This window comes from Primulina tabacum, chromosome 10, assembly GCF_025594145.1.
Source record: "Primulina tabacum isolate GXHZ01 chromosome 10, ASM2559414v2, whole genome shotgun sequence".
Classification (NCBI taxonomy): Eukaryota; Viridiplantae; Streptophyta; class Magnoliopsida; order Lamiales; family Gesneriaceae; genus Primulina; species Primulina tabacum.
The window spans coordinates 9392875-9464963 of NC_134559.1; the positions used below are offsets into that span (position 1 = coordinate 9392875).

Consider the following 72089-nt stretch of genomic DNA (forward strand, 5'->3'; position numbering starts at 1 on the left):
AATATTTGCAATGTTTATATCAATTTTAGTTCATGAAGGCTTCGTTTGGTTTGGCAAATAAAGAGTGGATTGCCTCATAATAATTATTTGTCATTTGTTCTTCTCACTGATTGGGCGGCTCAATTTTATCTTTGGGCCTATGATAAATAGATAATTTGGGAGGAGAAGAGATCCCTACACACCCAACTGATAAGTATCCAGTAGTAAGCACTATTAAAAATGAGAGAAAATATCTTCACACAAATACCCTTTGCTCAATAAACAAGCGTGAGAAACGGGAACACTTTTTCTGCAGGGAAAAAAAGGCGGTATTTTACCCTCTTCCTCCCACGACCACTGTACGACGCAATGAAGAAAAATATATTTCAGAAGGTGTAGCAAGCATCGACCAAGGTAAGTGTGTCGATCTTCATGACAATACTTAGTTTGTTCATAAATTTTAACCATTATTTGTTTTGAAGTATGTTGTTATGAACATCGACCAACAATTAATTTTCTGAAGATGAGGAATAATTATTTTGTCCATATTTTTGTCGAAATATTTGCTGGCAATAACCTCTTTTTCGAATAAATGATCAAAATTAGGATTTGTGTTTTCTCTGATGTGTCGATACACCGTGTTGGGCAAACCAAAGAACTGTTTTTCTGTGCTTTGATATACTTGTTTTTTTTTTGGTCAGTTATCGACATTGTGTAGCTAAATTTATTTTAGAATATTGTATATTTTAATGGCATGGTGTTTGTTTCAAGATTGTTTCCACCTTCTGGTTTTATCTCCTACTATTGAATACTAATTTGCTCTTGTAGCAATAATTTTTTACAAGGGTTAGCATTGACAAAGAAGTGATTGTGAATAAGACATAAATACACACGGTACTATCCTCTACTTCGTCCTGTTATTACAAATCCTTCTCGTGTTTAGAATTTAGTTTGTTATCGCAGTAAGTTTAAATTAATTTAAGGATGTGGATAAATTTTGTTGGTTGAATGGTTAAAGATTAAGTGCTTGTACATTATGTTCAAATCATATAGTCGCAAACACCAATATACATGTATACCAATGCGAATTGATATATAATTTTCAAAAAACAAAGTGTAAAGAGATTATTACAAGTTTCTACAATACAAGAAATAAATGGCCTAAGTGTTTATGCGTTGTACCTAAGTTCATTGAATTTGTATTCCATTTACTAATCATATGGCAGAAACATTTATGCTGCTTCTGCCATGGATGGAGAAGATTATTATATCCAAGATGCTTTAGTTTTATATCAAACGATGATGTGCTCATTTGTGTTCTTGAGTCTTCTAACACGGTATTACCAGAAGCTCATAGCACCAGTAGGTGTGTCCGAACAGATATTTCATACAATGTGGCAGAACGAATATGTACTCAAGTAAACCACTTGCATAGGATTATTGAAGCCAGTGATGTGTAGTGTGTTGTGAACTTAAGGATGTGTCAAAACGCATTCGGAAGGCTATGTTACTTGGTAAGGCATGTCAGTGGGGTTTTAGATTCTCGATATGTCAGAGTCGAGGAGAAGGTTGCGATGTTCTTGTCAATTTTAACGCATCATAAAAAGAATAGGATAATTGGACACGACTATTTACGAAGTGGCCACACTGTAAGCACTCACTTCCATGAAGTTCTTAAAGCAATTCTTATGCTACACACAATGCTTCTTGCGAAGCCGGTTCCTGTGGATGAGACTTGCTCGCACGAACCATGGAAATGGTTCAAGGTATGTATGCTATTATTCAAAGACATTCTATATATGTTTTATATCGATATACCTTGGAGTGAATTTTATTTGCATTGTTAGCAGGGTTGTCTAGGCGCTCTGGATGGTACATAGATCAATGTTCATGTACCAATCATGGATAAGCCAAAATATAGAACAAGGAAAGGGACGATAGCAGTTATTGTTTTGGGTGTGTGTGATCGTGATATGAAGTTTGTGTATGCATTAACTGGATGGGAAGGTTCAGCAGCAGATGCGAGAGTTCTCCGAGATTCTATGAATCGACAAGATGGGTTGAAGATTCCGAGAGGTAATATTCAAAATTTGATACAAATAAAAATTAAAAAATTATAATATGTCAATAACTTCAAATTTAATTATTTTGATTAACAGTGACCCCAATCTCATTGTTCACAATGATGACAGGTTGCTACTATCTATGTGACAATAGATACGGAAACATAGAAGGATTCTTAACCTCATATAGAAAAACCCGTTATCATATTAATGATTGGGTGAATTCTAATAGTGGACCACAAAACTATAAGAATATTTCAACTCCAAGCATTGTCATGCACGCAATGTTATTGAGAGGGCTTTTGGTTTGATGAAAAAATGATGGGTTGTTCTTCGGAGTCTCACGTTTTACCCTCTTCAGGTTCAAAACCATATGATCTTGGCCTGCATGCTCCTACATAATTTTATTCAATCTGAAATGCCCGACGATCCACTCGAATAATTTGAAGATGCATCGGGAGCTTCTAATGAAGAAATAGAATATGAGTTCATTGAAAACATGGAGTCTTCAGTAGCTTGGGATATGTGGAGAGATCACTTGGCCATGTCGATGTATCACAATTAACGAATGTCATAATTATGAACATGTTGTTTGTTTTCTTCAGTGAACTTTTTGATGAATGGTTGTGAGATACTTTGTGGTTTGCTTTTTGTTGTACAGGACATAATGTCAGTTTATTTGACATTGTTTGAGAAATGGTTGTGAGATACTTTTTGGTTTGCTTTTTGTTGTACAAGACATTATGTGATTTTATTTGACATTATTCAATTTTTTTGTTATTTTTGTTATTCTGAATATCATAATGCATAAGTTAGTATAATTTTTTTTAACAAAAATATGACCAACATTTCTGTTCTCATTTCAGGGCATTGACTAATATTGTACATAGTCATGGAGTTTGGAGCATCTAGCAACATTGGACCTGGAAAAGTGAAGAAATCAGACAAAAGTAAGCGTGTGTGGAATAGCCGTGAAGAGAAAGTCCTTATTCAATCTTTGAAAGATGCAATGAAAGGAGGATTTAAAAGTGAAAATGGTTTTCGGGCTGGGCACTTGGTTTTTCTTGAGGAAGCTATGAGAAAAGTGTTTCACTGATTTACAAGGCAACCCCCACATAAATTCTAAAATCCATGTGTGGAAAAAGACTTATGGTACTCTAGTGACTATGCTTAGCCGAAGTGGAGTTGGGTGGAATGAAACATAAAAAACGATTGATGCGACTGACGAAGCATGGGACGTCTTTGTCAAGGTTATGGTATATATGTAAATGTGAATATTATGTGTTTACTTCCAATCAAATAACACTAGTCTTAGAAACTCTTATACGCAAATTGTTTCTTACATGGTGCAATTGAACAATACAAGTTTATTTAAGTTTACATATGATATTTTATGCCTCATAATTTCATATATGAATTGTAGTTATTTGATCAGTAACATTCTGTTTTTCTTTTTGATACAGAGTGAACAATGCCCGTACGATGCGATACAAGTCATGGCCATATTTTAATGACTGGTGTGAGATTTTTGGTAATGATCGTGCCACTGGAGAGCGATCCGTGGGGTTCACAGCTGCTGTACAAGCTGTTTTGAACATGAGTACCAACCCACCAGTGCAAATTGACCCACCTCAAATGGATACTGTCATGGAAAATATGTTACATGAGATTGAAGAAGCTGCAGAATCTATTTCTGCAACGAACCATCCATCGGTCAATGATTTTGGTAGCAAAAAGGTTAGCGGCAAGAAACGCAAGCGCCAATCACAAAGCGAAGATCAGTTTGTTGATGCCATTAATAATTTCACAGAGAAATTGGTTGACAAACTATCAGAGTTAGGACAGCGAGGTGGCCGAGATGATGGGAAGTCAAATGGAAATAAGGAGGTGTTTGATGCCTTGGGGAGGATTCCCGAACTCGCAATGAACGAAAGAGTTGTAGCTGCAGCAATGCTAGTTGAAAGACCAAACTACTTAGAGCTATTCTTCAGTCTTCCAGATGAGGCCAGAATGTCTTTGGTGCGTTGGCTTCTCAACACTGTCTGAATTGTAATTGCTCATCACAGTTTTTTGCTAACTACTCTTCCACCATGCAATGATTTTCTCAAAGTTTGTCGCGGCTTAGTATGACATGGTATTTTGGTAAGGTTTGCAGGCAGTAATATTTTGAAACTGCACAATATTGTGATTGTGAATGTATTATGCTGAACAAACCATGTAGTTTTGGTTTTATTTGTGCATTTTCAGCTTTGTATTTTTTGATTTGCTTGTTCCTTGGATTTGTGGTTTGTAGGTCTCATCATTTGGTTTTATTTGTGCATTTTTAGATTTGTATTTTGCATTATTATATTCCATACTATTTATTTTGATCTTTATCTCTCTGTATTTTTTCTACAATATTTGAAGAATGGGGGATCATTCAAGAACAAATACCCATTATATGTTTCATATTCTTGGATTTTAATCCTTTCTCGTGTGAATGACGTATGGTGTGCAAATACCGATGTCATGTGCAAAGCAAATCTTGAGAGCCGTAAAGACAAGTTTGATGGTTGTAGGTCCCTAGTTTTTTATATTAAATCAGAAAAATATATCATTCGATTGGTTTGCAAAACTAACAAGCGGGATTAGTGAAACAATAATGACCAAATAATTGGCGTGTCTTGGAAAAAATTTAGCTAATGAAAAACCCATAACGATTTCACTGCAACAGTAGGTGAACCATTCCACTTTTGTTTCGAACCACTTATAGGGGCAGTAGCTTCTTGTGCACTAAGGCATACAAAAACAACAAACATATATTACAAACCTGCCCACACATCCAAAATACATAGTTAGGGTTACATTACAAAGCCATATGAAAGCCAAAAGCAAGGTTCAAAACACTAATACATATTTAGTTCACGTTAACTTTTGCCTACGAATTTTAAGAGGGGATGAAGATGACTGGGAGCTACACTGCTGAAACGATGGGTTGTTACCGTCTTGAATTTCAAGCCTCTTCTTTTTTTTGGTCAGTAAACCATTCAACTTGCGTTTCATTGTCTTCGAAGAGTGAACATTCATATTTATCTTCCCTTGTGCAAAGTTTATATCCACCTTCCTTGTACCATCACGTAACATATTAGGGCCAGAATGATGAGATGCAAAAGCAAATACATTACCTTTCCCAAGAGAGCTTACTACCGCTTTAATTTCCACCTCACACTCAGCCTCTTCATCGTCCAATGTAAGGTCTATGATTTTGTTATGATCCGATGTGAGGTCTATCACTTTGTTATTGGCCTCGCTGTCACTTAGAACAACATAATACTTGCTTGTAACAGTAGCCTCAGAAGAACTATCCAGGTTCTTAGACATTTTTGAAACATAAACAGCTGAGTAAACTTCTTTGATCTTTGTGGAGAGGTATGATATGTATGGTATCAGTAAAGATAATGCAAAGTAGTCTTTAAATAGAGCAATTTTCTAATAGAAAAAAAATGTATCGGTGTGAGCATTAATGTCTAATACACCAACCACATTTATGCACAACAAAATTTTTTTTATAATCAAATATTTCAAAGTGCAATTAATTGATCGTGATAGAGGTCACCTATCTACAGTGGGAGTCATGTCGACATAAATTGCAATAAGAGATTTTAATGTAGACTCTTACCTCTGCAGAATAATAAAAATGAAGGGTATGCATATTAAACAAATTAAACAAATTGAATCATATATCATTCGGAGTAGTAAAAAGTAGATAGCAACAAAATTAGCTAGCAAACCAAATTTATATTAAAATTATGTCTCATACAAGCAACACAAAACAAAACACTTACATAATACCCAAATTATACAACATACCATGTACACTACAACAAACAATATCATACCAACTGATGATCATATGACACAGAAACACCTGATATGCATGTTTTTGTTTTGACACAACAAGGCACAAAATTAAAAATAGTAATACGCAGAGAAAGAAACATATACAACCAAAGCAGCAACAAATTTGTTCTGTGGAAAGCCTTTGGGAATTGGTGTCATTCAAGGGTAAGTTTGATGACGAGAGTGATGTGTGTTTGTTGTTAGATGTATAAGTGTCGACCGTGGATGATGAGTACTGCGTGGGCCGTTCGGGACTAAATCCAGCTCTTGTCATGCATGTTTTGGTGGTATGACCGCTTGTTTGACTCATGTTTTGCGCATGTGTCTGCACGTTATCATTGTCACAGATTGTATATTATTCATCGTACCAAATAAATTTCTTAGGGTGCTTCAAAGAGGCCGTGCAAATGTAGTAATGCTTCCCTGGACGAGTGGCAAATTTACCTGCCTGGCGCAAAAGCATGACACCATTACCACACTGGCATTGTGGTGGCCTTCTGAATTCCATGACAACTACAATATCAAACATGTCGAAGGTGTCATTCATAATGGGCAATAACCTCATACACAATAATTAACTATTACCAACACAACGTAATATTTTATTATGCTAACATCATTTCACATAATCCACATTAGAGAGATATTCAAATAAAACTAAAATCGGATTTTAATTTTATATATTTACAGGGGATCTCTACTTCAATTCAATTATCAGGTGACTATATAATCAAACAAAAGAAAAATAACAATCATTTCTTTTCAGTTAAAAGATATTATTTCTAATACACAAGATTTATGACTCTGCATTAACCTTATTTGGTAAATGACACAAGAGCAGTGAAAATTTTGCGGAAATCGGTATCCAACAAAAAATAACAAACGTATTGCAGATGAGGAAATAAATTAATAAATCGAAAATCAAGGATTTGCATATCTGTTAAAAAAAAGGCAAAAATATGTCAAAAGTCGACCGTAAAATAGGATGAAGGTGGTAAAGTCGGCTACCGTCTCCGAATGAGTAGATGTTTGCAGAAACTCAATACCGTGAAATCGGATGAAGTTGGTGAAGTAGGCTACCGTCTCCGAATGCGTAGATGTTTTACAAAAACTTAATTTTTTATGCGAAGGTTTTTGAAGAGACAGTGAAGTTTTCTTCTTGCCTTGGAGACACGTGAAGAGTTGGGTAGTTTCTTGTGGGTAAGTATGGGAAGAAGGTTTAAATGAGGGCATTTTGGAAAATTAAGCCATATTTGTAAATTTTTTACTTTTATAATCAATCACAACAAACAATATATTATTTATCCCAATTTTCTAATTATTCATACCAACCACTGTATATTTAATCACATTATATCAACAATCTTTATATTTGTATAAATAATCATTTAAATATTTTTTTACTCAGTTATCCCATCACACAAACCAAACGAAGCCAAAAAGCATATACATGCACAAACATCCAAAGGCATTGAAGGCTATGGCCCGGCCCAATCAGAAGGTTTAATTATTCAGGTTAAACGGACAAATAATGACTGCCAGACAAGACAAGAAAAGACCAAGTCAAGCTAGTGGAGAACGAAGTTGTAGAGAACCATAAGAATAAAACGAATAAAAGAAGGGTTAGAAGGGCTCGACAACATCAACAAAAACGATCCAAAATCGCACCGCTTATTTTGAGTTCTTTAAGCTCGTAGTTTTTTATTTTCAAGCTTAATTTCGATTGTCATTGTTGAATTTTTTTTAGCTTTGTTTTCATTGTATTTGTAGATTAATTTCCTAGTTTTTGATGCCTCACTGGGGGAACTATATCTGACTGTCGAACTGGGCTCACATTCGTTTGTTTTAGAAGTTAGATCTTCACATTTTTATCATTTTGGCACTTAATGTGTGTGGCACGCTTTCAACACTCAAATATTATGCAAACATATTTATGACACCTCCAGTGAGACCATGCTGCTGAAAAATCAAGGAAATCTGGCTAGGGTGGTTATAATGACAAATTGGTGCACCAGAGTGTGAAGAACTTTGAAAAACATGTTCATGCAGGAGGTGGAGAATTTGAGAAGATTCAAGGAACAATGGTGGTCCATGCTCCACAGTTCAAGTCCATAGCCACAAAGGAAACGGAGGAGATGGGTTCAATGATGCACATCGCATGGGACGAATGGAAGAAGCTCATATTGTCTATGATGAGATACATATGGAGGAGATGAACAAGCTCAAAGTAAGTGGAGTTCATGTGGTAAACATATATGAGACTCACGAAGAAAATGTCATCCATGAGAAGGGAGATTCATAGGGTATCCCAAAATCAAGTGAGGCAAGATCGATCTAGTGGGAACTCTCAAGCAGTCAATAATCATCGTCTGGTGAGACCCAATGCTGGAAATAAGAGTGACTGATACACTCCACTTTACAGAAGAGAGGAAGAAATATGGAAAAGAACTCAACAAAGCCAAAAACCAAATGGTAAGGCACATGTTCAGAATTTAGCTATCATTAATCCTACTATAATGCCTAGGGAATATGAGGAACCATAGATTTGATCGTTTCCTACTATGAATGCTAGGGGGACATATTGATATTCTTATACTCTAATAGGAACTCTAATTGTGGTTCTTGAGATGATAAGATATTTCGTTCAAGGTTTGTATGGTCCCGGGCTCGGGTCATTGAACAGACCTTAGTTCCACTAGCCCTGTCCGGAAACTATTGACGTGAACAATCCTCATCCCAAGAGTTTTAGGATCCTTGATTTCATGTTGTTTTCTTGGGTGATTACAATCTACCATGGAGTATTTTGCGGGGTTCAAAGTTCAATGCGGAGAATTGACCAATTTGGAGAATTTTCATTTCTACAAGTTAAGTATGTTCCCAAATTCACAAACAAGTGCGGCCTTCACTTGGTATGCTCAATTTCCAAGGAATTCCATCTTAACTTGGCAAGAGATGGAAAGGCAGTTTCATACTCGGTTCTTCAGGTCCGAACTCGAAGTGTGCATCACAGGTTTGTCCAGATTGACACAAAAGTCGGGGGAAACTATCGACATGTTCATAGAAAAGTTCAAAAAGATGTAAGTCATATGTCGATGTTCTTGCCAGAATATGAGTCTGAAAAATAGATTTGAAACGTCTCTAATTCATTTTTATTTAAAATGTATTAGAATTTTTTTTAAAAAAAAATTTTAATCGGCTTCGGCTGAACTCTTATTTAAAATATATATATACTTTTTGCACCATTAAAATAAACTCAACATTTATTTTACTCAAAACTTATAATTGTTGTAAAAGTCGTAAGATCGTAAACGTCCAACCAAACCTAATACTAGCATTTTTCAAAGGTAGCATATACGTCATAATCCTCTCAAAAACCAATCTTACTACCAAAAGTCAAGAAAATCTTTAAAGTACTGTAAAAACATAATTGTGCGAAAAAACTAGCAAAACTCCTCGGGTTAGTGCACCATTTGCCCAGCCAGTTCAGTCGTCCAACCATCCTGTCTCAATAGTAAAATCTTCACATGCATCATTCACACCTAGTGAATCTATTGACTCAGCAAGCCTTAACCATAGTAACAAGTAATATGTATATATCAAAATGCAACATTGAAAATACTTTTAATAAAGATAGTTTTCATGAATATGCATCAACTTAAACCTTTTTTTCATCATATACGTTTTCTTTCATCGTATACATATACATATACATTTCCTTTTAGGTGAAATCTGTTCGTTAATTGTGACCATCCTTTCATCTTTCGATCGATTGATCAATCTCAGCTGTAACTATGGTAACAGGCGGCGGGACAATAGTAACCACTTTTTCGTTCTGTGCCTTGACCTATAGTTGGCGGGGACACCAGCAACCACTTTTCCGTTACTAGGCATTGGCCTATGGAAATTCCGTATTGGGTTCCCACAGTGCTTAGTCTTGTAAATAGGTTCCACAAGGGCTCAGTGCCTCACGATTCCTCATTTCCTTACCATCACAATTAATTCACTTCATTCAAAATATTTTCAGTATTTTCATCACTTTATGCAAATACATGCATAGATATATCATTTTCATTTTAAACCAAGCATGCAACACGTCTTTTAGCATTTAACATTTTCTATCATAAAATTCCATAACCTTTCAAAATAAACATTTTAACATTCATTATAGCATTCAGGACACTGCTAGGACTCCTAACATTTTTCAGGTGTAAAATGACCGTTTTGCCCCTGAAACCCTAGTTTTCCCATTTTACACATGGATCTTAAAATTTCGGCCTGAATCCATCCAAACTTACCATAACACCTTAAACCACACCCATGAACATTTATTAGACATAAAATTAAGCCATGAACTAAATTTGTAATTCGTTTTAAAACTTGAACTGAAGTCCCGGTTTTAACCCGAATCAATCTAAATCTTAACCAAACTTTAACCATAGCTTACCAACACCTAACCAACCCTTTTTCAACCCAATCCAAGCCATTTAAAACCCTTAGAAACCACCTAGTAAGCTACTGAATTTTTTGCACAAATTGTCCAAACCTTAGCCCTAACAAACCATGTGCTCCTTCAACCCTAGCTCTTAACAAACGTGACCAGCCCCTAACCAGCCATCCTAGAACCTAGACCGAACCCTTAGGAACCTACTGTACCAGCCCTAACCAGCCATCCTAGAACCTAGACAGAACCCTTAGGAACCTACTGTACCAGCCCTTGGGTTTTCCAAGCCTTGCGCACGGCCACGGCTAGGAAATGCCCTAGCCGTGCGCCTACCCTATCCACCCATGCGTGAACCACCATGGCTCAATGCTAGAACCCTCATGAGACCAGCCCCGCCACTCACCTGATAAGCACCCCGGGCGGCCTCCTCCTTTTATCCTTCCAAAACCGTGCCCTAGCTTGTGTTGAAACCCAAAAAAAACGTGTAGCCCTTGCCCTTCATTTTCAGCCCTTAACCGTGCATCTAAGAGTCCTTAAACCCGCTGTAAATCGATCCCCTACCATCCCTAACCTGGCAGTCCCTTCCCTTAACAAGAACCATCAAGAATCATGCAAGAAAAATCATGTTTTCCATTTATAAACCCTTAAAAACAAAAATACCATGATGCTTTAAGTTTTTCATGCAAGAACATGTAATCACACTTAATATGGTACGAAAGATGAGAAAAGGAGGAATAAAGAATTCTAGATGCGAAGAGATGTTGCCGGAGAGACGGGAAATTCTTGCCACATTTTTCCTTCAAAGTTGACGTGAATTGCTTCAAAAATGTGTGGTGTGTGTTCTTGTGGAGTGGGGAGAGAAACTCTAGGTTTCTAATGCTTTGAGCGTGTGATATGAAGTGTTTTGTGGTTTAGAAACTCCATTTTTTGATATAAATAACTGGGTAGAAAGTTAGGCCCAATAACCTTGGTATAATATGCCCATTAGGCCCATTATAATGTAACAAAAACATATCGTTTAGGAAAGTTTTTGAAAATATTAACCGAGCCTCCAAAAAGTCAATTGTTTTTGTCTAAAATCGATTACCGGTTTAAAATACGACTCGACATGTAAAAACATCTCAAAAAGCACCAATTTCAAAATTTTCATATTTAATATGTCATATATCAAATAATTAAAAATAATCATTTAATAAAAATATTTTCCCTTTACAGTTCCCGGTCTTCGTTCCTCGGTCACGTCTCAAATAACCCTTGAAACACATTTTTATGCTATATTTGTAACATATAAACATGCCTAACACATTTAACCAATGCAATTAAAATAATTTAGTTAAGTATTTTCCATTTTTCCTTAGATTTGCATGCAGTTGGATTACGTTATTACACTCTGGACCTTACATGCTTAAAGGGGACTAAACTTCGAGTTGACAAGGAAATTCAAAGATACTGAGTTTTCGGGATTTTATGAAATGATGGAAAATGTGGTAGAATATGAAGAATAAAGAGGGGTCACATAGGAGGAAATCAACTGTTGATTCCTATTTTCAGGATGTGGAAGAATTAGCTTTGGCTAAGATTGGGAAAATCGATGTAAGACCGATCGTTTGTCGTTTTACCAAAAGTTTTATCTGGTGGTAATTGTGTAACTAAATATGACAAAAACTAAAGCATCAAGTTTCGATTGCTCTGTCCATCAGGAACAATTATTGAACCCCAAAAATCTCTCTCTCAATAATTGCACTCGTTGCAATCAATGAAAATCAAGCCAATAACTTTGGTTCTAATACCAAGGCTATTCTTCCCCTACCTAACAATCCAGGCAGTGACAGTCAAGGTCATGGTGTCAATTATGGATGAAGTTGAAGTGGCCACAATTGTAGTCGCGGACCAAGTTATTCTTCACGTCAATCTTATATACATTAATTCATTATAGAAATTTCGTTTGGTTGTTTGATTGAATGCTTATATTTTGAGTTTTGGACTAAGTTTTGTCATCACCAAAAAAGGATAAATTGTTAAGAAAAAAATTCGAACTGAAGTTTTGGTGATAACAAAATCGAGCTGATCTGAACAAACAAATGTCAAGCGGGAGATATGCATAATGAAATATATATTTTTTTTGCTTAAGAATTTTGGATCCATATACCAGCAAGACTGATTATTGTGGAACCAATTCGTATTGGGCCGATAATTTGAACCAGTTGAGACAATCCAGCTGAGCTACGTGCCAACCAATCTGAAGACATTAACTGCAGTTAACAAACATAATTCTCTTAGTCTTTTTGGAAATATTCAAAAATGACATAATTATTGTCTCGCTCCGTAATAGAATAAAAGAGCAGTTGGTTTCCATATCTTGCTAGTGTCCAAGATAGTTTATTGTTCATTACTATAATTGGATTGACGACGAGGACACATGACATTCTCTATATGAGTGTCGACTATATAGTACAACTGTTCATATCAAATATATTTATTAACATTGGAACCAACACCTATAAAGAGACCAAAGCTTTCAGAGTGTTTGGACTACTAAAAAACATTTTTGTGTATTCAAAAAGAACTGGAAGCTTTTTACAACATCTACTCAAGTCTTATTTATTCGAGTTGTTTTCACATGCTGCAATTTTTTTATCAGACCGTTTCTGGACCATTTTGTGGAGGATCATTTTGTGCACTTTATTCACACTCAATTAATCTTTGAGATTTGTGTAGTGAATTGATTGTAAACTGTCATAACCCTGTTTCTAGACAGATTTTTAGTTGTTGAAAAGTTGCTAGGAGTTGCAGCTCAATAGAATTGTTGAAGCGAGCTTTTTCCGCACTTTAAAATATTTTCAATTGCTCATAAGACTTGATAGAGAAAGTAACTCGAGCTGCTAATCTAGCTTGATTTTAAAAATATTAAAATATATTAAATTCTTTATTTATCCCCTCTAAATACATATTTGATCATAACAATCTCAAATATCAAATGATAAAAAAAAATCACAAAGTTTTAAATGATCTAATCGATCTCCCCCATCCTAACACGCATCATTACATTAGTTTGATGAAGAATTCAACTAATAAGCTTTTATAAAGAACCGTTTTTTGTTGAAAGTTTTTAAATAATTATTTTCTATAATTAAATGGTTAAAATAAAAAATTATGGGAGTTTTTTTATGAATAGTGAAAATATAAAGATGAGAAAATGAATTGGAATACTTTATTCATCATTTGAGACATTTATTTATAGAGCACATTTACAGAGTTTGAATAGTTGATGATAAAATATAAATCTTATCTCAATAATCATCTACAATATATATAACACTCCTCCATAGATGATTATCGACTCAACAAATTATCTAAGATGTGGGGCTCAATGTTGCCTCGTAAAAAAATTTGTAAGTAAAACCCAATGGGAAAAACCTGAACGAAGGAAAAAAAAAGTACAACAATAGATACTCCACATGATCTCAATCATCTAATATCTTTCAACTGATGCATCCCTATCTTGTGCATTAATTTCTTGAATCTTGAACTTGTCAATGCCTTTATGAATAAGTCAGCTACATTGTCACTTGAGCGAATTTGATGGATGTCAATATTACCAGTTTCTTGAAGCTCTTGTATATAGAAGAACTCCGGTGAAATATGATTTGTTCCATCACCTTTGATATAGCCTCCTTTTAATTGTGTCATGCAAGCAGCATTGTCTTCTAATATTACTGCCGGGTATCTTTGGTTGTTGGCAACCCACAAAATTCTTGAATATGTTGTGTCATGGATCTCAACCACTCATGCTCCTGACTTGCTTCTTGCGTTGCAATGATCTCAGAGTGATTTGAAGACTTTACTATTAAGGGTTGCCTCACCAACTTCCATGATATAACAATGTCTCCTCGGATAAACAAATAATCTATCTAGGATTTAGCTTTATGTAGATTAGAAATATATCATGCATCTGCATATCTGATAGTCTAGTAATAGTTAATATTTTATTTTCATATTTCCCGTTATTTTAACCTCCGATATGTTTAATTGACACATTTTTGTGTAATTTTATTGTAGGAGGAACTTTTACGGTCTTGGAGCAAATTTGAGCTAAAAAGGTGATGTTTATCACATTTGAAGTTTCCAAGATAGAGTTGAAAGTGAATGACCAAACCAAAAGAAGTCCTGGAATAAGGCGTGGCCACGCCTTATGACGATACTTCAGCTGCCAAAAATTGCAAGAAGAGAAAATCTAAATAAAATAGTATCTATTATTTTATATTTTATGTTTAGGGTTAATTAAGAGATAGTGGGCTTTTTATATTTATTTTTTGGACCCAAATCATACTCTGTTCACGTGAAAGATCAACAGAGGCGGCAAGAAGGAATTCATTCACCAATCAACACAATCTCACGTAACAGAAGAAAGAAAAGGAGGCGGGAAGATTTTCTCACAATTTTCTCCAACAACTCTAGTACTTCATTTTATTTATTTATTTTTATGGAGATTGTAAATCAAACTATGTTAGGCTAATTTTCTTAGTCTGATTCAAGGATAGTCTACTGTTTAATTTTATCATTGTGAGGTTTTTTGCATTTTAATTTATTATTCTTGTTCGCCCAAATATTCGTTGATTTATGATTTAATTATATGAATGTTATACGTCAATTAATCTGACAATTTAATTTGATGTATGATTTTCTAATGCTAACCATGAATTCAGTGATCCGTAATTGTCATGAACGATTGGTACGTGAGTAGCGATAGGGTAGATGTGTTGTGCTATCATAACAGGTGTAATCTAAATAAATCGATGGAACTAGATCTTTCAATTGCAGCTATCTCGGTTGTTAGACTTTAGATTAACTGTTTTCACGAAACTAAAATGCTATCTTTAATTAATATGGAACGCTATCGTGCCCAGTTGATTATTGGTAAGTTTTGACTGGATGCTGGGTTTGGTCAATTAATTTAGGAAAACACAAGAATTTTAGCGGCTATCCCTATTATTCTAAGGTTAATTGCTTGAAACAACTTGAATAAATGATTGCTAACCGATGAACGATGAGATAATTAAATAGTAGAATCCCCTTGAATCAGTATTTTTCTCATATTAAATTCTTTAATTTATTCTCGTCGATTAATTTTCAATTCTAGATTCAATATTCTTTCTTGCTTGGTAATTTTAGTTTAGATTATTTTATTTAGTAATTATCAAAACAAATCCCCCTTTTTTATTTTTAGTATCAAAAGAAATAAATCTACCGTTCCCTGTGGATTCGACCCTACTCACCATTACACTCGTTTTTATTTAAAAGAGTAGGAATTAATTTGGTGGTCAACGACAGCACACCAAATTTTGGTGCCGTTGCCGGGGAACGGTGCAAGGTTAATTTCTTTGATTATTTTCTATTTTTTATGCCTCGTTCTTCTCGTACAGGTGAACTCGAATACAATCCGGAAATCAAGAAGACGGCTAAGAGATTGAGAAAAGATGCAAGATTAAGGCGTGAAAAGCAACCATCATCATCATCTCCTTGTTTGGACGTACCATTGGACTCCGACGAAGACACTGAAAGAGAATCCGAACTCGATCTTAAGATGGAAAGAAGCGAAAGTGACCAAGAAGAAATGGCAGGACAAGCTCAAAGAACACTCAGGGAGTTGGCTAATCCTAATGTTATTCAACAACCATTATGCGTTCAATTCCCTACTACTGATGCTACTTTTGAATTAAAATCTGGCTTGATTCATTTATTGCCTACTTTTCGTGGTCTTGCAAGTGAAGATCCCCATAAACATCTGAAAGAGTTTCATATTGTTTGCACAGCCATGAAACCGCAAGGAATCACAGAGGAACAAATTTCACTACGAGCCTTTCCATTCTCTTTAGCTGACAAGGCTAAAGATTGGCTCTATTACTTGCCCTCTGGGACGATCACGACTTGGGATAATATGAAACAACAATTTTTGGAGAAGTTTTTCCCAGCTTCGCGAGCAGCAAACATCAGGAAAGACATTTGTGGGATTAGACAGTTACAAGGAGAGACATTATATGAATATTGGGAGAGATTTAAGCAATTATGTGCCAGTTGTCCTCAACATCAGATTCCAGAACAGCTTTTAGTCCAATATTTCTACGAGGGTCTCTCATTTTTTGATAGGAACATGATTGATGCTGCAAGTGGAGGTGCATTGGTGAACAAAACGCCTCAAGAGGCACGAGCTTTAATCTCCAACATGGCTGCCAATGCACAACAGTTCAGTACTAGACAAGACAACCCTCCACGACAAGTCAATGAGGTAAGTGTTACTCCTATCGACCAAAAGTTAGATTCTTTGACATCTCTTTTGGAAAAGTTGGTTGCAGGACAGGTGCAACAGGTAAAAACTTGTGGTGTATGTGCTATGGTGGGACATCCTACAGATATGTGTCCTTCACTACAAGAAGAAACAACGCAACAAGCCAATGCAATTGGTGGATTTCCTGGGCAGCCCCAGCGTCGATATGACCCATATTCTAATAGCTACAATCCAAGATGGAGGGATCACCCAAATTTCAGCTATAAGAATCAAGGAGGCCAACAAGGATATCCACAGCAAAATTGGAACAAACAACACGCACCCGAACAAACATCCAACTCAGGTATGTCTCTTGACGAAATTGTAAAGGCCTTAGCTGAAAATACTCAAAAATTTCAACAGGAAACGAGGGCCAGCATTCAGATTCTAGGAACTCAGATAACTCAGATCGCTACATCAGTCAGCAAGTTGGAAGCTCAGAATTCTGGAAAACTACCATCGCAAACGGTGGTTAATCCAAAAGAAAATGCAAGTGCCATGATATTGAGGAGTGGGAAGGAGATTGACCAAAAGAACACTTCACCAACAAAAGATACTGAAGAAAAAGGCACAGCTGAAGAAATCGAAGGAGAATTTGATAAACAACCAAAGGTAAACTCTAAGTCTTTCTCATCTACTATTTCTAATGCAGTTGTTCCTCCATTTCCTTCCAGGTTGGAAAAATCCAAAAAAATGGACTACGAGAAAGAAGTGTTGGAAACCTTTAGAAAGGTGGAGATCAACATTCCTCTTATAGATGCCATCAAACAAATTCCAAGGTATGCTAAATTTTTAAAGGATTTGTGCACTAACAAGATGAGGTTAAAAAGTGATGAAAAAGTAAGCGTGGGGGGAAGTGTGTCCGCGGTTATTAAGAAATCACTGCCAAACAAATGCAAGGATCCAGGTATGTTTACAATGCCTTGTGTTATTGGAAATCTTAAAATTGAGCGGGCCATGCTAGATTTAGGTGCATCCATTAATGTCATGCCCTATTCAATATATTGTGCTCTGAATTGGGTCCTTTAAACGAAACTAGAGTGGTGATTCAATTAGCTGACCGATCTAATGCTTACCCTGAAGGAGTTGTGGAGGATGTTCTGGTGCAAGTTAAAGAATTGATATTTCCTGCGGATTTCTACATATTGTGAATGGAAGAAGACTCCACTGCGATTTCAGCTCCGATTTTATTGGAGAGACCTTTCATGAAAACTGCTAGAACCAAGATTGATGTGGAAGAGGGTACTCTTTCCGTCGAATTCGACGGGGAGATTGTGAAATTTAGTATTTTTGATGCTATGAAATACCCAAATGAAAACCACTCTATATGTTCAATTGATATTGTTGATTCAATTGTGCAGGAATGTTTTGAGGAGACATATGAGACTGACAATTTTCACATGCAGGCACAGTTGGAGGTGGAAGGAGAGATAGCTGAAGCTTGGGAAATTTCGGAAACTGATGAGGAATCACAAACTGTGGTTCCAAATTTAGAAACTGAAATATTAATCCCTCACAAGAAATTGATACCCTCTGTTTTGCAGGCACCCAAATTGGAATTAAAAGATTTATTAGATCATTTGAAGTATATCTATTTGGGAGACGTGAAACTTTGCCTGTGATCATCTCGAAGAGGTTAACTCAAGAGCAAGAAGAGAGATTAACCATAATTCTCAGAGAACATAAGACCGCAATTGGCTGGACATTGGCGGACATCAAAGGCATAAACCCTTCCATCTGCATGCATAGAATTCGTTTAGAGGATGATGCCAAATCAGTAAGAGAATTCCAAATAAAGCTGAATCCGGCAATGAAAGAAGTGGTAATGAAAGAGATTCTCGAACTTTTAGATGAAGGCATAATCTATCCTATTTCGGATAGTAAATGGGTGAGTCTGATCCATGTCGTACCAAAGAAAACAGGTATCATTGTGGTAAGAAATCAAAATGATGAGTTGGTACCGACAAGAGTGCAAAATGGTTGGCGTATGGTTATTGACTTTCGAAAGCTTAATTTAGCTACTAGAAAGGACCATTTTCCTTTGCCCTTTATTGATCAAACATTGGAAAGACTAGCTGGAAAAACTTATTTTTGTTTTCTTGATGGATTTTCAGGTTATTACCAGATAGTCATTGCTCGGGAGGATCAGGAGAAGACAACCTTTACATGTCCCTTTGGAACATTTGCCTACAGACGTATGCATTTTGGACTTTGTAATGCTCCAGGTACGTTTCAAAGGTGCATGCTTAGTATTTTTTCAGAGTATATTGAGAACTGTATTGAGGTATTTATGGATGATTTCACGGTCTATGGGGATTCATTTGATAATTGTTTGAGTCACTTGTCCAAGATTTTGAAAAGGTGTATGGAAACCAATCTGGTTTTGAATTATGAAAAGTGTCATTTTATGGTGACCGAAGGCATTGTGTTAGGACATGTGGTTTCCTCTAGGGGTATTGAGGTTGACAAAGCAAAGTTTGATTTAATCACAAATTTACCATACCCCACTAACGTTAAAGGAATTCGATGTTTTCTTGGACATGCAGGTTTTTATCGCAGGTTTATCAAGGATTTCTCAAAGATTGCTCTACCGATGTCCAAGTTGCTCCAAAAAGATGTACCTTTCGAGTTTGGAGAAGATTGCAAGGAGGCTTTTAATAAGCTAAAAAACATGTTGACCATAGCGCCTATTATCCAACCACCTGACTGAAATTTGCCCTTTGAAATTATGTGTGATGCAAGCAATTATGCTGTGGGGACTGTTCTAGGCCAGAAAGTTGATAAGAAAAGTCACGTCATATACTATGCCTCGAGAACATTGGACTCTGCACAGTGCAATTACACCACTACAGAAAATGAGCTTTTAGCAATTGTTTTTGCGTTAGAAAAATTTCGATCATATTTGCTAGGCTCTAAAGTAATTGTGTTTTCTGATCATGCAGCATTGAAATATCTGTTGACAAAAAAGGAGTCAAAACCGAGGTTGATACGGTGGATACTCTTACTCCAAGAATTTGACATCGAGATCAAGGATAGGAAAGGAATTGAGAATCCAGTAGCTGATCATCTGAGTAGGTTTGTGAACGAAGATAATGTTTTGCCTGTTTCCGAATTTTTTCCTGATGAGCAGCTATTTCAAGTGAAAGGTATGAATCCCTGGTATGCAGACATAGTTAATTACTTGGTCACCGGAATTTTACCTAATGATCTTAGCAAATCTCGTAAAGTAAAAATTCGTTGTGAGACAAAGTATTACGTGTGGGATGAACCTCATTTATGGAAATTTTGTGCTGATCAAGTTATTAGGAGGTGTGTACCTGAAATTGAACATAAGTCAATCTTGACTTTTTGTCATAATTATGCATGTGGTGGCCATTTTGGACCGAAACGAACTGCTAGGAAAATTTTGGATTGTGGTTTATATTGGGAGACACTTTTTAAGGATGCCTATTTGTTTTGTAAAAACTGTGAACAATGTCAAAGAACGGGATCTTTGTCCCATAGAAATGAAATGCCCCAAAACCCAATTCTTGTATGTGATATTTTTGATATTTGGGGCATGGATTTCATGGGACCATTCCCTTCATCAGGAGGTTATCTTTACATATTGTTGGCAGTTGATTATGTTTCGAAGTGGGTGGAAGCAAAACCCACTAAGACTAACGATTCCAAGGTTGTTGCAGGTTTTATCAAATCTAACATTTTCGGCATGTTTGGTATCCCAAGGGCGCTCATCAGTGATCAAGGAACCCATTTTTGCAATCGAACAATTGAAGCTTTGTTGAAAAAATATAGGGTGCATCATAGAGTTGCCACAGCCTATCATCCTCAAACAAATGGCCAAGCCGAAGTTTCTAATCGAGAGATCAAGTCGATCCTATCAAAAACAGTCAATCCGGGAAGGAAAGATTGGAGTTTCCGTTTAGATGATGCACTTTGGGCTTATCGAACTGCATATAAAACACCAATAGGGATGTCTCCCTACAGGTTAGTTTTTGGGAAATCATGTCATTTGCCCGTGGAGATTGAACATAGGGCATATTGGGCAGTTAAAAACTGCAATATAAACTTGGAAGAGGCGGGTGCATCGAGAAAATTGCAACTACAAGAGTTAGAAGAGATAAGATTGGAGGCATATGAGAATTCGAGAATCTACAAGGAGAAAACGAAGTTGTTACATGACAACACGATTTTGCGAAAGCAATTTAGCGTTGGTCAAAAAGTACTACTGTACAATTCTCGGCTAAAACTTATGCCAGGTAAGCTTTGTTCCCAATGGATTGGTCCATTTGTTGTTACTCATGTGTTCCCTTATGGTGCAGTGGAAATCAAGAGTTTGGATACTGATAAAACATTCAAAGTGAATGGACATCGATTGAAGGTGTTACATGAAGATGAAAGCGCGTCCCAAGTACTAGAAATCGAGTTGGAAAAACCCCAATATTCTGAAAGTTGATGGGACGAAGAATGTCGAGCATAACGACATTAAAAAAAATTGCGCTTTTGGGAGGCAACCCAAATTTTAGTTCTTGTTTTTTTTATATTTTTCCAGTAGAGGTTTTCGAACAAGGCGTGGCCACGCCTTGTTGAAACACTTCTCCTGTTTAAAAAAAAAATTAATAAATAAAAAAAATATTCGTTTACAGCAGAGGTTTTCTAATAAGGCGTGGCCACGCCTTATCAAAACACCTCTACTGCTAGGAACCTTTTTATTTATTTATATATAAAAAAAATTAGATTCTAACCTATTTCTTTTGCTTCTCTCCAGCGCCGTTGAAGCACGAGTGTGCATCTCCAAATCTCCTCCCCCATCTAACATCTCCCGCTCTCGCACCTTCAGCAACATCGCACCATCACAACACCTTCGCACGGCCACCACCCCCTCCGCCTGAAATTCTCTCACAGCACCGCCGCTCACCCACCTGCACACCAGCGCCGCTCGCCATATCTGTTGCAACCGAGACCCAACTTCGCACAGCAACATCGCACCTTCAGCACCACAACGCTTGCCATCCCGTCTGCACCCTCAGTGCCGCTCGACATCTCTGTTGCAACTCTCAACCAACAGCACAGCCGAGTCCCCACAGCACCGCCGCTCGTCCACAAACTTCGCGCACAGCCTCCGACCTCCATCTCGGTTTTTCACAGCAACATCGCACGGCAGCCACACTACTCTAGGTGAATTCTTTCCTACCCTCTCATATTTTGATTATCGTCGTTCACACGGTGTTGGATTATTTATTCGTTTCACTGTCAATTGGGTATCATTGTGTGTGCATAATTATTCCTGGCTAAATTTGTGATTGTGCCCGTGTTAATTGTTAGTTGAGGGATAATTGTGTGAAGTGTACAATTGGTTAATAGAATGCAACGGGATTCTCAAGCATCGAATAAAAAAGTAGGCACCCCAAGTTCTTCATCGGGACGGAAAAGGGCTAGAATGGGAAAGGGGATGAATTCGTAACCACCATCTGAAGCAGATTTGAATGGTCATTTGACCTTCACAAAAAAGGTGGAAAAGGATAAATATAAGGCATTGTGTACCAAAAAAATCATCCCATGCAAGCATATTCACCACCCTACCATGAAATTATTGAATATTAAAACTGGTGTGCTTGATTTGATTAGTAACATTGGGTGGGAATCATATTTTTCTGTCTTATGTCCTGCTTATATAGAACTTGTGCGTGAGTTTTATGCCACTTTTGAATTGATCAAACCTAATAATTTCACACTCTCCAGTCCAGGAGTAGTTCGTTTTAGGTTAATGGGACGCACTTTCAGATTTTCATTCACTGAATTTAACATTGCTTTTGGTTTTATTAAAAATGATTTTGCACAAACTGATGAATATTTGAATAGTGCGTGTGATTTTCATGAGCAATTTAATCCCATTGCCCTTTATCGAGCTATGTCCACACAGCACGACTACGACCCGAGTAAATCCAAGGATTATTACTTGCACAGCCCAGAGTGGAAATACATTCACCGTTTCCTTGCGTTTACTTTTTCGGGTCGAAAAGATTCTGCTGGTGTGTTAATTAAGGCCGAATTGTTTTTCTTGTGGTGCATGCAAAATAGAATAAGAGTTAATTTGGGTTTTTGGTTGGCTTCCCAATTTGCTGGTGTCGTTGCTCATAAACGCCATTTGATTCTTGGTTCATTGATCACTGCATAGCTGTCAAGCTGAAGTTGATTGATCTTGATAATAATGACCTTCATGTTGCTTGTTCTATGCTCCCTCTTGATTTGCATTGTTTAGAGACTATGGGATTGATAGAACAAGTGCAGGGAGTATTTTCTTTTTGTCCACCAGGTCCAGTGACTGCACGACCCGGCCACCATAATTCTGAATCTGATGGTCCGGATGACCCTTTGGACTCACGTACGCCCCCACCCTCATCTGCTACTCCATCACGAAGGCGTATCGACGTGGAAGTGGATGAGCTCCAGCAACGGTTGACTAGAATGGAACTGAATCAGTTGGCATTTTACAGACACATGGGATTCGAACCACCGTTTCCCCCTCCGCAGCAATAGATGATGTTTCTTTACGATGCTCAACATTTTTCAGGGGAGTTCTCTAACTTCATACTATTTTATCGTTTTAGTTGAGCATCTAATTTTTGTCATTGAGGACAATGTCAAGTTTAGGTGTGGGAGTTTTTGATGTGCTGTGAGAAGTTTGACTTGACTGTGGGATTTTTGATTTTTTTATTTTATTTGATCTTCAGTATTTTGATTTAATTTTTCTGCATTTTGAAAAAAAAAATTTAAAAAATAGTGACGTTGTTAGTTCCAAGCACCTAGTTCATTTGTTATCTCTTTCTTCTGAATCCTGATTGCCTCCGATGCGAATTAAAAAAAATGATGTTTTCTTTGCGTGCATATTGTTTTTGCATTCTCATTTTTGCATTATGAATAAGTTGCTCTTGATGATAGTTAGAGAGGACAAGTGTGTGGGATTTAACACAATTGCTATATTTTTTCTTTGGTGAGCTTTGAGCCTATGAGCAATCATGATATCATGCTCCATTTTCTTTGATTGTGTGTTGTCATTGCATTGTTAATTTTTCTAGAACTTGCATTGTTATACATGTCTTTGTCAACACTTTATGGTGGATTAGGTGCATAGACAAAATGATAAGGGCATTAGGTTTAAACCATTTTCTTTCGCATCATCTAAGCCGTTCTTTGAGCCTACCCTGATTCATAGACCCCTAGTGAACCAAGTTTGAGCCTCAGCCTTTTACTTTGAATAAAAAATAACCACATTACAAGCCGTGATAAATCCTTTTTGTTGGTTATCCCCCTTTTTTTTTTAACCTTGAATTGGAGAATCATGTAAACTTTTCACAAATAGCATCACTCAATCCAAAATAGTGTGAATTGTTGGGATTTAGTCAATCTCAAATCCTTATAGTCACCGTCTACAAAAAAAAAACACCAAAAAACAAACAAAAAAAATATGGAAAAAAGAAGAGAAGTAGACGAAGTGAGAAAGAAAAAAAAGAGCCGAGAAAAAAAAAATTTGCTCTTGATGTTATTACGAGGTTGAAGATGTTATTATTTGAATGCAATTGTTTTTGTGAAAAGTGCATATGATTTCTCTAATTCTATAGCTCATTGTTTTCTTTTATCCTACCTTACCCCTAGCCACATTACAACCCATTTATAGCCCTTTTTTGTTTGTGTATTTTAATTCATTCATTTAGTGGGAGGATGTGATATATTTGCAAGCCTATGGTAAAAAATTTCAATGCATTTGACATGAGAGTTTGTTGATATATATCCTAGACACTAATGAGCGAAATGAGCGAATCTTGTGAGAGGTTGTTAAATCCCATGCATTTTAATTTCTACACATTCTGATTGCAGTGATTGTTCATGATGTTAATTTTTGAGGTGCTCTGAAATTAAAATGTCTTCTTGCATCAAAAATGTTTTGGATAAGTTGAGGAAGTGGAAGGAGGACGAAAATTGAGATAATGAGTTGATCTATTTTATGCTTGAGGACAAGCATCGTTTAGGTGTGGGAGATTTTGATAGGCTAGTAATAGTTAATATTTTATTTTCATATTTCCCGTTATTTTAACCTCCGATATGTTTAATTGACACATTTTTGTGTAATTTTATTGTATGAGGAACTTTTACGGTCTTGGAGCAAATTTGAGCTAAAAAGGTGATGTTTATCACATTTGAAGTTTCCAAGATAGAGTTGAAAGTGAATGACCAAACCAGAAGAAGTCCTGGAATAAGGCGTGGTCACGCCTTATGACGATACTTCAGCTGCCAAAAATTGCAAGAAGGGGAAATCTAAATAAAATAGTATCTATTATTTTATATTTTATGTTTAGGGTTAATTAAGAGATAGTGGGCTTTTTATATTTATTTTTTGGACCCAAATCATACTCTGTTCACGTGAAAGATCAACAGAGGCGGCAAGAAGGAATTCATTCACCAATCAACACAATCTCACGTAACAGAAGAAAGAAAAGGAGGCGGGAAGATTTTCTCACAATTTTCTCCAACAACTCTAGTACTTCATTTTATTTATTTATTTTTATGGAGATTGTAAATCAAACTATGTTAGGCTAATTTTCTTAGCCTGATTCAAGGGATAGTCTACTGTTTAATTTTATCACTGTGAGGTTTTTTGCAATTTAATTTATTATTCTTGTTCGCCCAAGTATTCGTTGATTTATGATTTAATTATATGATGTTATACGTCAATTAATCTGACAATTTAATTTGATGTATGATTTTCTAATGCTAACCATGAATTCAGTGATCCGTAATTGTCATGAACGATTGGTACGTGAGTAGCGATAGGGTAGATGTGTTGTGCTATCATAACAGGTGTAATCTTAATAAATCGACGGAACTAGATCTTTCAATTGCAGCTATCTCGGTTGTTAGACTTTAGATTAACTGTTTTCACGAAACTAAAATGCTATCTTTAATTAATATGGAACGCTATCGTGCCCAGTTGATTATTGGTAAGTTTTGACTGGATGCTGGGTTTGGTCAATTAATTTAGAAAAACACAAGAATTTTAGCGGCTATCCCTATTATTCTAAGGTTAATTGCTTGAAACAACTTGAATAAATGATTGCTAACCGATGAACGGTGAGATAATTAAATAGTAGAATCCCCTTGAATCAGTATTTTTCTCATATTAAATTCTTTAATTTATTCTCGTCGATTAATTTTCAATTCTAGATTCAATATTCTTTCTTGCTTGGTAATTTTAGTTTAGATTATTTTATTTAGTAATTATCAAAACAAATCCCCTCTTTTTATTTTTAGTATCAAAAGAAATAAATCTACCGTTCCCTGTGGATTCGACCCTACTCACCATTACACTCGTTTTTATTTAAAAGAGTAGGAATTAATTTGGTGGTCAACGACAGCACACCAATATCCAACTAAAGAAGGTTTTGATTTTGTCGAATAAAATAATTGCATATCAGTTGTACCATGAACCTAACAAAATATGTGTTTTACATCATTCCGATTTCTTCGGGTTGGACATGAGTTATATCTTGTTAAAATATTATCAGAAATTGTTATATATGAGAGAGTACAATTTGCGAGATACGATAATGCTCCAATCGCACTTAGATATGGTATTTCTGAACCAATGATTTTCTCTCCATTTTCAAGTGGTCGAAAAGGATCTTTGTTAGCATCAAGTGATCGAACAAACATTGATGCTACTAATGGGTATACCTTATCCATATAAAAACGCTTTTATATTTTTTATATATAATGATTGATGAACAAATATTATCTCTTGTAAATGTTCAATTTGCAATCCAAGACAAAATTTTGTCTTTTCTAAATCTTTCATCTCAAACTCATTTTTCAAGTAATTGGCAGTTTTAATAATCTCTAAAAGAGTGCCAACAAGATTTAGATCATCAACATATACTGTCACATCCATAAGTCGTATATCAAGACTTTATGATATTGCTAAACTGATTAGGAATCAAAACATAGTGACATCCATCATAGGTGAATATATTTCCTCATAATCAATTACAGGTCTCTGCTAGAAACCTTGGGCTATGAGTCGGGTCTTGTGTCTTACAATTTCATCATTTTCATTCATCTTTCGTACAAAAACTCATTTGTATCCTGATGAGATTACTTTTTTAGGTGTTTGAACTGCAGGTTCAAATACTTCATGTTTTCTAGTGAGTCTAATTCGGTCTGTATGGCCTCCTTCCATTTTGACCGATCATCTCTTTGTTGACAATCCTTAATAGATTGTGGTTTTGGTTCTTCATTATGTATGATGTTAAGGGCAATATTTAGGACGAAGACATTGTCAACAATTGTGTTATTTTGATCCCACTATTTTCGAGATGATATATAATTTGTTGAAATGTCATTATTTTCTTAAGGATTTGATTATCCGGGAATAATATTATCCAAGTTTGGTTAATTGATTTCTCTGGATTTGATTCTCCGGGAATAATATTATCCAAGTTTGGTTAATTGATTTTTCTTACTATATCATCCAAGATTGCTTCTTTCAAACTTTTGAATTTTCTTTCTCTTGTAGCTTCGTTTTTCGAGGTACAATATCTTTAAAACCAATTGGTCGACCACGTTTCTGGCATATTTTAGATTTATTTTCAGGTTAAATAGTAGTTGGTCCTATGGAAACATCAATTTTTACAGGGAATATGTGACTTTGTCACATTCTTTGTATTAACAAAAACATCGGGTAAATTATTTGCAAGTGAATGATTCTTTCAACTTCTTGCTTACATTGATTATTTCGAAGATCATAATGAGATAATATTTTTTCATTTCAACAAACTTTTTGTTGTTCTTCGGGATACAACTTTATTTCCCCTAGATTTGGAAATTCCAACTCATCGAAGTTGCAATATGCAAATCTCACAATAAACAAGTTTCATGTTAAAGGTTCTAAATATCTAATAATAGACGGTGAATCATATCTCACATAAATCTCAAGTCTACATTGTGGACCCATTTTGGCTCGTTGTGTAGGTGAGAGATGGACTTGTACTGCACAACTAAATACTCGAAGATGAGAAATATCAAGTTCTCGACCATAAGCAAGTTGTAAGGGTGAGTAGTGGTGATAATTAGTTGGCCTTATACAAATCAATGATGCAGCATGTCTTATGACATAACCCCACGCAGATGATGAAAGTTTTGTTCTCATCAGTAATGATCTAGCAATTAATTGCAAATTCTTAATAAATGACTCCGCTAAGCCATTTTGTGTATGAACTTGGACAACCAAATGATCAACTAAAATCTCTATCGACATACAATAGTCGTTAAATGTCTACGATTTAAATTCAGCAGCATTATCAGGACGAATTGTCTTGATTGAATGAATTGGGAATTGAGCTCGTAATTTAAGCAAGTAATCTAGCAAAAGCTATATTTCGAGTTGAAAGTAAACTAACATGTGATCATCTAGTACGTCATCAATCAATACCATGAAATATCGAAATAGTACACATAGATAATCATTGTGTAAAAAAATCTTCTGGTTCTTTAAAGGGTGTCCATGTGAGTTAATTATTATTTTGTGCATCATTGTTAGCTAAGCAAATTTCTACCAGATTTGCTATCATATAGAGCATTTTCAATATATAAGCTTGTATCATTTGATAAAAAGATTTTTGTCTTTCCATAGTCTTCAATAAATTTCTATGCATCCGATATTGTTGCAACATTATTTTCAGCTAATGTTAACTCCAAAAAATATTTTTTATTTTGAAAAATGGCATGTGTTGTATCACCATCTGCTAAGCATTCATCATTAATCTAAAATAAAATATAACTCAATAAAATAAATATGATAAATAATAAATCTTATCTCATGATCATATATAATACTTCATCTATAACAAGTTTTAAATTTTAACTGAAATTATAGGCATGAAATAGTCCATTGTTAAAGGTACACATAAAATTGCTCCCCAAAAAAATATATGAAATAATAAAATTGACCCTTTCTCAAGTCAGAATCACTACAATTTTCAAACCCCTACGCGACTCCACTTCCCGCAATCTGAATCGTCGCTCGCTTCCCTTGCAATCGACTCCACCTCTCTCTGTTTTCGAATTTCGATCTGTACTGATCAATACCCTTTACCTTCTAATCGATTTCCCATCAAGAATACTTTCTCAATCCCTTGAAAAACGGCGTTCTTGTTCCAAATCAGTCATATGCTGCACCCCATCCACCTAAATCTCTGAAAATCTAACGACCCAATTGGAAAATATCGCGTTATTCGATGCTGGAGACGATAACTCCCTCGGCGAGTCCGTCATGTTGGTGGGCCCCGTCGTCTCCCACCAACTACCCCCGGTGCCGCCGCTGGATTCCGATTTCCTTCTCCAGCAATATGTGTTCGACCCACAAGACTTTCTTCGCAATCCTCTCGGTTGTATTCTTATCCACTGTGTTTTACTGGCAGTTCGACGCTACCTATGGAGGATTCCCGATTTTTAGACGGGCGTTTCCGTCGCGGGAGTTCCCGACGCTCCGGCGGGTGGCTTTTAACTTGACAGATTTTGGTGGTGTGGGGGATGGTGTCACTCTTAACACGGAGGCGTTTGAGAGGGCCGTGACGGCAATTTCGAAGCTTCGTGGAAAGGGTGGTGGTCAGCTCAATGTGCCGCCGGGAAATTGGCTCACCGCGCCGTTTAATCTCACGAGTCATATGACTCTTTTCCTTGCTGAGGGTGCTGTTATTCTCGGGATTGATGTGAGTTCTTCTTTAATGATTGGACTCATCATTTTTCGTTCTAAATATTTGAACTTTTTTTGGTTTGGATTTGATATTTTTTATCTTGAATTTCGTTATTGATATATGATTGGTTTAAGCTTATTTGAGTATCAAAAACTAAAAGTTATGATCTTTTATGCTCTTACCAAGGGAATAATATTTCTAGTGAATTGATTACGAACGAATATTAGATAGTGGATCCATTTGGCGGATTACATTGGTAATAGCATTTTATGTCTTCAAGCAGTTATTGTTGTATCTATTGATCGGTTCTCTTTTGCACTTGTCTATTTTAGTTGAGCAAGGCTTATTAAACAATCGGGGAATGTAAATCTTCATGTAGATTGTAGACATCATGAGCTCAAATGGGTTTCCCCCCGCTGTTGTGGGAATTAAATATAGTTTACTTCGGCAACTCATATGGATTTTCTGGTTTGAGTTTGTAACTATGGGCGTTCTTACTTTTATATACCTCAGAGGAACCTTTGTTTCATTTACGTTATTAAGTGCTCATGAATACGCCAAAATATAATATTTAGCCTCAACCTTTGTGGGGATATCAGTTGAAATTATGGAATCTTATCCCCTCGATTCCTTATCCTCACCTTGCACCAGTGTGCAACATGATATGACTTGGTTAGAGTTGGGGAGGGATGCAGTGTGGATTTTTCTAGCTGACATCCATAATCAAGAATATGAATGCTTTCTTGATTTTATTGTTCCACATGTCACTTAGTTGTTCCTCCGTCCACGTGTTGCCACTCTTCCTAGAATCTGCTGTAGATTGAAGGTAGAAAACTTTTGAAGGAAAATGTTCTTGATAAGCAGTGTGTTGGAAGAAACATGTGAAGCATAAAGAACTTCATTACGCAATTCCATTAGCTAATGCATCCGAAATTATAGCAATTTCTAATGACAATTCATCGGCATGAGATACCTTTAGTTACATTGTTAGTTTCATAAGAAATCTGATAAATCTAAGCGAGCCTGTAAGCAAGGTGATTATAATAAGCACCTCTTGTATCTGTAAGCCATCTCAACTATCCTCTAAATCGAAGCCACTAGAATATTAGAAAAAATTATGCTTATCCTTATTTTCTATCAGTATAAATTGGTGACTTTGTTTTGTAAACTATTTCAATGGCCCTTATTTTCGGTGAGAAGGCACTCCAAATGCTTCAAACGAAACTTGTGTTCACATCTGAGCATTTTTAAATGATATTAATTTGTTGTTTTTGTAGTTCAAAGGTACGGACTGCTTCAAACCGTAAATAAGTAAGCTTGAAAAGCATGAATTAGTTCAAGAATTGTTAATTTAATATAATTATGTTTTGCTTCAATGCTATATTATAGATGGAGGATCATGTAACATGTTTTCACAAAATTTTGCTGTCTAGATGATATTAACGATTCAAGCGATTTATTTCTTAGTTTGAATCACACAGTATATATGATAACCACGGTATGAAGTGATAGGTCTCGAGTGGCTATCAAGTTTTATTTTCAGTTTGTTTTCATCTTATTCCTAAAATCAGTGTCCAACTTCGTCAGAGTATGTCCTAAAAAGTTGGAAAGAAGTCCTGGAAGTCTTTTGAAAGATTTAAAGTTCATCTCGAGTCAATAATGCTGCCATAAAATCATCATTCAATTCTCAAATTAAAAGTGTAAAAAGAGATAGTGAGGTTCTCTCTCCAACGAGAATTAAATTCCCTTCTTGAAAGTGGGTTGAGAAGTTGCAAGACTCACAAAGGAAGCAACATCAAATCCCTCAAAGAACCGACAAATCGCACCATAAATTGATTCATAACTCTGGACCATATAAGTATCTTAATTTTATATTGTTGCATTTGGTTCTCAATAGTTGGTGTTCATTTTCTGTTGGACTTCCATGACTAAATTTCTACATATCATCACTGCATTCTTGGAGATAAATATTGTTATACCACTTTTGACATGATTTCATAGCATTTTTTAAATTTAATCATGCTTTTGGATCTTTGCCCGAGAATTGCTAGAGCCATGTAAGTCTCAACATGTTATTTATCTCACACATGATGCTGTTCTTGGCTTTTCACTTTCATTACAATATTTGTAGGATGAGAAGTATTGGCCTCTCATGCCCCCATTGCCTTCATATGGATATGGGCGAGAACATGCTGGACCAAGATATGGAAGCTTAATTCATGGCCAAAATCTCAAAGATATTGTAATTACAGGTCAGCATTTAGATGGAATTCTTGTTCAAGTCCAAGTCTAAATAGTTGTAAGATTAGGGGTATAGATAGATGAGGTCAAACTAGGTTAAAATGGAGCAAAATTCTATTCTAATATACATAAAGCATACCTTTTTTTCTGAATGCTGGCATGTCGGATTGCAACAGGACATAACGGCACCATTAATGGTCAAGGTCAAATGTGGTGGAAGAAATACCGGCAAAAGCTTCTTAACCACACCAGAGGACCACTTGTACAGATTATGTGGTCTAGCAACATACTGATATCTAACATAACTTTACAGGATTCTCCCTTTTGGACACTTCATCCATACGATTGCAAGAATGTGACCATAAAAAATTTGACCATCCTGGCTCCTATTTCAGGAGCTCCAAATACCGATGGCATAGATCCTGGTAAGTTTCTTCTTGTATATTGTATGGTACCGGATCAATGGATGAGCAATGTTGCTTCTTCTTACTGTTGGAAATAAATAATTTCCCCTACTGTCATGTTTGCTGCCTATATGGTACAACAATCAAAACATGGTATTTTGGCTATTGCATGGTTTACAAAATTTGAATTATACTGTTAATATCAGTTATACTTCTAACATTAGATCATAGAGTGACAACCTTATGTTGGATGACAAATTCAGATTTTATGATAATTGAGGCGTAAATGATGTTTCTACATGACCATTGATGATATGTTGGTGTGTAAGCTTTACCTTTGATGATATATCTTTTGGTTCATCTGAACGGGATAATCAGATTCATGTGAAGATATGGTGATTGAGGACTGTTACATAAGCGTAGGAGATGATGGCATTGCCATAAAAAGTGGTTGGGATCAATATGGGACTGCGTATGGACGCCCTTCGACAAATATACTCATACGAAACCTCATTGTTCGCTCCAATGTCAGGTGAGAAAATACCATTGCTCACTCCCATTCCAAATATTTTTTAAAAAAGATTATGTAAAAATCCACAAAAATCTTGTTTATGCGTATCATTATATCATGCGAGGTTAGTACTCAATTACTCATGGTCCTTTCCCTTGCATAGTTGCGTAAATTTTTTGGTGCCCATGTCTTCACATATGGCCCATTTGATGGAGGTGTTTTGTAGGAAATGTTATACAAATATCATGTGCAAAAGAAGAATGCATCTACGTTCTTGTTGAAGAAATAGTTTAAATATACCATGTTTGTTCTTTATATTTGAAGCTAAATGTTTATGCATCCAAATTTGCCCATAACGAGAGATACATTTGCTCCTAACAGTGCCGGCATATCGATAGGCAGCGAGATGTCTGGTGGTGTATCAAACATCACTATGGAAAACATCCACATATGGAACTCAAGGCGTGGTGTCCGAATCAAGACAGCCCCTGGAAGAGGGGGATATGTTCGACAAATAACATATCGAAATATTACATTTGATGACCTTCGTGTTGGTATCGTCATCAAGACAGACTATAACGAACATCCAGACATGGGATTTGATCCTAAGGCCGTCCCCATACTAGAAGACATTAGTTACACCTCAATACATGGAGAAGGTGTACGTGTGCCTGTCCGTATACAAGGAAGTGAAGAGATTCCTGTAAGAAATGTTATGTTTCAGGATATGTCAGTAGGGTTAACATACAAAAAGAAACACGTGTTCCAGTGTGCTTTCGTTCAAGGCCGTGTCATCGGGACGGTTTTTCCTTCTCCCTGCGAAAATCTCGATCTGTACGACGAACAAGGACACTTGGTTAAAGAATCGGTATCTCAAAATGTATCAGATATTGATTATAGTTTTTGATATAGATGCTGTTCTGATTTTTCCCAAATTTCCAATGAATCGGGCAAAAATGTGTCTTGTAAGCCATTTTTAAAGGTATTTCATCCGAGTTCAATTCTTGTACATAAATGATCCTTTTCAGCTGATGCATCTGCTGTATTGAGTCCCGGTTACAAAGCTGTTAGGCATATTGGTTTTATTAGTTGGTTTTGTGCAGTGTTCTAAAAAGTATGCTAAAACGGAGCTTAAACTTGAAGCTCGAAAAAAACGTCTCGTTTCGGAGAAAAAAGTGGTTAAACTGTAGTTTAACCGAATTAAATGTAATTAAAACGTTTAATTAAGTGTGTTTAAAACAATTAATCACATCTATTTATTTTTAAAAATATTTATTTTGAAGGTATGTTTTTTATTTTAAAATAATAAATTAGGTTTATGATTTAAATGTTTATTATTTAATTTTAATTATGATTAAGCATGTCTGATATAATTTGACTAATATTTAGCATTTTTTAATGTGGTCTAGTTACAAAAACAAATAAAGATTGCAATTTTGATATTTTTATGTTTTTATAAATATGAGAATTAATTCATCAGACTTAAATTTATCATATTTATGTATTATTTTTATCTATTTATTGGTTTGTATATATTCTTGATTTTGGTGGAATGAAGGCAGACAGAAAAGGCTTCTCCTCAATTCACGTTATTTTATGGTATCAGAGCCTTGAATTTTTTTTCATGCCATATATCTTCTCAAATTGCTATGGATGATTCTGATAAACCACCAAAGAATGAAACTGGGAAGAAGATAAACTCCCCATATGATTTGTCATCAAATGACAATCAAAGAAACGTCATCACGCAAGTCAAGTTGCGAGGTGATGAGAAATATGAGGAATGGGCGAGATCTATCCGGACCTCGCTGCGAGGTCGAAGAAAATGGGGTTTTGTGGATGGGACCATCTCAGAACCACAGGAAGGATCTCCTGAATTAGAAGACTGGTGGACTGTTCTGTCCATGTTAGTATCATGGATTCGGAACACAATCGAACCTGACCTGCGCTCTACCATCTCGCATATGGAGAACGCGAAGGATCTGTGGGAAGATCTTGAGGAACGATTTCACATTGCAAATGGACCTCAGACTCTACAAATAAAAACCGAGTTGAATGAATGTAAACAACACGGGCTGTCCATGGTTGTTTACTATGGGAAGATGAAAGCTCTCTGGGATGAACTAGCAAATTATGATCAGATCCCAACTTGCACCTGCACAGGGTGCAAGTGCAAACTCTCGGCAAAATTGGAGAAGCGTCGAGAAGAAGAAAAGGTACACCAATTTCTCATGGGATTGGATGAAGGGAGTTACAGTACTGTTCGATCCAACCTACTTGCAACATAACCATTGCCGACTTTGAACAAAGTATATTTGGCCTTGGCCCAAGAAGAAAGAATGAAGATTATCACTCGTGCAAGGGAATAACGAGAAGTCATTGGACTCGCTGTTCAAACAAACACCAGATTGAAGGGATGCGGAGAGACAAAAGACAATACAATGATCTGCCCAAAATGCAACCGAACAGGCCATGATTCGACAAGCTGTTTCCAGCTTATTGGGTACCCAGAATGGTGGAGTGACCGTCCTCGTGGTGAAGGCAGAGCTGGTGGACGTGGTAGGGGTGGACAACAACAACAACAACGCACAGGAACTGGGCGTGGACGAAGTGGAACAGTCCGGGCCAATGCTGCTCAGATCACAGAAGGAACTGCAAGTGCTTTGACGGTTATTGAAACTGACTCAGAAAAATCAGGTTTGGCCGCCTGAGTAATGAGCAGTGGCAGAACCTTCTTCAGATGCTGAACAATCATAAAGCAAGTACAAGTGAGAAAATGACAGGTAATCACATAAATAATCCATGGATCATTGACACAGGCGCATCCAATCACATGTCTGGGAGCTTGAAGAATATGAGTGAACTACGAGGGGTGTCTGGATTCCCTGTGGGATTGCCGGATGGACAGTACGCAGCTGTCAGAAAGGAAGGATCAGTGAAACTTGATGAAAATTTGGAACTTATAAATGTTCTTTATGTGACCCGTTTAAATTGTAATTTGATTTCCGAAGCTTGCATACCATTCCTGGACGTTGAACTTCGAAGCCGGGAGGCAATTTCATGTACACCTCTTCTTGAAGGTCTCCACGAAGGAAAGCATTGTGGACATCCATTTGATGCAACTCCAATTGCTTTGCCGCTGCTACAGCTAAGAATATTCGCACTGTAACCATTTTGGCCATCGGAGCAAATGTTTCCGTATAGTCGATCCCCTCCATTTGATGATTACCAAGAATTACCAGCCGTGCTTTATGACGCTCTATGGTACCATCGGAATTGTACTTTATGTTGTATACCCATTTGCAGCCAAGTGCCTTTTTCCCAAATGGCAAATATTCCATCACCTATGTCTCATTATCTTCCAAGGCCTTAATTTCATTCCGCATTGCCTCACACCACCTTTCATCCCTTACTGCTTCAGAGAATGACACGGGCTCATGGTCTGCAACAATGTCTGCAAGAAAATTCTGATGCCACACCGAAAATTTATCGCAATTCACATAGTGTGCTATAGGATAAGGCGTACCTGAGGCATGCGTTGGAGCTGGTGAAGCGGTAGAGGGGCTCAATTTCCGGATGGTATTAGTGACATAATCGCGTAGACGAACATACGGCTCTCTTAGTCGATGTCCACGACCCAATTGTCCAAGCTGCTCCCCATCAACTATGTCATGCTCATTTTCTCCAGACACTTGGGCTGCTACCTCATCATTTTCTCGAGCGCATTCTTTTTCATTTTCTCCAGGACACCTCCTATCAACCACTTTATCTATTCATTTATCGACTATATCTCATGTATCGTGTGAAGTATGATCATCACAAGTACTCCCCACAACTTCATACTCATCATTTGCTACTGCTTTAGAAAAAACACTTCCTTCAACAACCTCTTGAGCAAAAGGAAATTCTGTTGCAAAGAAATCCACATCTCGTGAGACAAAATATTCTTTTGTATCCAGATCGTATAATTTCCAACCTTTTTTCCATGTGGATATCCGACAAATATGCATCGGCGACTTCTGCTTGAAAATTTGTCCCTTTTCCCTCTTTGGTTGTGTGCGTAACACAAAGACCCGAACACTCTCAAGTGTTCATAGGAAGGCGGTTGTCCATGTAACATTTCGTATGGAGTTTTTCCATTCAAGACTGAAGAAGAGGTCATGTTTATTAAGAATCCTGCAACTAATACACATTCTCCCCAAAATTGAATAGGAAGTTGCCCTTGAAATCGCAGTGCTCGTGCTACATTCAAAATGTGCCGATGTTTTCTTTCTACTCTTCCATTTTGTTGTGGTGTTGCAGTACAAGAGGTTTGAAAGATAATACCGTGTTCAAGAAAGTAATTCTTCATGCAAGTAAACTCAGTCCCATTATCACTCCGAACAGTTTTGACTTGCTTATTATATTGTCTTTTCGCCATTGCAAAGAAATTCAGCAAAGTACGTGTCGCCTCTTTCTTATCAATCAACAAGAATATCCATATAGCTCTGGATATAGTTTCCGAAGCTGGACTATTGGGAGCAAAGCCTGCTAGCTTTCCTATGGAGCAAAATCATCGGTTGATGTTAGCTGATGGAACATTGCTTGATGACCCAGAAAGGTATCGTCGTCTAGTGGGTCGCCTCATATATCTTTGTTTCACCCGGCCGGAGCTGTCCTATAGTGTGCATGTGCTTTCGCAATTTATGCAACAACCACGGGAAGAACACTGGGAAGCTGCTCTCCGAGTTGTTCGTTATTTGAAGGGTAATCCAGGTCAAGGCATTCTATTGCGCCATGATTGTGATTTACAATTATATGGCTGGTGCGATTCAAACTGGGCTAGCTGCCCTTTGACTCGGAGATCACTCACAGGATGGTTTGTACTTCTAGGTAATACCCCAATATCTTGGAAGACTAAAAAGCAACATACGCTGTCTCAATCATCGGCTGAAGCAGAATATAGATCCATGGCCACTACAGCATGTGAATTGAAATGGCTAAAGGCAATCTTATCCAACCTTGGTGTTATACACACCAATTCCATGCGACTCTATTGTGACAGTCAAGCTGCGTTGTACATAGCGAAGAACCCGGTGTTTCATGAACGGATGAAACATATTGAAGTAGATTGTCACTTCATCCGAGACGAGATTTTGAAGGGAAATATTTCTCCATCCCATGTGTCCACACATGTGCAACTAGCTGACATTTTCACCAAGGCAATGGGCAAACGTCATTTCGATCATTTTCTAAGCAAGCTGGGCATTCGAAACCTTCATGCTCCAACTTGAGGGGGGGTATTGGGTGACTAAGTATAGTAAATATTGAGGTAGCTGTAAATATGGTATATATATATATATTTTTCCATTATTTGTATCCTTTGATTGTGAGCTTTTCTAGGAGTGATTCTGGGGAGGTCTTTGGAAAGATAGTTTGTATATATTCTTGGTTTTGGTGGAATGAAGCCAGACAGAAAAGACTTCTCCTCAATTCACGTTATTTTAGAGCTCGACATCCACGCTTCGAGGTGTTTCACGGATTTTAGAACCTTGGTTTTGTGCATTGAGCACCCAAAAAAATGTCAAAATAATATAAAGGTCGATTACACAAGTAGCTAAATGTGAAATAATGGATATGCCCGCTGGCTTGATGCCATCGAAGGATGATACTTAATCATGGGTGATTTTTGTCAATGAGCTACGATTTTGATTGAGACTTCATAACATCTGTCATATTTCTGAGTTAACAAGATATTGATCCTTGTTTCTTGCTAGGATACTGGAGGTGCTTGCAATTAGTTTGGTCGTATTTTCTGAGGTACGATGTTAGCGCCCTATCGACGGACTGAGTGGTTTGATGTAGAGCTCAAGCAACTATGTGAATCCACCGGGAGGTGGTTCCATCTTAGTTTGAGAATAAAACTGTTGAATTTGGAAACATGGATGTGCAAAACATAGTTATTTGAATACATGGTTCGTGTACTGGGGATAAAATATAAAGTGATCCTTGAATGTTTGAATCCAACGACTATACATACAATAAATTGAAAATAAAAGGACCAAAATACAATAATCTATATATAAATATATAAGTATCAACATAACGTATTAAATATTATCAAATAAATATGTAATTAAATGTGAAGTCCTTTAAATTTCCTTTCTAAAATTCAAATGTGAACAAGATTTCTCTTGAAAATGTAAAATACACATATGTATGTATCTGTTGTATAATTTCATTTAATTTCAGATTTTGTGATATTTTTATATATTTAGTTATATTTACTCTCTAAAATATTAAATTTGTATATATTGTTACGTAGCGTCATCGTAAATTATGATATATTGGTTATCCATAAACTGTATTATTATTATATTATTTATTTTAATTAGAACTTTATTATAAATATTTTTTATTTTTTATTAAATAATATTTAAAAAATATAAGCAAAATTCATATAATAATTTTGACCATTGAAAAATATTTATTTATTTTTTAAAGTTTCTATAGACAAAATAATTAATGATTTTTAAATATCATTTTAATTTTTTTAAATAGTAACAGTTCTCTTCTATGTCGAGCACGATGATAAAGAAATCAATTAGATAACAATTTTATTGTTCTCTTATATTGAACATTATCACAAATAAAATAAATGTTTTTTTTAAAAGAAAATAAAATAAATGTTAAACACTCATATTTATTAATTTTAATAAATATATAAAATAACATCGTCCAATGCACGGAAAATATACTAGTAGACAAAAATAGGTTGAAAGCGACCAAGAACAATTCTGCGATCTATTTTTTGGGTTGTTCAATAGCATCACACATTCCTCGTGTTTTTTTCTTTTTAAATCTCTGCAAAAAGCACAGTTCGATTGTGTATAAAGACATCATTTGCAGTATTAAATGCAAAGGAGAGAGATATGGGTTCGTCCAAGATCGTGGATTCCGGTAAGATGACCGGCGGGAGGTCCAACTTCTCCAAGACTTGCACTCTCTTGAGCCAGTACCTGAAAGAGAAGGGCAGTTTCGGAGATCTTACGCTAGGCTTAGCTCAGAAATTTGAATCACCTCGTATCATCTTGTTTTCTTTAGTTTTTTTCCTTTTGGGTTGCCAGATCTGTGAGTTTCTGGATTTGGGTTTTAATTATGTTGGATTTTTTTTTTTTTTGTGAATTTAAGGGGCTTCCGCGGCGGCTGCAACTGGGACGATGAATTTGTTCCCGATAATGGAGAAATCTGGCGAGACGCACCTTCCTGCCGGTGAAGAAGAAGCCAAGAAGAATTCCGATCTTAGGTAAATGATTCTTCTATCTTCTGCACTTCGAAGTCGCGGTGTGATTTTTGGGGGTGATTTTGTGTGCAGCGGTGCAAAATCCGGTGCGGAAGCTGCCCAGATGACGATTTTCTACGGCGGAAAAGTGCTTGTGTTCGATGATTTCCCGGCGGACAAGGTCAGTGAAATCATGTTGTTAGCTAACAAGCCCAGCGGCACCCAGAACCACCATCACCCTACCGCCTTCGCGGCCCAGAGCCCTTCGGAGTCCGCCACCGGCATCCCGAACCTGATACCCAGCTTCGTACCGCCGGAGCGTACCCTCCACGCTCCCATACCGTCGCTTGGCTGCGATCTGCCAATTGCGAGGCGAAACTCACTGGCCCGCTTCCTGGAGAAGAGGAAGGACAGGTAATTCAACGGCATATAGAAAGAATCTTGAATTCGACTCTTTCCGCTGATCCCACCATTTCTGTTTTACTGCGTCGCAGAATCAAAAAGAAGGCGCCGTACCAAGAAATCAAGCCGGTGACTGCTCCTCCGCCGGCTGTGGGCGAGGCGCCGCCGGGATTGGCCGTTTAGTTTCAAGTCTAAAGATTGTTATCATCATCCTTACCCTATTATGAAGTATGTATTAACATTCCGATGTATTTGACTGCAAATTTGGCTGCTAATATTTGATTTGAGTCAAGTTTTTTCAAGATCAAAATTTTATTATATTTTATTCTCTGCTGAATCAAACAATCAATTTGATTTGATTTGATTGCAATTAGTAGAGGTTATGATATGTAATCACATTTTATTATCATGAATGCAACTTGTTCTTGTTAAAAGTACGATAAAAACTTGTTTGAGACGGTCTCACGGGTCGTATTTTGTGAGACGAATCTTTTATTTGGGTTATCCATGAAAAAATATTACTTTTTGATGCTAAGAGGATTATTTTTTTATTGTGAATATCGGTAGAGTTGATCAGTCTCACAGATAAAAATTTGTGTGATCGTCTCACAAGAGATCTACTCAAAAAATACAGGCATATAATCATAGTCTAAGTTGATTTCATGGCAACAAAATTTATATGCATTGAATAACATGGAGCTCCATATCTCAAATGAAAATATGATATAATTACTATTAAATTTGTTAATTTGATGATAAATTTATTCTAAATTTATTTGAAATTCATCGTTCCAAGCACTGTCTTATGTTTGAATCTTAGAAACATATTCTAATATTTCGAACAGACAGAGATCTTCAAACTCATGTTGATTTATAGCTTTTAGAAATCATCAGATCTAGTTAGGACAAAGAGGAGTTGTATTCAACATGGAAGAACGGAATATTTTAAAGAGTTTTATGGAATTAAAATTAATGAGGTATTCAATTTAGATTTTTTTATAAATTTTATGAAATTTAAAAAATAAATCTTTTTAAAGTTTAAAAAAGTCTAATGATATTAAATTTGACTTTAAAAATTCTATAAAATTTTCAAATATTTAAATTTTCAATGATTTTTTTATGATTCCATTAAAGTCATTAAAGTATGAATATTATATACAATTAACAAAATTTCAATTATCTTTGATTGACCTAAATTTTTTAATGAACTTCTGATCTATTATTTATTTCTCTTCCCATCAAATCATGTTTTTCTCTATGTCTTTTTCTTTCACTTTCAAATCACATTTCTATATACAAATTAGTTAATTATTTCTTTTCCACTTCAAAATGTCAATAATAATTTATATATTATATGTTTTCAGTTATAATGCTTTTTGTTTCAGTTTATTTTTTTATATACATAATCTATTGAAATATATGAAGTTTATAAATGTAAATAATAATCTCCAAAAAAAAAATTCACAAGATCTTATGCAAATCTTTTAGAACTATGAATAATTATATAAAAGTCAATAAAAGTACATTAATCACGTAAGTTTATTGTTTAAAAAATCATTAAATATCTTCAATGAATACATGCTAGCAGATCGTGGCACACGTTAAATGTATGTTCCATAAAAATATAAAGAATGCAATATTTTTTTAAAATTAAAAGTTTTATAATTTTTAAAAGGAAATGTTAGGATGTAAAATAAAATATAGAAGAAAATAATATTATAACATAGTAAACAATGCAGGTTTTTATTATTATTATTATTATATATAGTAAAAGATATCGCGTGGAATTAATGGTTTCGTACTTTTAGGCTTTAGTTGCTTCATCTTGAACTCTACAACCATCTTCAACTCAGGTTATTACATCAAGGGAGTGTTTGGTTGATAGGATTAGGTAGGTTTAAATTATTATTTTAAACCTACCTAATCACTCGTTTGGTACGTTTTTTATTTAATCAAATCAATCCCTCCTGTGACTGATTAGCTTATATTAGGTAGGTTAAAATAATAGATCCTCACCCCCGAGGATTATTTATCTCACTCTTAATTCATCCTATTTTTTCAATTTTACCATTCTCCTAAATCCAAACTCCCCACCACTTCCTTCCACCGACCGCCCACCGCCGCCAGCAACCGCCGCCGCCGCCCGCCGCCGACCTCCGCCGCTTGTTCCGGCCGACCGCCGACCACCGCCACCCGCCACTTCAGGCCGACCACCGACCTGCCGTCGCCGGAGTAAAGAAAAAAAAAAGAAAAGGGCAATTTCGTCATTTTATCAAAAATTCAAAATTATCACATACTTAAAAATCATACCAAACATAATACTATTTTACATCATATATTACATTTCTATCACAATCATTTTCTTTATCAATTACTTACTAATCATTAGTTTATTTAATCCTTCCAACCAAACGTAGCCCAAGTGTAGGATACTTTCTGAAATCAAGCAACTAAGTATTAAAGTTTTGTATTATCGAGTCATGCTAATGTATACTAAGGCTATATTTAGGATGATATTTTTCTTTTAAAGTGTAATATATAACTTAAAAACTCCAAAGTTAAGTGTGAATGATTTGGAACAATTATGGAATGAATGACCCCTTGTGAAGTATTGAGGATGAGTGTGAGTGAGGATATAAACATGTAGGAAAAACTTGTGTTGATCTAGTGGAGACGACCGTTTAATATGGGGCATTACAATTGGTATCAGAGTCTGAACTTTCCTAGTATGGTGTGTCCTGGGGATGGACCAAACGGAAGCTAATGGGAATATGATACCCGGAGCCAAAATTTCATGGTGATACATGGTTCACAATATGGGTGTTTAATACATGAAAGATTTGAACTCCACCAATTTCTTGACGACGAGGAGTATGAATGAACTGATCCAACACAAGAATTACATACATAAAAAGATTGATAAGTATTACTATAAACAACAAGGTGCATCTTTTTTCGGGAGCACGTCACATAAGAGCTCCAAAGTTAAACATGCTTGACTTGAGACAATTTTGAGATGAGTGACCCTCTGAGAAGTTTCTTAGGGTGCGTGTGAGTAATAACATAAACACGTTGGAAAGATATGTGTTGATATACTAGGAACAATCATCGAATCTGATTTGTTACAAAATGCTTCAATCCAAATAAGACCTTAGCAAAATGAGTGAAGAAATATGGGCAAACTTGCAATAACTCCCCATCTCCAAACTTAACTTTCTCTTCGCTCCTCATCCACGATAGGGTACGAATTTGATTTCATCCACATGTTGAGATATTTTTCTGATACATCAACCCTGATTGTGGCTGGGTTAATGCCTATTTTTTTCTAATTTCTCCTAGTTTTGTTGATACAGATAAAATAGAGAAACTGCATTTTCATAAGTATCAACTTTGGATTTATCCTTGTAAGTATTAAGTCTAAGGTTTATATTTTCCTCTTCAATCCTCGAGGTGAAGGGTTGACTTGAAGACTCGAGATAAGGATCTGGAGTTCCAATTTTTGTTTCAATCGACTCATCTTGGCATAATCCTGACTTAACACTTGTGTTGTGAGTATTTGAATCCCCTGCTCCAGGTAGAGAGTTCTATACTCGAAAACTCTCCATTTGGGAAATCAATGGCTTCGCAATGTCTTGTAGGATAGGTCTTTGTCTTATAGACCAGATGTGGGTATAATCATGTAAACATCATGTAATTCGATCAGACGCAATTCTATTATCAGCTTGTTGTAGCCTACCCGCAACTTCTGCATTTAGGACAAGATTGTTGAACTCGTTTTGAAGCATTTCAAGGTGTTCCCACAAATGTCTCTGTATTTTTATTATGACATCAATATCACTGATGTTCATCTCTTGTTAAAAAATCTTAGGACTCTGATAAGTTGCACTTTGTTATTTATATCCAAGGTTAGATATTCATATTTCAAACATTCCAAAATTTTGGAATAAATCGTGCAAATAATTAATCTCAAACCTGAGTTCGGATCCATGTTATTTGAGAAAATTCTCTTCCTCAAACATTTAATTATATAGTAATAATAAATTTATATATTTGAAATAATTTTACATAAGCTCTGATATCATCATACGGCCCAGTAAAATAAATCTTCAAAATCAACACGTATAAGGGTATTTTTGTTATTTTTATTATTTTAGAGAGTTTAAACAAAAAAATTTTGGTGTAGGGAGTTAAAGATAAATTTATGTTTGGATTTAGGGATTTATCTCAAATTTACCCAAGAAATATTTAGTTTTTAAAATATTTTAAGTTGCTCACTCTAATTATTTCTTTGAAAATATAGTATGCACATTTCAACACTAGAATTTAATTTGCAAGTTCTTGTCCAATAAAATTTTTGCCAAATATAATGAAACTAAGTATATACTTTTTTATACATTTTTTATTTATTTTTCAGGAAAGTGTAAAGAATGAAGAAACGTTTGATTTTAAAATTCACATTGTGTATAATGTCTAAATTGATTCTAATATATTATTATTTGATTTGAAATTTAATGAAATGGTCCCAATTGTAGGATTGGGACTTCAAGACGAGCATTCGGGGGCGCTGTTGAAAAGATTGGAGTTATATATGCGAGGCCAGTATCTTTTCATCTTGGGGTTGGAGTTTGATTTCCTTGTACCCATCTCAATCTTTAAAAGCAAAAATTTGTGTAAGAGGATCTCACGGATCGTGTTTTGTGAGACGAATATTTTATTTGGGTCATCCATAAAAAAATATTACTTTTTATGCTAATAGTATTACTTTTTATTGTGAATATCGGTAGGGTTGACTCGTCTCAGAGATAAAGATTCGTGAGACCGTCTCATAAGAGACATTATCATCTTTAAATGCTCATTGGTACGTACCTTTGTCAAATAACGTACACCATTCATATTTCTCGCCTCTATTCGAAAATAGTCATCTCGTTTTGATCAAGTTTTACAAATTCAACCTGATTTAATTTAAAATTATAAACCTTTTTTTACTATAATTTTAATTTTATCAAGTCAATCAATATATTAAAGAAAGCGTAAAGGTGCAAAATTTAAGAACAAATGTACAAGTTTTAGAAATTTTTTTACTATCAAGAGTTATATTATTGAACATTTAAGTCCTTTTCGAAATTTTTTTGTTTAAAATTTTTATATTATCACGTATTTAATCTAAAATTTAATTTTTATCCAAGAACAAATTTTTTTTATATCATCAAATATTTAATCTAAAATTTAATTTTTATCCAAGAACAATTTTTTTTTAAAAAAAGACTTAAAATTGTTTAAAAAAATCTCACGCTTATTATTTATTTTTCATGCTTAGTATAATCAACCTTAGGCCGATTGTTTTTCTCACACTTTTTCATGAATGAAAACTTTTTATCAACGTTTTGCATTTAATCACGTTTAATCCGTGTTTTTCACGATTATTAAACATTATTTTTTATAACAGACTCCCATTTTTTATTTTTCAATTTTAAATAAATAAGTAGGAATCCGTCGAACTCCCCACGTCTAACTCAGTTCCACCATAGAAAATATTTCATTGGAAGTGGGTGTCTTTTTAACTATTGTTTTGTGACAAAATGATAGGTATCACATTACTGAACTAGTTGATATAAACAAAGAGAAGAATTTGTGTGAGACGGTCTCATGGGTCATATTTTGTGAGACGGATCTCTTATTTGGGTCATCCATAAAAAATATTACTTTTTATGCTAAGAGTATTATTTTTTATTGTAAATATCGGTATGGTTAAGATCCGTGAGAAGGTCTCACATGAGACCCAGTCATGAATAACATGGTCCCAGTTGATATGGACGTGACTAATTTTGTGACATATCCGATGTGACCAGGTTACTTGAAATGTTGGTCCGCTGGTCACACCACTTATCAAAATTACTCACTTTTTATTTTAAAATTAAATTAAATATTTTTTCTCTCTCAAAAATTTTGTTTAATTTTTGTAATGTTATACTAATATTTTTATATATATAAATTTGTATCATATATCAAATTTGTGATACGAATCTCTAACTCGACTGAAAAAATATATTACTTTTTGTGTCAAAGAAATATTTTTTATCCTAAATATGAATCATGTCGATCCATTTCATTGATATAGATTTGTGAGATGGTCTCACAAGATAACTACTTTTATTTTTAAGTTCAATAATGGAGGTTGCATCAATTTATTTCAAAAAATATTTCAAGAATACATTAATATTAAACAGTAATGTATATGAATTTCTTTAAAAAGTTAATTACCAAATAAAATTATCGAAAAATTTAAATATTGCCAAATTATGTTGAAGGAAAAAGTAGAAGCCTCCAATCGCCAAAAATAATTTTGTTTTATAAACTATAAAAGAAAGAAAGATTAGTAAAGATAATTCATTAACAAAAGAGAACAGTCAATATTAAAGTGTGATTTTCATTGAAAAAGATCACCCTGTTTATAGGAGAAGATTACAGCATATAAACTTTTAAAGATATTATTTTGTCATATTTATCATGATTACAGATCTTTCAAATCTAACTAAATAAGATAATCAAGCATCTAAAATAATAATATATTTATAACATTCCCCCTTAAATGATTATTTGCACAAACAATCGATTCGTCAAATATCCATTTGACAAGATGAGTGCTTGGAAACTTTAGCGGACTCAATGTTGCCTCGTTAAAAATTTTTCAGTAAAACTTATTGGGAAACATTCGAACGAAAGAAAAAGAGTACATTAATAGATATTTTTTTGGATGTGTTCCCGATGATAGATGCGCATCATAAAACCTTGCTAGAAAAAACACAGTGGGACAAAATCCTAATGAAGGAAAAAGAGTACGACATCACTCGCTAATTGTTAATGTCCTCATTAAAAACCTTGTCGTGAAAAGCCACGTGAGAAAAATTATAGACGAGGAAAAAAGAATACAACTTTGACTGCTCCCTCTATTCAAAGCATCACTTAAAATCATTAACTCTTAGTATTTCGAACATTTATATTGATTTGCCAAAAACTGATGCAGGTGATAATTTTGTAAAAAAATCGATCATATTATCTCCAGTTGTTGTTAATCTCTTTATGTAAATCAATAGTCTGTATGATATTGCAAAGGAAACCAGTTATGTGTCTTTCTGGTTGCAACTGTCTTTTTGGAGAAAATATATATATCACTATTGTAATTTGTGAATTCCTATATATGGTACTTCAAGACCAAATTTATTTTCCTCATCTTTCAATTTGGCGAAAATGATACTTTGACAATCAAATGATCAAACAATAACAAATTTAATCAACTTATCAAAGTATTTTCGTACATTTTCTTTGTACTATAGCTTATGTGCATATATTCTTCTAAAAAATGTTCAATCTATAATTGTACACAAAATTTTGTCTTTTTCATCTTATACACAAGATCAATCTTATACACAAAATCATTATCATCGTCAATCAAATGTTCTTCTAGATCCTTAGTACATTCATATTAAAATACGATGAAAATATAATTTTGGTAGACATCATCGACCTCGACAAACTTTATATCGAACTTGATGTATATATCAATATTATGTATCAATTTTATAATTCAAATCTCATTTGAGATAATATATTCTTCTTTAATATCAATTGTATTCATTGATACTATCACATTAATCTTATAGAATGGATCACATTAATTAGACAACTTTGAATAATCGTCTTCATTTATTTCTCTTTGAATAAACAAAATACTATAACTAAGATATTGAAATTGAGAAATTCAACTTGAGAAATTAAACGTACCTTTTCAATATTCATCAATAAATAAACATCAATATCCATATAAATAAACATTAATATCCATATAAAATAATATTTCATTAAATAACATTATGTTAAAAGAAAATAAAATATGGATAATTACTCATATTCACGATTGATGACGTTGTGGTCTCACTATCATATATTTTCTTTGAAACATTATAGTCTCATTGGCACATATTCATATATATATATATATATATATATATATATATATATATATATACATATTATCAAATACCCTATGCAGTTCATCATTGAACATGAAGTTACTATACATACTAAAATAATGACAAATAATATATCATGCATTTTCTTTTGATAGATCTTAGAACTTTAATCATCTTCTTTAGAAATATGGAGAATTTTAGATCTTATATTGATATTTTTTAAAAGAAATTGTAATAAATTTCTTAATTCATAAGATCTTCAAAAAACATTCAACCAAAAGGGTATTAAATTAATATTCCTCAATAATATTTTCAAATATTGGATATTATATAAATATTCTTCATGAATATCAACAAATTTTAATCTTTTGACCAATATTTCTTTACAAATATTGATATACTTTGTCACATATCTATATATTTCAATAATACTTATGGATCTTGGATCTAATATTAGACATTATTCATGAATATCTTCAGTTTCTCAATATATGAAATCATACATCATATATTTATCATGAATTTCTTTATATTCTCAATGTTATATCATAATCCCGAATTATTTGGATTCTCAATATATTTAATCTTATATCATATCTTAATCATGAATTTTTCTCAATATAAAAATCAGGTTGTGCTACTTTAGAGCCATCGACATCATGATATTTCATGAGCAACAAAATAACAATAATTATAATTGTGCTACTTCTAGAACACTAACAAACATCTCATAAAATTGGGTATTGAAAAATAAGTTGAACTATTCAAATAGCATCAATAGAACGGGAAGTATATTCATTCTCAATTGTTTAAAGATCGTGCTGATAACGTGTTATAAACCATAAAAGAAATAGAGATGAGTAGAGAGAATTCATAAAAGAAAAAAGAGAATGAGTCAATAATCAAGTGTAATTTTTATTTAACACGATCACCCTATTTATATGAGAAGATTACAACATACAAACCTTTAAAGATATTATCTTGTCATATTTATCTAATTATCTTAATTACAAATCTTCAAATCTAACTAAATAAAATAATCATCTACAATCAAAATATATTTATAATATTTTGATAATTTTTATTTTCTACTTTTATCATTTTTTTATATCTTTCATTTTTCACGTGCATCGCAATGGGTGCATTAATTATTCTTGAAAATTCAAGTCGGGCTAGCGTTGGACTTTCATCTGCCTAAGGTATTTAATATTTCACCAAGATTTATTTATTTTTCACATAAATTAAACTTTTGTTTTAAAAAACACATTTAATATTTTATCACTATCTAATTTATTCAGTTGTTTTTTTTAAAAAAATATTCAAGAAATGACATCTTTTCAAAACTTAATTGGTGAAATATATTAATAAAAAAATAAAAAAAATATTAATAAATATAGAGACTTGACTATCTATAAAACATTATTTAAGGCTTCTGAACGAGACCTATCGGCTTCTTCAATGAGCTGAGGACTCAACTCCGGCACGGTATGTCTAGCCGAACGGGCTGAATGGATGAGCGAAAAAAGTCTTCAAGGTTCAATCTATTTGAAGGTGTCCGACCGGACCGATCCAATTCTTTTTTATTCTGTTTTCATATTCAAGAAATTGAGTATGAACGGAGTGTCTAATTTTAATAATATTTTAAACAATTTTGTGTAACCAATTTAAAATTTTTACCAAGTGTTAAATTCTTGAAATCGATAAATCTATCGCTCACGAAGTTTCTTGGAAAATGGATGTTGATTATCAAATTATAAATGTATTTTAATAATTTGATATGTAACGACCCAAAAATTTTCTTTCGAAATGATAATTTATGGGTTATAACTATTTATTTTCCTTTTATTCGTATTATCATGATAATAATTACTAAAACATATTAAAAAACTAAAATAAAACAAAATTAAATGTATTTTATATGACTAATAATTATTTTAAAAACATATTATAAATTGACGCAAGGCAAGCTCCAATGACCACTTTTTTTGTTTATTGAATATGGACTTATCCAATTATTCAGGCAACCCAAGTTAGAAGCCCATCACAATCGGACCAATATTAATTAAAATTGAATTAACGATGATAATTCTTTCAAAATAATAACAATAATAATAAAATTTAAACAGTAAATTAATAATTTAAATATATGCTTAATTAATCTATGATTTTGAACTATAATCTTTTTAAAAAATATATAAATTATAAAACTACATGAGAAAAAAAAACCTAAATTTGCCATTATAAGTTGGCCTATAGAGAATAGAGACTTTTAATACATTCGGTTAAAATTGGTGCGATATATTATTGTTTTGTCAAAAATACTTATAAACAAAATTGATTAAGTACGTAACATATGCAGAAGTATAGAAGCTTCTATATAAATAAGGATGTATACTTTAATCTTTATATCTCTATGTCTTTGTCTATATATATTTACATACTTTTATGCCTTTTAATTTCTTCTGAATATATAAAAATGAAATATGTGTGTGTTTCAAATCTTTATCAAAGTTTTGAATAAGTCTATTGTGAGACGATCTCACGAATATTTATATGTGAGATCGGTCAATTCTATCGATATTCACGATAAAAAGTAATATTTTTGACATTCATGGATGACCCAAATTAGATATTCGTCTAACAAAATATGATCCGTGAAACCGTCTCACACAAATTTTTACCTAAAATCCAATAGTTTAGAACAAGCGTTACGTTGTAGAATTATAGGAATATAATAAATATGTTGTGATTAATAATAATCGAAATAAATTTTAAAAAAATAATTAATAATTGAAAGATATTTTATGCAACGAGTGGCATACGATTCACTACCAATAATCATACAAATCCACGTCATGATCTCAATTATTGCCCAAAAAAAGTAAAAGTAAAAGAAAAAAAGAAAAATGGAACTAATCATTTCACTCCAAAAAAACATCTATCCTTCTCATATAATTTTTTAAGGGTGATGCAATCCCGACTATGTTACATATGTTATTAGAAATTATATGATCATATAAGTATATGTGTATATATCGATTGGATCTTTATTTTTCTTGCTTAAAAGTTAAACAAACTCTAGATTGCTAGGATTCCGGGGGTCAAAAAATTTTCGTTTGTGAGCGACGAGCTCGATACATCCACCGGCCTCGACGCCTCGGTGCCGCACTTCTCGTGGCGTTCGTCGATCACGATTTGCCTGTATCGACACTCCGTGCTGCAAAACGCTTTCTCCCCCCTACAAAATTTAAGCAGATATTAGAAACAATAATCCACGACGAAATCCGCCAAGGTTTAAAGAAGTGTAGTGTAAAAATTTAGGAGATCAGACATGAAGCATGTGGAAAAATACCTATACATGTATATGTCTTTGTCGTGGAGTTTCTTCTTGCACATGTCACACGAGCTAAGGAAATCGGCGGCCGGGATTCCGCTGGACGGCCCGAATCTTGCCGGAGAAATATGAAAAACGCTAGCCCTTTGGCTCTTATTATTGCTTGGTTGTATTCTAAAAGGGGTGGTCGTGGTTCTATAATCACCCCCTCGACCATGTTCAATTCCATACACCTTAGTGTGGGACTTATTTGGGCCATGAAATGTCACTATTGTGTATTCTTCTGGACTATCATCCATCTCCATATCATCCAATTCTCTCCCTATTCTCGATGAGTTCTTGGGCGAAGTGACCGGAATCGGGTTGGACCGCCTCGAATTCTGTCTACACAACGCTTTGTTTAAAGGGGTTTCGCCGTGAGCATCGCCTGACTTTTCGAGGGCCGCCACAATGCCTAATCCAACCCCACCGAGATGAAAACTTTTTGGACCTCTTGGTGATGTGTTCTTGGGCTCTAGGTGGCTTCTCGAGCTGGTTGCAACGTCCACCAACCCTGACTTATTACCGGAAATAAAGGTCCCGGCGAGGATTCCGATCGCCGGATTGGATTTCCTCACCAACATGGCTGTAAAAGTCCCACTACTTGGATTGAAAAGAAGAGAGAATTGAAAGTCCTGAAAAATGTTCTCTACGGGGCTTCAATTTATGCTTGAAGGACTTCTTGTGAGACTTATAGCCCATGGTTTCATATAAAAAATTGAAAATAATGTTATTCTGACACGTAATATATAATATAAATCTTTTCAAAATAATACTACAGCAAGTTGTATACTTGAAAAATCTATAAAAAAAAATTAAAAAAATATACGAGTATAAAATCTTATTATTATAATAACGATGGAATGATTTAATTTCTCATCAATAATTCAACCACTTTATTCCATTAATATAAAATTGAGTATTTCTAGTTAATATTGAGACTTGATTTGATTCATTCTCTAAAAACTACTCGAGTGAAAATTGTCCAAATTTATATATATCATTCTCAATGACTTAATCTCGTCGATGTGAGACATTTAACACACAATCTCACGTCCTGGAATTAAAAATTTGAGCGCGAAGTTAACAAAATAATATCGAGTTGCTCATAAGACAATCCAACACGTAACGATAGGTCGAAACTCTGATATCATTTTAAGTCTGATATCAATTTTTTTTTATCCAAATCAATATTTATAATTCTGAAAAAGTTAATTAAATCGGAGTGAACATTTAACAATTCTAAAGTTAATTTCTTTTAAAAAAATTGTCACTTGTCAGTGGACAATATTTTAAGCAACGTCTACTTCGAAGATTGTGACCCGATCCAATAAATGGGGCCCAATCGCCGGTAAATCAGTCCGGGAGAAGATTCCGTCTAAGACCCCCGGCCGGCGATTGGGTTGTCCGTATCATACGCAATTATTATAGAGCCCCACGTATTTGGAATGTAGGCCCCTTTATTAATTTCATGTTTGTTGGACTATTGTGGACTAAGCCCCTCGTGGTAGGACCCTCGTTGCTTTTGTGACTCAAAATAATTGTACATGATTTTTTAATTTTAAAAAATTAATTTTTAGAGTATATTTTAAAAATTTGTATGACACAATTTTATAAAATATTCTTTAATTTTTTTTTTCTAATTTTTTGTTATATTTAATTCAACTGTTAATATCTCAAAGTAAAAAATAATTGTAATACTAATTTATAACATAACATAATGTTTTGGAATAATAAAATATGATTTATATGATGTGACACCACCACCAATACAATATCATTTACTAAGTCCATGCCTAAATTATGCGAATAAAATATTTAATTAAATATTTAAATTTTCTTATAATTATAGCAAAAGTTAGATATGTAACAATTGAGAAAAAAATAAAAATAAAAATAAAAAGCCATGACCATATCGGCAGGGTTACCACGTACCTAAGTGAATATTCATCGTACAAAAGGGAGAAATTTTAGAAGCTGAACCTAACATATATGTTAATGTATGTCATAAATCGTGGCTGCTCCACGGTAAAGTCCGTCTTCATAAAAAAATGTTGAAGCAAAAATGCATACAAAAGAGCGTTGCGGACACACAGTGACGGAGTCAGATTTTCATTTTTATCCGAGATAGAATTTTTTAATTCACAGTTGAGCTAATATTGACAAATGAAGCTCCAGACTATCGGAAAATAAAACAGAATTTTATATACTAAAAATATCGGGAAAAAACAAATCATCCGAGCTATCGCCCGGGCGTAGCAACTCATGGCTCCGCCCGTGCAGACACATGAACCATTGTCTCAAGAACCGATAGACTTGGACCTTGCGTAAGACTAGGTCGACCCGTATCGAAACCGAAAGAGCTCATTGAAAATCTATTGTTGTTAATAATGTATGAATAAATATATGTTTTTATGCATTTTTAAGTAAATTTGGAAAATAATATAAATAAAATTTATAAATTTATTTTAAAATGAAAATTTATAATTCCGCTAGCCACGTATGAGAATCCATCAATCCACACGGAAGCAGTCGATGGTGCCGTTGAATTCTCACACATGGTATTGTGAATTAAGATGTAAAATTAAAAAATAAAGAATAAAAAGATGAAAAAGATGTTAATCAGTGTGAAATTACTAATGTGCCCTTTTGTCAACATCCTACTTTTCACCAAACCTACTACAAAACTTTAATTGTTAAAAATAAAAAATTTATATTAAAATAAATTCTCAAACTCAAAAAATAGATTAAAATACATAATTCACAAATTTTTCTCAACTCAATTGTATATATTTTTCACAAATTGAGAGACCTATTTATAGAATCTCTTTAAAAATAATTCAAAAATAATTACATCATTATATACACCATCACACACTAATTGTCACTATTTTAAACACTCTCCTTTGTGATGATAATCATGATACATTGATTGTCTTCATTACGTATTTTATATTGCTTCGTTAAAAACCTTTACGAGGAAAAACACAATGAGATAAAAACCATAGTAAATGAATAGAATGCAGTCACATAAACTCCCCATCATTTTAACACGAATGATTCTTCATAAATTTCGTAGATTGCGCATGCCTATGTTATATATATGCTTTTTGAATATTATCGTAGGAAGTGCCTTTGTGAAGAGATCTGATGAGTTTTTACTTGATTGAATGTAACAAATATCAATATATTTATTTTTCTCAAGCTCTTGGGTGAATGCGAAGAACTTATGGGGAATATGTTTATTTCTGTCGCTTTTATGCATCCTTCTTTCATTTGAGTAACACATGCAACATTATCTTCATGTAGTGTGACAGGCTTCTTGTCGAATGATAATCTGCATAAGATTTGGATATGTTGGGTCATTGATTTTAACCACACACATTCACGACTTGCTTGATATAGTGCAATAATCTCGACGTGAGTTGATGAAGTTGTTACGAGTGTTTGTTTCTGTGAATGCCAAGAAACTGCAGTGCCTCCACGAGTAAATACATATACGGTTTGTGAACGTGCCTTGTGTAGATCAGATAAATACCAAGCATCAGTATAACCAATTATATTTTGATTGGTATATTTTGAATACAAAAGCCCCAAATTTGTCGTTTCTCGTAGAAAACAGAATATATGTTTAATTCCGTTCCAGTGTCTCTTTGTTGGATATAAGCTATATATTGCCAATAAATTTACAGTAAAAGATATATCAGGTCTTGTACAATTTGCAAGATACATAAGGGCAACAATAGCATTAAATATGATACTTCTGGACCAAGAATAACTTCATCATCTTCACATAGACGGAATGGATCATTTTATATGTTTAATGATCTAACAATCATTGGAGTACTTAAAAAATTTTATTTGTCCATATTAAAATGTTTAAGGACATTTTCTGTATAATTTGACTGATGAAAAAATATTTCACATTCTTTTTGTTTAATTTACAAACCCACACAATACTTTGTTTTTCCAAATTCATTTCAAATTCTTCTTTTTCTTCTTTCAAGTACAACACAACTTATTGAATTTTCTTATTCGTTCCAATGATGTTTAAATTATCAACATATACAACAATAATTACGCATCAGGATATTGCTTTTTTAATGAAAACGCAAGAGTTTATTGAATTGTTTACGTATCCCATTTTTTATTAAGTATTCACTTAGCCAATTATACTACATTCGACCGGATTGCTTTAACCCATATAATGATACATGCAATTTCACATAATAACATTATTTAGATTTTGAACTTTGTGCTTCAGACATCTTAAATCATTCAGGAATTTTCATATAAATATATATAAATATATCACTCACACATAAGAGAGTTCAGCTTATTGAATAGCTGAGTGAGTCTTCCACAAAAACGTATCACTCAAACATAAGAGAGTTGAGCTTATTGAATAGCTGAGTGAGTATTGCACAAAGACGTTAAACTTGTGTCTGTGTGTGTGTGTATCACTCACACATAAGAGAGTTGAGCTTATTGAATAGCTGAGTGAGTCTTGCACAAAGACGTTAAACTTGTGTATGTAGTTTTTGACACATAGACATGAAACAAGTGTTGGCTATAAGGTGTTGCCTTCAGTCTAGACTAGGAGTTCAGTTAGGCAGTATGGCAAGTTCTAAGCTGAGTGGGTTTGTAAAAGGTGTTGTATAAATCAAAGTCTTCTAGTAGAACCTACCCGAGGTGGTAGAAGGGGTGACGTAGGAGCAGTTGAAGTCCCCAAACATCTATAAACATATCTTATGTTATTAACTGTTTAACTATTTTTTTCAAAATGATTTGATTAGTTCGAGCTGTTATCTGTTCAGTTCTCACATAACTGAACTGATATATGCAAGAACTGATATCCCTTATATCAATTAATCAGTTTACACAATTTAAAAGCTTTAAACTGATTAGCTTTCTTAACGAATGATTATTTCAAGGATTTTTTCCTTGATTTAAAACCAAACTCGATCTAATTCATTGGTGTTTATATTCTTAGAACACGAGATATTACAACTCATTGAAAATATTGTGTTTGAAGCACCTTCAAAGGTGCCCGAACTGATCCATCAATTGGTATCAGAGCTAGTTTTTATAGAAGGACATTTGAAAGATGATATTTTAAAATATGTTTCAAAATGTTATTTAAAATAGATTTCAAAATCCTCTTAAAATTTTTATATGAGCTTACCGTGAGAAGAGAGAATATTTTTAGATATGCAACTAACATTGTAGCTACTTCTCTCGACTCCGGATTTTGCTGTTTTAGCAACTTGCAGGGTTTTGAGTTCAACTGGCAGCAGAACAACTAAACTGATCGGTGGACAAGATTTCAGTTGTCAGTCTACCAGTTCAGCTGATCAACAGAAGAAACCCAGTTAAGTTGAAATGCTGGATGATTAAAGTGGAGCTTAATCATCAGCAGTATACCGCCGCTTAACTGCCATATCAGATCAGAGTAGATGATCAACGCATTTCAAAATCAGTTGAGTCCAGTTTGAGTCAGCTCGACCAGTTAGCCCGCACATAGGTCAAGTTAAAGGCAAATTAGCTGCTCTTCTAGCAAAAAGAGACTCAAAACCGATGCAGTATTTCAAAGCATTCAAGGCAACCGGTTGTTGTATATCCAATTTTATTGTATATAAACTGAGTGATACTTGATATTGTTTAAAATCTGTTGTTGTAGTGGAATTTCCCTTACACATGTTAATGTGCTTAATGTATAACACAAAGAACGCTTATTTGATTAAATAAATATAATGTTTATCCATTTGGTTTGAATGTAATTGAATAACTCAAATAAGGGGGATCAGTTCTTGCAATAATCAGTTCAGTTATGGTGAGAACTGAACTGATAACAGCTCGAACTGATCAAATCAGTTTGAAAACAATATTTAAACAATTAAGTACACAAGATATGTTTCTAGATGTTCGGAGACTTCAACTGCTCTTATGTCACCCCTTCTACCACCTCGGGTAGAATCCACTGGAACACATTGATTTATACAACACTTTTGCACAAACCCACTCAGCTTAGGACTTACCCTACTGCCTAACTGAACTCCTAGTCTAGACTGAAGGCAGCACCTTCCAACCAACACTTGTTTAACGTCTATGTGTTAAAAACTATATACACAAGTAGGGATGGCAATGGGACGGGGCGGGGGCGGGTTTGCCATCCCCATCCCCGAATTCCATCCCCACCCCGATCTCCAATTTTTCGGGTTCGGGGAATCCCCAAACCCGAAACTTCGGGAATCAACTTCCTATCCCCGTTTCAAAAATATAAATATAGCAAGACGATGAGGGATTCTGAAATTTTATCAAATCAAAACTTATTTTTATTTATTATTATTAGTGATAATATTAGTATTAATATTAATATCAATATTAGTAATAATATTGATAATAATAATATTATTAATATTTTACAAAATAATAATATTATTATATTATTAAAGCTAATAATATTATTACTTTATTATTGATATTATTTTCGGGGCGGGTTCGGGGATGAGGATAGTAATCCCATACCCGCCACGAACTACATCGGGGATTTAAAAAAAACATCGAACTCGAAAAAATCGGGGATCTCCATCCCCATTTTGGGTTTTCCCCTCGGGGCTTCAAACCCGTGGGGAAAATTGTCATCCCTATAAACAAGTTTAGCGTCTTTGTGAAAGACTCACTCAACTTATCAATAAGCTTTACTATCTTATATGTGAGTGATTGTGTGCGAGTGTGTGAGAACTGATCTATGAATACGACACGAAAGTGTTCTCACAATGAGGGAATTATGCTTCTAATCTAAGCTGATAAATACGTTGAAGTGTTCCCCCAAATCTGGACGGATTGCTTCTTGTAAGATGGTATTCAATGAGCATGCCCTTCTTATTTTCTCATGATTTTCAGACAATTCATTTTGTTGATAGTCTTGTTATTGTATTTATAGAGGCTTCATGACGTACATCAAGACTCATCACATATGTTCGTTGCAGTAGAATCTGTTCCTCGATATTTGTGACTTGTCCTTTCTGACAGTCATTCTAGAACGTCTTGACTTTAAGCCCTGATGCAACGTTCATTATTGTTCTTTGAATGGAAAATTGTTTTCCTTAATGCGCACAGCTGGATTCCACTTAGATAAACTTGTCGTGTTCCCCAAATTGGTCGGCTCCTAACTGATGTTCTGAACTGGTGTGGTTAAATCAGTTGGCTCGATAACTGAATTGATTTCACTGATTTATTTGAACTGGTCAGCTGGGCTCTTCATCAGCTGGCCGGACTTCTGAAGGTCTTCTGCTGAACTACCTATCAGTTGGACAATCAGTTGAGCTGGTCTTTGATATATCAGTTGAACTGGTTCAGTTTGGACAATCAGTTGATGCTTTCAGTTTGCGTCTCGATAACTTCAGTTTAGACTCGGTAGCTTTCTCCGCACTTAGGTAAATTCATTAGAAACAAAATAACAAGTTTTTTTAAAATCAAAATCAAGATTGCGAACATGAAATGTTTCAATAATATTGAAGAATTATCAACTGCCATGTTTGATTCAATTGGTCTTATATGTGTATAATGCAATCTTGTAGGGAGCATTGATAGTTTTTCAACTACATGTTTTTTTCCTGATTTATATGTGGTAAGACACACATATTTATCATTTTATTCATTTATTGTTTGAGTATCATATCCATGATAATATATGTCATTAAAACTCAACAAATTTTTTTTCGATTCTGGTGAATACAAAGCATCATTTATCAGAAATTTTTTACCATTAGGTTACAAAAAATGTGTTTTACCACAACCTTTAATCAAGTCTACAGGACGTGATATTGTATTCACCATTATTTTTGTTGGTTTTAGTTCCATGAAATATCTTTTATCTCGGAGAATAATTTGCGTTGTACCACTATTAGGTATGCAAAATTCCATGTGATTAGTTCCTTGTTTAGCTTCGTTCATAACATTTTCCATATTTGAACTTAAAAAAATATGCAATGAAAAAAAGTATTGACAATACGTATGTAATTTATTGAAAAATATAACACATATCATAATTATACAATAAAACATTTTTATATGAGTACATGAAAAATAAAATATTTAGATTTCTATTCCACCAGTATATTGATCATTTTCAGAAGAATCATTCAAAAAATCGGCAGCATCAAATTGAGTTGAATCACTGAAACAGTCATTGTGTTCAGTGAAGTTGGTATATTTTTCGTTTCTCTTTATTGATTTTTTATAGAGCTTACAAAGGTGCTCGATGGCTCGACAAGTACAAGACCAATGTCCTGGGAGTGCCGCATATAAAACAATAACTTTTAAATCGTTTGGAGTGATTTTCATTAGCACTCATTTTCTCATGATGTATTTTTAGTGGGCGATTTGTGACGCCCTTTTGAGATGAGGTACATAAGTAACTATCTCGATTGTTTTCAAAATCACAGTCGCGACCACGACCACTTCAACATCCACGACCACGACCTCGATTTCGACCTCGATCAAAACCTTGTCTACGAATTTGATTTTGGTTTCAAGGTTAAATTTATTTTTATTTATGACATTTACTTTTGAAAATATTGTTGATCCAGTAGGTCGGGATCGATGATCTCTCATTAGCATCTCGTTGTTCTTTTCCGCCACAAGAAGACCTGCGATAAGTTCAGAATATCTCGCAAATCTACGCACTCTATATTGTTGTTGTAGAATTATATTTAATGTTTGAAAAGTGGGAAAAAAAATTTCAAGCATTTTCGATTCTGTAACATCATGTCTACAAAATTTTAATTGCGAGATTATTCTATACATTGTCGAGTTGTAATCACTGACTTTTTAAAATATTGAAATCTTAACGTATTTCATTCATCTAGGGCGGTCAGAAGTGTAACTTCTCTTATATGTTCAAATCTTTCCTTTAATCCTTTCCATAAAGCCACATGATCTTTTTCAATGGGATATTTATATTTTAATACTTCATCGAGATGTTGATGAAAAAATATCATAACTTTGCTTTTTCTTATGATGATGAGATATCATTTTCTTTAATGGTCTCATTTATACCAAATGATTTAAGATGTATTTCTACATCGAGAGTTCATGCCATATAATTTTTCCCATAATGTCAAGCGCAACAAATTCGAGCTTTTCAAATTTGGCATGGTAGTACTAGAAAAAAATAACAATGCATTTTATTAGTTAAGTTCTAAATCTATTAACATGAAAATACAAAGTAACGTGTTAAAAATAAAAATTTATGGTAAAGAATAAAATCTCAAACTCACAAAATATATTAAACTACACACTTTATAAATTTTTTTCCACTCAATTGTATATATTCTTCACAAATTGGGAGACATATTTATATAATCTCTTTGAAATTAATCCAAAAATAATTACATAATTACATATATCATCACACATTAATTTTCATTATTTCCAACTCTTATTTTCAACACTATTAAATTTATTTTAAAAAATGAAAGCATCAGTTTGCCTCAAATAATTTTTTCTCTCTTTTTCTCCTTTTCGCGTTCATGAAGCTAATTTTTGACATATTTAATACAGGGATTTGATTCATTGAACGTCAAATACCAAACAGTCCCTCAAATTTTTTGAATTTGTAAAGATGATACTCGTAAATGGAAATCAAAATATTTGAACCAGAACAATATTATTATTAAATAAATACTCACTCTGTTCCAAATAAATTAGCAACTCTCTTACGAAACGGTGATAAACATAAATCTAATAGAGATTATAAGAATTTTAATTTATCATATTCGTGTTTATCTGATATTGTTATTCATTATCTTGTACTTATTTGATTTAATTTGATATTATTTTTAGATTTGACCAAGATGAAAAATGTTTAATTTTTGAGATAAGGTCAAATAATCTTAATAATTAATTAAAGAATTGATAGAGAGTTTTAAATATATTTTAACATGATTTTGAAATATTCCAAAAGTATCAAAATATCACAAAGAAAGAAAATAAAAAAGGGAATTTTGTTTATTTATTTTTCTTTCCATTCACGTGAGACAAGAAAGAAAGGAAGGAAGAAAAAAAAAATGAAATTTGGGCTTTTGAGATAGAGTAGGTCTGTGAGACGGTCTCACGAATCTTTATCTGTGAGACGGATCAACCTTATCGATATTTACAATAAAAAATAATCCTTTTAGCATAAAAAATAATATTTTTTCATGGATGACTCAGATAACAGATCCGTTTCACAAAATACGACCCGTGAGACCGTCTCACACAAGTTTTTGCCTTTGAGATATTGGTCATTTAAGGTGATAATAAGAAATAAAAAGCAACAGACGTGGACGTAGAGAGAAAAGAGACGGAAGAAAACTTTGAAACTTGAAGGAGGAAGAAGAAATTTAGAGTTTGAGAGAGGAGGAAGATAGCTTTAAATGAAGAATCACGTCAATTACGTTGAGATTTTCGTATTCAATCTTAGATTTTATTCTTATTAATTCAAACATTGTGTTCTTGCTTTGTTTTGATTTTATAGAATAAACTTCTTTAAACTAAGATCAAATATAGGGTAAACAATACTTTGTTTGATATTTGATTTTATTTTCAATATATTATTTTTTTGTATTTTAATTATTGATTGATGTTAGTTTAATATTTCTTGTTAATAGTTTGATCATCAATTTACATGTCTGTTGATTAATGACGAATCATAAGATGATTACTTAAATATAACAACAAAGAAGTCATCAAAACATGACTAAACTTACTAGAAATAGTATTCGGTTTCACTGCGCGATTTTAGGTGAAAACTGAAATTCCATAAAAATTTAATGCATTTAGATCTAATTAAATTCAAGTAAAAATAACTAGACTGAGATTTAATATGTTTATTAACTCGAGGAATCATTTAATAAATAAATTGAGAATTTCACCATGATTGTCAAGAATTTAATAATTAATTGAATTTTAACACTTGTCAATATAGTAGAGTTTGGTACTGTTGTGTATCTTAGTTCTTTATTTGAATTTGAATCATCATTTATCTTTGAATCCTCATTTTTAATTGAAATTATTTTATTTAATATTTTATATTAATAATTCATATATCATCTTTTTATTTATTTTGTATAGCTTAAGTAAGTGATAAAAATTCTAATAATTAAATATTAGCCTATGTGAGATCGATATTGAAATAATAACCCATTTATTATAATTTGACCTAATCTGCTTGCTAGATTTATTCCTAATTGAAATCGTTGGTCAGACGGTCTCATATATCTTTATCCATGATATGAGTCAATCATGCACATATTTATAATAATAAATAATGTTTTTATCATAAAAATTAATACTTTTTCATGAGTGATCCATCTCACAAACTGACCCCTTAAACCGTCTCACAAAAGTTTTTGTGCAAATTTAAATGTCACAATTCTTTTTCACCAGTCTAAAAAATATTGTTCACTTTCCGTATTTAATATTATTTTCATCTATTTTTAAACAATCTACACTCATCAGTATGGATGTAAATGATCCAAATCAAACCAAACATGATCAGGCTCGAGTTTGACTAGTTTAAGATTGTTTGAGGCTCGAGATCGGCTCGAGCTTGATTCGAGATTTTATTATCAGGCTCGAACTCCGTTTGCCTTGAAATTACTAAACTCTAGAAAAGCTTGAGCTCGGTTCGTTAAAAGCTCGTTTAGTATGTTAATCAAGCCTTGTTCGAGCTTGATTCATAAATAGATCGTTTAGCATGTTTAACAAGCATGTCTTGAGCTCGGCTCATTTTCGAGCTCGTAAAGCATAGAATTGAGCTCGAATTTGAGCTTGATTCGAGCTTGTTAAAAATTAAATATATATATAAACTAATTTTAAATCAGAAAAACATAAATTCATTCAAATATGTCTTGTGTTCACTTCCTTCCATTGACATTAGTCCTAATATTTTTATTTGTCAACTTAACAAATGAGCCAAGCTCAAGCTTACGAGCCACCTAAACCAGCCGAGCTCGAGCTTGCGAGCCTATTATCGAACATGTTTGTAAGCTCACGAGCCGAATATCCTTAGGCTTGAGCTTGATTTGTTTAAATTTTCGAGCTCAAAATCGAGCTTAAGCTTGTTTGATATGATTAACAAACGAACTCAAACGAGATTTTTATCCAGCCGAGCTTTAAATAGCTCGCAAACAATTTGATTCATTTACGTCTCTACTCATCGTTAAATACATCGAGTACTTTTAATAATTTTTTTATCATAGCAAATAATTCATTAAATAAGAGTAAAATAAAAAATTTCTTTCAAAAATTTATTTTTTCAATAACTTTTAAATCTGTACGAAAACACACACAAATTTAAATACATGAGACGGAGAATACTTTTGGCTTGTGGCAACTAAGGGGGGTGTATTCATTCTATATTTTCAAAGATTTTTAATGACTTTTTTTAAATGATGGACTTTCGTGGAGTTGATAGATTTTTATTGACTTTTATGAAATCTCATAGAATTGTAAAACAAATTTCATTGACTCTTATAGACTTTTTTTCAAGATTTTTGTAAACTTTTGTAAACTTTTTCATAGAATTATGTGAATTTGGTCGTTTATAATTGTGATTTATTTTTTATTAATTTTTTTAAAATAATTATTGGACATAGATAACCTCTTCAATTTTAAATTATTATTTTTATTTATGAATGTAAATGAATTTTACTTACTTAAAAGTTAAATCAATTTAATTTGTGAAAAACGACAAATGAACTATTCAATTTATTGAAATCAAAATTTCAATTCTTTATGTCAATTCAACATATTAATGAATAATATTTTTATAAGATCATAATAAAATTTTATTAAAAGAACACTCAAAATAATGAGTAGTTTTTTATAAAAAAATCTAATCATTACTGACAATTTGATTAACATCGTTATACATTCAATTGGCTATGATATCCCTCCATGCATTAGCATTTGCTCGTTGTTATTTTTGAGTATTAAATAACTGATCAAAGTCGTCACCTTCATAAACTTATGCTGATGAAGACAATTGAGCTTCATTATCTAGTTCAATTTGAAATTCATCAAATTGACACTTCTTTTAAAGAAAATTGTGTAATATAGCACATGCCAATACAAGCCCTGTTAGGGGTGGGAAAAAATACCGAATTTTCGGTATACCGAGATTACCATAACAAAAAAATATTGAATTTACCGAATTTTAAGTATACTGAAGATTTCTATACGGTACGGTAACAATACCGAATTTTTCGGTACGGTAACGATATGCAATTTGAAAATTTTCGTATATACCGAAATATCGGAAAAATATACAAAAATTTTAAATTATATAATATTTTAAAACAATAAATTATAAATTTTTTTAAAATGTAAGGTTTTTTTGATTTGGTATACCGAAAATTTTGGTATAATATCGATATTAATTTGCTTATACAATAATTTAATATATAGATTAACTAAAATTAAATAAAATAATTAAAAACAAAAAGTTATATAATAATTAATAAAAAAATTAAATTTTAATTATGTTTTTAAAAAGTACAAATAAAAGGAAAAATAAATAGATGAGAAAAGAATGAAAGTTTGTATTGAATTTGGGAGATTTTTCAATTAAATGTACATCCAAATCTTTAGGTTGAATCAAAGACTTTTGTTGACATTTTATTGTTGTACCTCAGGCTATAATTCTTGTACTTAATAGAATTCCATAGAGTCATTAAAAGTCTATTGACATTTTGAATACCTATAGACTTTTGTACAGTTTTTAAAAGTCAAGTTTGAATACCACATGACTTTTTAAAATTCTAGAAAAGTTTACATTGAATACCACTAAACTTTTATGGAGTATATAAAAGTCGAGTTTGAATACCTCTAGACTTTTAAACTCCATAAAAGTCATTAAAAGTCTATAACCAATACACCCCCTAAATATTTCACACATTTTAAATGCTTCAACCAACTTGTCATCGACTTTTAGTCACATAGTGGAAATATATAATTTATTGCATGTCTCCCTCCCATTATAGAATTGGTAAATCTTTTTAAAGAGATGTTATGATCACACAATTTCTTTTATATTTCACTATTTTCATATGAAAAACTTTACAATATTCTTATGTAATTATGGTTATAAGAATAATATATGCTTACAAATATAGACAAAGAAAGAAACCTTATAAATTGGGAAAAAAATTATAACAAAAAATAAACATTTTCAAACATTTAAATAAATATTTTCTCTAAAAAAAATAGCTATAATCAATAGTACACGACTAATTAAATGTGTAATTGCTATTTACGTACATAGATGACTTGAATAGCATGAAAATCCAGTGGGCGACAAGCTAAAGATGGCCGCTGATTTTCGCACATTGTTCTCTCTTTCCGCTCAAGGGTAATGTAATCAGTGGATTCGAGACCAAATCAAATGGATTTTTTTTCCCTAAAAATATTAATAATAATCACATGTTATTGAAAAATATTATTTATCTAATAAATTTCTAAGAAATTAAAATAATAGTCTTCGAAATCATTGTATAATCACTTGATGTAAAAATAGGCGAAGATTAGAAAATTGGAATGGTCGGTTTTTTTTTTTTAAAAAAATAAACGACATCGGACCAATTAAATCGATATTTTTTAAAGTCACAAAAAAATTTATGAATAAACTGATTTTTTTTTTCTTGGTTATATGTGGTCAAATTTCATTATACTCCAACATGACATTAACATGAATCTGATGATTGATATGTCGCTCTTGTGTGTGGTGTTAAATCAAAATTCTCGATAAAAAAAATGTTGAGATGTAATAATTGTCTCTAACGGATAACATAATTTCTTAAAGCATCAAATTTGAAGATTGCTGAGGGAGGATACAATTCTTGAAAGAGCTTTGGCAGCCAAGCATCAAAATGCAGCAAAATATAGAAAGAAAAAGAAGAAGGATTTTGAAGGAAATAATAAAGCATATTTATCTTATGATCTTCCCGAGGAAATTAATGGAAATCAAAGGTGTGAAACCAATCATCTCCTTCTTATTATGACCTTGACACGACGTCGTTTGATAAAAACGAAACAACGAAAAATGAGAACAATATTTTAAACTCTTATTTTGCTCAAGACTTAAAATCAAGCAATAAGCGGAATAAAAAAGATTAAGCAAAAATTTACGTGAAACAGTATCACAGATCGTATTTTGTGAGACGGATATTGTCGGTAGAAGAATTGTCAAAAAGAAAATGGTGCATTAAATGAAATTTGACTAAATAATTTGAAGGGAAAAAAACGTGGGTTGGCCGCAGGAAAATAAGACGGAAATAACGCGTTTTATACGCGTCTTCACACTGGCAGAAGCTCTATAAATATAGCTCCTCTTTCATTCTGAAATCATCTCTTCTTCGAGTTTTCTCACATCTTATAAGTATTTGAGTGCTTAGTGAGTGATTGTGTGTGGTTGTACACCGTAAAATATTATAGGGGAATTCTTTTCATCTTGTCCGTGGTTTTTATTCTAATAATTTTTAGGGGTTTTCCACGTAAATTTCGGTGTCCAGTTTATTCTTTATTTTCGGGTTTTATTATCTCAAATTACCGCACGTGGGACCAACAAGTTGTATCAGAGCCTTGGTTTAAAATTTCTTAAAATTCTGAGTATGCTCTGTGGTTGCATCCTAGACTGATCTTCCACAACAGAAAAGATTTTTTGAGATTTTTTTATTAAAACGAGATTATTTTGTTCAGTCTACTAAATTGTTGTAGACATAATGGCAGGCAGGTACGAGATAACAAAGTTCAACGAAAGCAATTTTATACTGTGAAAAATAAATATACAAGCAGTTTTAAGAAAGGAGAATTGCTTGGCGGCTATTGGTGATAGACCGGTGGAAATTACAATTGATGGAAAGTGGAATGAGATGAATGATAATGCTATCGTCAATTTACACTTGACTATAGCAAACGAAATACTGTCAAGTATCTCTGAGATAAAAACAACCAAAGTTATCTGGGATACTCTGACAAAGATGTATGAGGTCAAGTCCCTACACAACATGATTTTCCTAAAGAGAAGACTTTATACTCTTCGGGTGGCAGAATGCTCATCGATGACCGACCATATCAACACATTAAATACTCTATTTGCCCAACTCACTTCCATGGGGCATAAAATAGCGGAAAATGAACGTGCGGAGCTTCTACTTCAAAGTCAACCAGATTCATATTATCAACTTATCATTAACATAACCAACAATATTCTTATGGGCTTTCTAAGATTTGACGAATCTTAACTGCGGTTCTCGGAGAAGAAAGCCGGTGCAAGAATAAGGAAGATAAGTTGGTAACCTCGATGCAGGCAGAAGCTTTACCGATGATAAGAGGAAGATTTATGGACCGTGACTCCAGTGGGAGCCAAAGACGAGGTTGATCAAAGTCGAGAAGTAAGAAGAAAAATATTTAATGCTTTAAATGTGGTGGTAAAGGGCACTTCAAGAAAGAGTGTACGAGTATCGACAAGAGTTCTCAAGGAAATGTGGCCAGTACTTCAGGCAGTGGTTAAATATTATTCAGCGAAGCAACAATAGTTGCAGAAGGCATACACAAATTTTGTGACACATGGATTATAGATTCAGGAGCGACGTGGCACATGAAGTCTCGGAGAGAATGGTTCGATCATTATAAACCAGTCTCAAGAGGATCTGTACTCATGGAAAATGATCATGCCTTGGAAATCGCTAGGGTCGGTACTATCAAAATTAAAAATTTTGATGGCACCACTCGCACCATTCAGGAGGTACGACATGTTAAAGGACTGACGAAAAATATTTTGTCTTGGGGAAATTGGATGACATAGGGTGTAAAACCCGTGTCGAGAATGAGATCATGAAAATTGTGAAGGGTGCGCTTGTGGTTATGAAGGCGGAAAAAGTTGCTGCAAATCTGTTTGTACTTTTGGGAGAAACTCACAAAGAGACGGAACTAGCTGTTGCATCAATTGGTTCAAGAGAAGAATTAACAGTGTTATGGCATAGAAAGCTCGGGCATATGTCAGAACGAGGGTTGAAAATTCTCTCAGAGCGGAAGCTGCCGCTAGGACTTACAAAAGTGTTACTACCATTTTGTGAGCATTGTGTTACCAGTAAACAATACATATTAAAGTTTGGCACTTCTACTGCCAGGAGCAAAAGTATATTGGAGCTGATTCATTCAGATATTTGGCAAGCACCGGTTGTATCTGTAGGAGGAGCGAGATACTTTCTCTCGTTCATTGATGATTTCTCTAGGAGATGTTCACTCTCTCGCTTTTGTACAGGCGAGGGAGTGGAAAATTAATAAAATATATATTTTTTGCTGCTCTGTCTATTTCAGGGGCGAGGCAGTGTGACACAATTTATTTTTTATTTTATTTTTGTAATAATTTAATAAATAGTAAAAAACTACAATATTTTGATATATAATTTTAAAAAAGGGTGAATTTTTGCAAGTACCAATGCGATTTACTTGTCTTGTAAAAGTTTTTAGTGATTTAACTTTATAAATAATCACATGGGATAATTGAATCATAATTTTTAATTTCAATAATAAATAATAAAATAGATGAGAAGAATTTTTCTTGCGTTTATTAATCTCGAAGGTAGCAGCGTGTCATGCATTTGTGTATGCCATTTTATCAACCTGCTCTAAAATTAGGTGTTGAATATTGAAAATTAGTGTGTGATGATGTATGAAATGATGAAATTGATTAAACGTCTGCAAATGATTGCTAGACCAATGATTATGAAAACAAAGCTCCCTATTTCTGTATGGGGACATGCAATTTTACATGCTGCTTCATTAATTCGCATCAGACCAAGTGCATATCATAAATACTCCCCATTGCAGCTTGCATTTGGTAAAGAACAAGACATTTCTCATCTGAGAATTTTTGGATGTATGGTGTATGTGCCTATTGCACCACCGCAACGAAAGAAAATGGGACCTCAAAGAAAGGTTGGAATTTATATCGGTTATGATAGTCCATCAATCATTCGATATCTTGAACCTCAGAAAGGCGACGTGTTCACAGCACGTTTTGCTGATTGTCATTTTAATGAGGAAATCTTCCCAATGTTAGGGGGAGAACAGAAACATACCGAAAAAGAAATTACATAGTATGTATCATCATTGTTACATCTAGATCCAAGAATAAAACAATGTGAAAAAGATGTACAGCAAATTGTGCACTTGCAAAGAATAGCAAATCAAATACCAGATGCATTTGCAGACACAAAAGAGATAACTAAATCATATATACATGCTGCAAATGCCCTTGCTCGAATTGAAATTCCGAAGAAACAAATTGAAGATACTCATGATGTCATTAAACGCCTGAAGCGTGGAAGGCCAGTCGGTTCCAAGGATAAAAATCATCGAAAAAGAAAATTCATTGAGAAACACGATGATCACAAAATAAAGAATGATGTTCCTGAAGAAACACATGATGATCACAAAATATAGAATGATGTTCCTGAAGAAACACATGATGATGAAAATGTTCTGTCAGAACCACAAACTGACAAGAATCATGAAATCTCTATCAATTATATTAATACTGGAAAAATATAGAACCGAAAAGACATAGAAGAAATTCATGATATATTTTCTTATAATGTGGCAATCGACATCATAAATAATAATGAAGATCATGAACCAAAATCTTTTGGTGAATGTAAAAATCGGCAGGATTGGATAAAATGGAAAGAAGTCATCCAGGTTGAATTGGATTCGCTAAATAAACGTAATGTTTTTGGACCTATAGTCCTTACACCTGAAGGTGTAAAACCTGTTGGATACAAATGGGTTTTTATTCGAAAACGAAATGAGAAAAATGAAATAGTAAGATATAAAGCTCGACTTGTTGCGCAAGGTTTTTCTCAAAGGCCTGGAATTGATTATGAAGAAACGTATTCTCCCGTGATGGATGCAATTACGTTTCGGTATTTGATTAGCTTGGCGGTATCTGAAAATTTAGAAATGCGTCTTATGGATGTTGTTACAGCTTACTTATATGGATCACTTGATAGTAATATATATATGAAAATCCCTGAAGGATTTAAGATGACTGAAGCACAAAGTTCAAAACCCAGAGAATGTTATTCTGTGAAATTACAAATATCATTATATGGGTTAAAGCAATCCGGTCGAATGTGGTATAATCGACTAAGTGATCACTTGATGAAAAAGGGATATGTAAATAATTCAATATGCCCTTGTGTTTTCATTAAGAAAACAACATCCGGATGCGTAATTATTGCTGTATATGTTGATGATTTAAACATCATTGGAACGAATAAGGAAATTCAAGAAGTTGTATCATACTTGAAGGAATAATTTGAAATGAAGGATCTTGGAAAAATCAAGTATTGTCTGGGTTTACAAATTGAACAAAAAGAATGTGGAATATTTGTTCCCCAGACAAATTATACAGAAAAGATTCTTAAACGTTTTAATATGGATAAATCAAATCCTTTAAGTACTCCAATGGTTGTTAGATCATTAAACATAGAAAAGGATTCATTCCGTCCATGTGAAGATGATGAAGATATTCTTGGTCCAGAAGTACCATATCTAAGTGCTATCGGTGCCCTTATGTATCTTACAAATTGTACAAGGCCTGATATATCTTTTGCCGTAAATTTGTTGGCAAGATTTAACACATATCCAACAAAAAGACACTGGAACGGAATTAAACATATATTCCGTTATCTACGAGGAACGACAGACTTGGGACTTTTGTATTCAAAAGATGCTAATCCAAGTATAATTGGTTATGCCGATGCTGGATACTTATCTGATCCACATAAGGCACGTTCCCAAACTGGATATGTATTTACTCGTGGAGGCACTGCAATTTCTTGGCGTTCACAGAAACAAACGCTTGTAACAACTTCATCAAATCATGCCGAGATTATTGCACTACATGAAGCAAGCCGTGAATGTGTGTGGTTAAAATCAATGAGCCAACATATCCAAATCTCATGGGGATTATCATTCGACGAGAAGCCTGTGATACTATATGGAGATAATGCTGCATGTGTAGCTCAAATGAAAGAAAGATACATAAAAGCGATAGAACTAAACATATTCCTCCTAAGTTATTCGCATTCACCAAGGAGCTTGAGAAGGATAAATGTATTGATGTTCGTCACATTCAATCAAGTGAAAACTCATCAGATCTCTTCACAAAGGCACTTCCTACGACAATATTCAGAAATCACATATATAATATTGGGATGCGCAATCTACGAAATTTGTGAAGAATTGTTCATGTCAACATGAGGGGGAGTTTACGTGACTGCACTCTTTTACCCTTACTATGGTTTTTATCCCAATGGGTTTTTCCTAGTAAGGTCTTTAACGAGGTAGTACAAAATCACGTAATGAAGACATCATCGTATCATGATCATCATCACAAGGGGGAGTGTTGAAAATATGAAAAATATTTGTGTTGAAA

General features: G+C 33.9%; 4 protein-coding genes, 1 long non-coding RNA gene and 1 other non-coding gene across 6 annotated transcripts; 3 read left to right on the forward strand and 3 right to left on the reverse strand.

The window, feature by feature from the left end:
* Positions 1–5015: 5015 nt before the first annotated feature.
* On the reverse strand, positions 5016–7025 carry LOC142505694 (uncharacterized). Its single transcript, XR_012804474.1, has 3 exons — positions 6968–7025; positions 5202–6434; positions 5016–5141 (listed from the first exon to the last, which is right to left on the reverse strand). It is a non-coding gene; the product is annotated as an uncharacterized LOC142505694 (long non-coding RNA).
* Positions 7026–15763: 8738 nt separating this feature from the next.
* LOC142504900 (uncharacterized) lies at positions 15764–17716 on the forward strand. Its single transcript, XM_075617742.1, has one exon. The coding sequence runs from the start codon at positions 15764–15766 to the stop codon at positions 17714–17716; it is 1953 nt and encodes a 650-aa protein (XP_075473857.1).
* On the reverse strand, positions 16349–16455 carry LOC142513012 (small nucleolar RNA R71). The gene has a single exon (XR_012808981.1). It is a non-coding gene; the product is annotated as a small nucleolar RNA R71 (small nucleolar RNA).
* Positions 17717–28695: 10979 nt separating the features above from the next.
* LOC142505366 (putative polygalacturonase) lies at positions 28696–33675 on the forward strand. The gene is made up of 5 exons (XM_075618329.1): positions 28696–29451; positions 31568–31688; positions 31854–32102; positions 32460–32613; positions 32974–33675. The coding sequence occupies exons 1-5, from the start codon at positions 28978–28980 to the stop codon at positions 33497–33499; spliced, it is 1524 nt and encodes a 507-aa protein (XP_075474444.1). The 5' UTR covers positions 28696–28977; the 3' UTR covers positions 33500–33675.
* Positions 33676–39410: 5735 nt separating this feature from the next.
* Positions 39411–40565, forward strand: LOC142505881 (protein TIFY 10B-like). Its single transcript, XM_075619012.1, has 4 exons — positions 39411–39654; positions 39763–39877; positions 39947–40267; positions 40348–40565. The coding sequence occupies exons 1-4, from the start codon at positions 39504–39506 to the stop codon at positions 40436–40438; spliced, it is 678 nt and encodes a 225-aa protein (XP_075475127.1). The 5' UTR covers positions 39411–39503; the 3' UTR covers positions 40439–40565.
* Positions 40566–51122: 10557 nt separating this feature from the next.
* LOC142505765 (FCS-Like Zinc finger 13-like) lies at positions 51123–52290 on the reverse strand. The gene is made up of 2 exons (XM_075618875.1): positions 51578–52290; positions 51123–51463 (listed from the first exon to the last, which is right to left on the reverse strand). The coding sequence occupies exons 1-2, from the start codon at positions 52180–52182 to the stop codon at positions 51304–51306; spliced, it is 765 nt and encodes a 254-aa protein (XP_075474990.1). The 5' UTR covers positions 52183–52290; the 3' UTR covers positions 51123–51303.
* Between the last annotated feature and the right edge of the window lie 19799 nt (positions 52291–72089).

Excerpts from the sequence above, each read along its gene's own strand:
- LOC142505765 (XM_075618875.1), bottom strand. The coding sequence starts at position 52,182 with ATGTTGGTGAGGAAATCCAATCCGGCGATCGGAATCCTCGCCGGGACC. Across the intron at positions 51,464-51,577 it reads AAAGACATATACATGTATAG|GGGGGAGAAAGCGTTTTGCA; the intron begins GTATTTTTCCAC and ends TAAATTTTGTAG.
- LOC142505366 (XM_075618329.1), top strand. The coding sequence starts at position 28,978 with ATGCTGGAGACGATAACTCCCTCGGCGAGTCCGTCATGTTGGTGGGCC. Across the intron at positions 29,452-31,567 it reads CTGTTATTCTCGGGATTGAT|GATGAGAAGTATTGGCCTCT; the intron begins GTGAGTTCTTCT and ends CAATATTTGTAG. Across the intron at positions 32,614-32,973 it reads ATTGTTCGCTCCAATGTCAG|TGCCGGCATATCGATAGGCA; the intron begins GTGAGAAAATAC and ends TGCTCCTAACAG.
- LOC142505881 (XM_075619012.1), top strand. The coding sequence starts at position 39,504 with ATGGGTTCGTCCAAGATCGTGGATTCCGGTAAGATGACCGGCGGGAGG. Across the intron at positions 39,878-39,946 it reads AAGAAGAATTCCGATCTTAG|CGGTGCAAAATCCGGTGCGG; the intron begins GTAAATGATTCT and ends TTTTGTGTGCAG. Across the intron at positions 40,268-40,347 it reads CTGGAGAAGAGGAAGGACAG|AATCAAAAAGAAGGCGCCGT; the intron begins GTAATTCAACGG and ends ACTGCGTCGCAG.
- LOC142504900 (XM_075617742.1), top strand. The coding sequence starts at position 15,764 with ATGCCTCGTTCTTCTCGTACAGGTGAACTCGAATACAATCCGGAAATC.